Source organism: Oryctolagus cuniculus, chromosome 14 (genome assembly GCF_051225735.1).
Source record: "Oryctolagus cuniculus isolate XC-2025 breed Fujian yellow rabbit chromosome 14, ASM5122573v1, whole genome shotgun sequence".
Taxonomy (NCBI): domain Eukaryota; kingdom Metazoa; phylum Chordata; class Mammalia; order Lagomorpha; family Leporidae; genus Oryctolagus; species Oryctolagus cuniculus.
This window is the reverse complement of record NC_142880.1, coordinates 72,041,115-72,113,203: the sequence shown is the minus strand read 5'-3', so window position 1 is coordinate 72,113,203 and position 72,089 is coordinate 72,041,115. Positions and strand designations below refer to the sequence as shown.

The 72,089-nt window shown below is 41.8% G+C and overlaps 1 protein-coding gene and 1 pseudogene across 1 annotated transcript; one reads left to right on the top strand and one right to left on the bottom strand.

Annotated features, from left to right (window-relative positions):
* Positions 1–37,196: 37,196 nt before the first annotated feature.
* Positions 37,197–48,168, bottom strand: ISL1 (ISL LIM homeobox 1). Its single transcript, XM_002714026.6, has 6 exons — positions 47,849–48,168; positions 46,841–47,030; positions 43,957–44,216; positions 41,901–42,187; positions 40,461–40,628; positions 37,197–38,476 (listed from the first exon to the last, which is right to left on the bottom strand). Exons 1-6 carry the CDS (start codon positions 47,874–47,876, stop codon positions 38,360–38,362), a joined length of 1,050 nt encoding a protein of 349 aa, XP_002714072.1. The 5' UTR covers positions 47,877–48,168; the 3' UTR covers positions 37,197–38,359.
* A 21,420-nt stretch (positions 48,169–69,588) lies between these two features.
* On the top strand, positions 69,589–70,290 carry LOC149122388 (signal recognition particle 14 kDa protein pseudogene; annotated as a pseudogene).
* The last annotated feature ends 1,799 nt before the right edge of the window (positions 70,291–72,089 follow it).

The following is a 72,089-nucleotide window of genomic DNA, read 5'->3' as shown; positions in this document are numbered from 1 at the left end:
TTGGATTATAACGGTTCTTTCCCCCCATAACCACCCTCCCACCCGCAACCATCCCATCTCCTACTCCCTCTCCCATCCTATTCTTCATTAAGATTCATTTTTAATTATCTTTATATACAGAAGATTGATTTAGTATATACTAAGTAAAGAGTTCAACAGTTTGCACCCACACAGAAACACAAAGTAGAAAGTACTGTTTGAAGATTGGTTTTACCATTAATCCTCATAGTACAACACATTAAGGACAGAGGACCTACATGGGGAGCAAGTGCACAGTGACTCCTATTGTTGATTTAACAATTGGCACTCTTATTTATGACGTCAGTAATCACCCGAGGCTCTTGTCATGAGCTTCCAAGGCTATGGAAGCCTCTTGAGTTTACAAACTCCAACCTTATTTAGCCAAGGCCATAATCAAAGTGGAAGTTCTCTCCTCCCTTCAGAGAAAGGTACCTCCTTCTCTGATGGCCCATTCTTTCCACCAGGATCTCACTCACAAAGATCCTTCACATAGGTCATTTTTTGCCACAGTGTATTGGCTTTCCATGTCTGAGATACTCTCAAGGGCTTTTTAGCCAGAACCAATTGCCTTAAGGGCTGATTCTGAGGCCAGAGTGCTCTTTAGGGTGTTTGTCACTTTATGAGTCAGCTGTGTATCCCACTTCCCATGTTGGATCATTCCTTCCTTTTTAATCTATCAATTATTAGCAGACACTGGTCTTATTTATGTGATCCCTTTGACACTTAATCCTATCTTTATGATCAGTTATGAACTTAAGCTGATCACTTTAACTAGTAAGGTGGCATTGGTACCTGCCAACTTAATGGGATTTGGATTCCCATGGCAAGTGAACTAGACTTTTGAATAAATTATTTGTTTACTCTGAACCTCATTCCCTCAGCTGTAAAATGAAAATGGATAATCCTCATGTAGAATCTCTGTCCTTAATGTGCTGTACATTGTGATTTAATGCTATAACTAGTACTCAAACAGTATTTTTCACTGTGTGTTTCTATGTGGGTGCAAACTGTTGAAATCTTTACATAATATATGCTAAACTGATATTCTGTATATAAAGAGAATTGAAAATGAATCTTGATGTGAATGGAAGGAGGGAGGGAGAGGGAAAGGGGAGGGTTGCGGGTGGGAGGGAAGTTATTGGGTGGGGAGCCATTGTAATCCATAAGCTGTACTTTGGAAATTTATATTCATTAAATAAAAGTTAAAAAATAAAAAATAAAAAAATAAAATGGATAATTCTAATCTGTAATTTTATACTGAGAACCAAATGAAATAAAGTTACTAAAATGTTGATTATAGACTATGATATAAACATCAATAAATTTAGGAGAGGCAGATTGATGCAGAAGAAATTCATGAGCTTTACTATAGAAAAGCCTGTCAGATTTTGCTTTAAAAGACTTTTTAATTTGGGATGGATGTTTAGTACAGAAGTTAAGACATCACTTGGAACACCTTACATATCTGAGTGCCTGGGTCAAGTCCTGATTTTGTTCCTGATTCAATCTTCCTGCCAAAAAAGTCTCTTGGGACACAGCAGGTGATCACTCAAGAACTTGAGTCTCTGCCTCCCAAATGGGTGATCTGGAGTGAATTCCTAGGTCCTGGCTTCATCCTGACCCAGTCCTCAGCCCCCGGCTGTTGCCAGCCTTTGAGCCGTCAACTAGTGAATGAAAGATTATGTCTCTGTCTCTCTCTCTCTCTCTCTGTCCCTTCTTCATCTCTCTCTCTCTCTCTCTCTCCCATTCTCTCTCTCTCTCCCTATTTCTATCTCTGACTCTATCTCTCTGCCTTACAAATAAATAGTTAATTAATTAAAGTTAAAGTTTGTAAATTCCTTTTTAGGCATAGTTTTTATAAAATTATCTATTTTCTACTCTACAACAGTCTACAAGTAGCAGAGGAAACAGTAAGGACAAGCTCCAAGTCCCCATTGCATTGGCTGGCACAGAGTGGTTCTTCTAGAAATATTTATTTGTTGCTGCCATTGTCAGAAGGAAACAAGCTGAGATTAGTACATTCAGAGTTACTTGCTGAAATTGAGGAAGTGTTTACAAAAATGGATTTAAAAGAACAACCCCAAGAGCATATACCTTGCAGGTAAAGCCCTGATCATTTATGCAGACTTTGAGGGCCTCAGAATACTAATGTACAATCAGAATGTGCTGAGTAAAGTATGAAACGCAATGGATCTAGGCTTAGATGCAAGTCAAGGTATCCCCCTTATAATATTCAAGAACCCCAAAAAATCATTTACTATCTCAGCCACCTCGGTAGTCCCAACTATAGAGATAAAGTAACTATTTTGTAAGGTTGTTTTGAAGGAAAAAAAAATGTGTTTGTGGGGTGTGTGCATGTGCGTGCATGTGTGTGAAGTGACTGGTATATAACTTAATTTAGTAAATTTTATATAAGATGGTAAAGAGACAATGGAATTTACAATAATTTCTTGTATAAGTTTCATTTAAAAATTTTTTATTTTAAAAATATTAGCCCGGGGCAGAGGCAGTACTGTGGCTTAGCAGGGAAAGCTGCTGCCTGCAGTGGCAGCATCCCATGTGGGTGCCAGTTCAAGTCCTGGCTGCTCCACTGCTGATCCAGCTCTCTGCTATGGCCTGTGAAAGCAGTGGAAGATGGCCCAAGTCCTATGTGGGAGACCTGGAGGAAGTTCCTGGCTCCTGACTTCAGATTGGTGCAGCTCCAGCTGTCGTGGCCAATTGGGGAGTGAACCAGCAAATGGAAGACCTCTCTCTCTCTCTCTCTCTCTCTCTCTCTACCTCTTCTCTCTCTGTGTAACTCTTTCAAATAAATAAATCTTTAAAAAATATATTAGCCTGGAGACTTTACTGTGGTGTAGTTGTTTAAGCCATGGCCTGTGACACCAGCATCACATATGGGTGCAGGTTCGAGTCCTGGCTGCTCCACTTCCAATGCAACTCCCTGCTAATATGTCTGGGAAACAAGTGGAAGATGGTGCAAGCACTTGGTCCCCTGCCCACCCACATGGGAGACCAGGATGCAGTTCCAGGCTCCTGGTTTTGGCCTTGTGCATCCCTGGATGTTTCAGCCATTTGGGCAGTGAACCAGCAGATAGAAGATCTATGTGTATGTGTGTGTGTGTGTGTCACTCTTTGAACTAAATAAATAAATCTTTTAAAACTAAATAAATAAGGCCTGTGCCGCAGCTCACTAGGCTAATCCTCCACCTTGCGGCGCCGGCACACCGGGTTCTAGTCCCGGTCGGGGCATCAGATTCTGTCCCAGTTGCCCCTCTTCCAGGCCAGCTCTCTGCTGTGGCCAGGGAGTGCAGTGGAGGATGGCACAAGTCCTTGGGCCCTGCACCCCATGGGAGACCAGGAGAAGTACGGTGCGCCGGATCAGTGCGGTGCGCCGGCCGCAGTGCGCCGGCCGCGGTGGCCATTGGAGGATGAACCAACAGCAAAGGAAGACCTTTCTCTCTGTCTCTCTCTCTCACTGTCCACTCTGCCTGTCAAAAAATAAATAAACAAATAAATAAGCATCAATGATCTGAAATCTGAAAGCTATACAGGCAGTATTGTACATACTTTGGCAGTGTTAGATAAATAAAGCATTACTACCTATGAATTAGAAACACATGTATCATTTTTAAAAAGCATCATAAGAGGCTGGCGCTATGGCATAGCAAGTAAAGCCACTGCCTGCAGTGCCGGCATCCCATATGGGCGCTGGTTTAAGACCCGGCTGCCCCACTTCTGATCCAGCTCTATGCTATGGCCTGGGAAAGCAGTGGAAAATGGCCCAAGTCCTTGGGCCCCTGCACCCATAGATTGGCTCAGCTCAGGTCGTTGCAGCCAATTGGGCAGAGAACCATCAGATGGAAGATTTTTTTCTCTCTCTCTATTCTGCCTCTTTGTAACTCTGCCTTTCAAATAAATAAATAAATATTTTTAAAAAATAAAATAAAAAGCATCATAAGTACAAGTTAAAGATAAATGCTTAATTGTGTTGATATATACATATATAAAATCAGAAGTTGGGGAAGGAGGGAGATATATATATGTATACATATATATGGCATCAAGAAATACTCCTTAAATATATACAATTTTTAAAATTTTAAAACAGTGAGACAATATTTTTCATATTGACAAGGTCTTTCTTAATTATTATATTATGCAATACTATATACACACTGACCAGAGAGTGGAAATTGGGCTAGTCTGCATGGAAAGCAACCTTATAATTTACAGAAAAAACCTGAAAATATGTTTATTCTTTCAACCAGGAATACTAAATACATGTATTCAAGAATTATTACAGAAAACATTCATCTCTAAGAAATTGAAAATACACCTAAGTTTTTGTTTAATTAACAGGTAAATTATGAATTATGGCTTACTCAGATAAACCATAATAACTACATAAACATACTAGTTCATGCAATTCTACAAAGTACATCCATTGTCCTAAAAACATGTTTATAATATAACATTAAGAGAAAAGCAGGAGCCAGCGCTGTGGCACACTAGGTTAATCCTCTGCCTGCAGCGCTGGCATCCTGCATGGGGGCCAGGTTCTAGTCCCAGTTGCTCCCCTTCCAGTCCAGCTCTCTGCTGTGGCCTGGGAAATCAGTGGAAGATGGCCTAAATTCTTGGGCCCCTGCACCCACATGGGAGACCAGGAAGAATCACCTGGCTCCTGGCTTCGGATCGGTGCAGCTCCAGCGTTTGTGGACATTTGGGGAGTGAACTAATGAAAGGAAGACCTTTCTTTCTGTCTCTCTCTCTCTCACTGTTTGTACTCTACCTGTCAAATAAATAAATAAATAAAATCTTAAAAAAAAGAGAGAGAGAGAAAAGCAATAAAATACATACTGAATATTGTCCATCACCATAATTATGAATAAAGGAGGAAGCATACTTTAAAAAACTATATGCACATGTCAATATTTGGATTAAAACTATACACATAGGATAATGATTTTTTGAAATGATTATGGATCATTCTCAATTTTTTGTTTATAATTTTCTTCATTCTTCACTATCATGTACTTTTTATAGTAAAAAGTATCAAGGGGCGGGCATTTGGACTAGTAGCTAAGATGCCTATTATGATACGTATATCTGATGTTGGCATGCCTAGATTCAAGTTCCAGGTCTGGCTCTTGGTTCCAGCTTCCAGCTAGTGCAAACCCTAAGAGGCAACAAGTGATGACTGGAGAGGCTAGGTCCATGCCACCCACATAGAAGGCCAAGATTCAGTTCTGGGCTTCCGGCTTCAGTCCAGACACCTGTTGCAGGCATGTAGGGAATTAACCAGTGGATGAGATTTTCTCACTCTCTCTCTCTCTCTCTCTTTCTCCCCCTCCCTCTCTTGTTCCCTCCCTCCCTCTTTCTCTGCCGATCAAATAAATTTTGGTATTTACTTAAAAACAGATGCATAGATCAACACAGCAGAATACTCACACCTACAGCAAATATATCTTTGGCAAAGGTGCTAAGAATCTGCATTGAAAAAGTACAGTCCTCCATTCTGTGAAGGGAGGAGAGAACTTCCACTTTGACTACGGCCTTGGCTGAATAAGATGGGAGTTGGCGAACTCAAGAGGCTTCCATAGCCTTGGAAGCTCATGACAAGAGCCTCGGGTGATTACTGACGTCATAAATAAGAGTGTCAATTGTTAAATCAACAATAGGAGTCACTGTGCACTTGCTCCCCATGTAGGATCTCTGACCTTAATGTGTTGTGCTATGCGAATTAACGGTATAACTAGTACTCAAACAGTACTTTCTACTTTGTGTTTCTGTGTGGGTACAAACTTTTGAATTCATTACTTAGTATATACTAAATTGATCTTCTGTATATAAAGAGAATTGAAAATGAATCTTGATGTGAATGGGATGGGAGAGGGAGTGGGAGATGGGATGGTTGCAGGTGGGCGGGAGGTTATGGGGGGGGGGGAAGCTGCTATAATCCAAAAGTTGTACTTTTGAAATTTATATTTATTAAATAAAAGTTAGAAAAAAAAGAAAAAGTACAGTCTTTTGAATAGATGATGCTGGGAAAATTGGATATCCACTTGCAGAAAAATCAAACTAGACTCTCATTTCTCACCATGTACACAACTCAATTCAAAAAGGATTTAACCTGAATGTAAGATCTCAAATGTTGAAACTGCTAGAAGAAAACATAGTTAAAGTTTTTCAGGATATTGGAATGGGCAAGGATTTTTCAGATCAAACTTCAAAAGCACTGGAAACAGAAGCAAAAAGAAACAAACGGGATCTCATCAAACTAAGGAGCTTCTGCACAGCAAAGGAAACAGAGTGAAGAGACAACCTAAAAGAACGGGAGAAAATATTTGTAAACTATACACATGAGAAGGGTTAATAGCTCGATTATGTGAGGAATTCAGATAACTCAATAGCAAAATAATAATAATAATAATCCAACTGAAAATAGGCAGAAAATCTAAAGAGACATTTCTCAAAGGAAGATAAACAAAATGGCCAACATCATTAATCATCAAGCAAACACAAATAAAAACCACAATGAGGTATCACCTCAGTCTAATCACATTGGCTATTATCAAAAATGCATAAGATACCAAGCACTGGTGAGGATATGGATAAAAAGGAGCCCTTTTACATTGCTGGTGAAAATGGTAACTTAGTACAGCCATTGTGGAAAATGGTATGGAGGTTCTTTAAAAATAGAACTGCCGTAAGTCCAGCAATCATGCTACTTAATATATATACAAGATAAATGAAATATAGCTGTTGGGAAAAAAGTCTGCATTCCCATGTTTACTGTAGCACTATTTGCATAGCCAGCAAAGGAAAACAATCTATGTGTTCACATATTGATGGATAGAGAAGATGAGGTACATATAAATAATGTAGTACTACTCAGCCATTAAAAAGGATGGAATCTTGTCATTTACAACATGGATAGAATTAGAGGTCATAATGTTAGATGAAATAAGACAAACACAAGAATTTTAAAAATCACATGATTGCATTCATATATAGAATCTCAAAAACCAGTGACCTCAAGAAATTAAGAGTAAATGAGGGGTCAGTGCTGTGGCATAGTAGGTTAAAGTTCCAGCCTGGTCGGCGCTGTGGCTCACTAGGCTAATCCTCCACCTGCAGTGCCGGCACCCCGGGTTCTAGTCGCTGTTGGGGTGCCGGATTCTGTCCCGGTTGCTCCTCTTCCAGTCCAGCTCTCTGTTGTGGCCGGAGAGGGCAGTGGAGGATGGCCCAAGTGCTTGGGCCCTGCACCCGCATGGGAGGCCAGGAGGAAGCACCTGGCTCCTGGCTTCGGATCAGCGCAGTACGCCGGCCGTAGTAGCCATTTCAGGGGGTGAATCAACAGAAGGAAGACCTTTCCCTCTGTCTCCCTCCCTCAGTCTAACTCTGCCTGTCAAAAAAAAATAATAAAAAATAAAATAAAAAGTTCCAGCCTGCAATGCCAGCATCCCATATGGGCACTGGTACGAGTCCTGTCTGTTCCACTTCTGATCCAGTTCCCTGCTAATGCACCTGGGAAAGCAGTGGAGGAGGGCCCAAGTCCTTGGGCTGCTGCACCCATGTGGGAGACCCATAAGAAGCTTTTGGCTCCTGGCTTCAGATCAGATCAGCTCTGGCCATTAGGGCCATTTGGGGACTATCTCTCTTGTCTCTGCCTGTCTATCTTTCAAATAAATAAAAATAAATCTTAAAAAATAGAATTTAAAAAAAGCAGTAAATAATGGTTATCAAAGGTTAGGGAGGGAAGGATAATTAATTTTTAAAAAATTAAAACAAATATACACTGACACTTATATAATCTGAATATAAATGATGTCATTTTAAAGACACATTTATTTATTTGAAAGGCAGAATGACACACACACATATACACACACAAAGAGAGAGAGAGAGAGAGAGAGAGAGAGAGAGAGAGATTGAGAAAGGAGAGATCTATCTACTGGTTCAGTCTTCAAATGGCCATGATGTTAAGGCTGGGCAAGGCCAATGTCAGAAGCCAGGAACTCCATCCTGGTCTCCCACTACAGAGGTGGGCAGGGGTCACTTTCTGCTGCTGTCCCTGGTACGTTAGCAAGGAGCTAGATATACAACAGTATAGCTGGGGCTTGAACCACTGCTCCAGTATGGGTTGCCATCATTTCAGTGGTGGGTTATCTTGCTGCGCTGTAACTCTGGCCTCAGTAATGTCGTTTACTGGAAAGTGTGTAAATTATATCCTCATTAATCTCATATTTACATAAAATATTATTTGTAACACTTCTCCATAAGATATTGCCTTAATACCCTGTGATATTATCTATTTTATATCAGTTTTAAGGATGAAGAAACTAAGATCAAATGACTTGAATGAAGGCATCCCAGAGGTAAGTCAGACAATTCTGTCTTAAATTCTGTGTTCTGAGTTTAGGTTCATAGCTCTTTCTACTACATCAAGAGTTGCCTTCCACTTAATCCCCATATGGCAGTGAAAGAAGCCAACTGAGTATTAAAATAGCATTAAAATATAGTATCATTAGCATTCTATTCTGGATGCTTGTAAGAGCAAGCTAGCATATCATTATTTTTCATTTCATTGAGTTTTTTAATGACAAATTTTGACTGAAAACTCTTTTCAGAGTGGAGAGTTCAAATTAAAATGTCAGTTTCAATTCAGCAAAGATGCTTTACTTTCAAAATATGTAAGAAAAATATTTTTATTAAAACCAAGATGATTGGATGTTAAGAGTATGTAAATGTCTGATAAGTTCCATCATTTAGTAAAAAGATTTCAGGCCTTATTACATAAATCCCAAAACTCAATAATGCATAAAAACTTAGTCTCAAAATATACATGTGCATGTATATGGTCACATAAATATTTAGAACATATGCAACAAGTTCAAGATTCTTATGCTATAGTTTGTTAAACCCTATGGTAATAATCCAATTTGTTTGAATTTTTGACAATGATAGCACCCATTAGGCTTCTGTATTCTAATATAAATCTCACTGACAAATTACTATGCATTTGATTAAACTTAGTTTCTTTCCATATACACAAATTAATTCTTTTGCATCCATTTTCTTTTATAAGAGATCAATGTAGATTAATAAAACAGAATTTCAATATATCTCTCGTTACTTAGGAAAATGTCAACATGATATCCTCCACCACCCTACCTCCAAATGGTTCAGTATTCACAAGTAACCTATTAGAGTCTGACCTCATACACAATTTTCTCTTGGATTTAGTTCATCCCTAACTGGGGACCAGTCCCTCTAACCACAGTGCAGAGATCTGTACTGCTTTAAGAGAAGAGACCTTTACACAAATTCCACTTATTTCCTTTCTTCTAGGACCTAGAGTGATCCCCACCCCCATCCTCTCAGCAACATCTGCATTTGCCTTCATTATTCGCCAACGTTTTCAGTGAGGATGAGAAGGAAAGGACATCTTTACTCCTTCCACCTCTGAGAATTTCTAGGTACTCCGGCCTCAGGAAGCTACCTGAGGGACAGAAGATGTAGGTTGTTACTGATGTCATAGCATTGCACAGCTTTCCTCTGCCCTTTTGCACCTTTACTTTTTGCCTTCATATTTTTTCTCTATGCCATACAAATACCACAAGCCCTCCTGAAGTTCTTCCCTCAGTATGACCTATTCTGAAAGGAAATTAACTATTTGTAAAGTCAACAACAGGAGTCACTGTGCACTTACTCCTCATGTAGGATCTTTGTCCTTAATGTGCTGTACATTGAGACTTAATGCTATAACGAGTACTCAAACAGTATATTTCACTTTGTGTTTCTATGGGGATGCAAACTGTTGAAATCTTTACTTAATGTATACTAAACTGATCTTCTGTAAAAAAAAAAAAAAAAAAAAAAAAAGAAGAAGAAATTAGCAATTCCCAACTTGACTCTCACTGGGATTAAACATGACAATAGGTCTGATCTGATTTCATCATCATTTAAAAAATCATCTATTATTTTTCACTTTATGTTTCTGTGTGGGAGCAAACTGTTGAAATCTTTACTTAATGTATGCTAAACTGATCTTCTGTAGATAAAGAGAATCGAAAATGAATCCTCATGTGAATGGAAGGGGAGAGGGAGTGGGAAAGGGGAGGGTAGTGGGTGGGAGGGACGGTATGGGGGGGGGAAGCCATTGTAATCCATAAGCCGTACTTTGGAAATTTATATTCATTAAATAAAAGTTAAAAAAAAGGAAAGGAAATTGACTGAAGTCTCCCAATAACACACACTGGATCATCACAGTCTGTCACTGGGTGCTTTTTAATCACTTAACCACTGGAAGATTCCTCCTCAATCACACAGGCTTACTAGGGATGTTCGATGCAAATATATCTTACTCACCAATGACTTTATTAAAGCAAAACTACAGTTACACAAGTGCAATTATGAATATGTTCTTTTTTAAAAACTGACACAATCCGGTTGCCAAAATGCTTAAAATCAGGTAGTCAGCTGAATTCAAGCAATTTTCTTTAGCCATTGTACTTAGACACAGAAAATCATGATTGGGTACATTTATTAGAAACCAAAATAGGCCGGCGCCACGGCTCAATAGGCTAATCCTCCAGCTGCAGTGCCAGCACACTGGGTTCTAGTCCGGGTCAGGGCATCGGATACCGTCCCGGTTGCCCCTCTTCCAGTCCAGCTCTCTGCTGTGGCCCGGGAGTGCAATAGAGGATGGCCCAAGTCCTTGGGCCCTGCACCCGCATGGGAGACCAAGAAGAAGCACCTGGCTCCTGGCTTCGGATCAGCGCGGTGCACCGGCCACAGCCGGCCGGCTGTGGTGGCTGTTGGAGGGTGAACCAACGGTAAAGGAAGACCTTTCTCCCTGTCTCTCTTTCTCTCTCACTGTCCAATCTGCATGTCAAAAAAAATTTTTAAAAAAAGAAACCAAAATAAAGAATGTTTTGGGGGCCAGCATTATGATGTAGCGGGTAAAGCCAGTGCCTGTGATACCAACATCCCATATGGGCGCCAGTTCAAGTCCATGATGCTCCACTTTCAATCCAGTTCCCTGCTAATGCTCCTTGGCAAAAGCAGTGGAACATGTCCCAAGTCCTTGGGCCCCTGCACCCACTTGGGAGAACCAGAAGAAGCTCCTGGCTCCTGGCTTCAACCTGGCACAGTGAACCAGTGAACCAAAATGGAAAATTTGTATCTCTCTCTCTCTCTCTCTCTCTCTCTCATTCTGACTTTCAAATAAAGTAAATCTTTTTTTAAAAGAAAAGTGTTCTGGTAATATTTAAAAGGGTTCTCCTAGTAATACAAAATTCTGGTAGCAATTGTTTTTAAAGTACTTAGACTCTAGGACTATTCTGAATTCAAAGAATATTACAATGGAAAAATAAGAAATTAGTAAAGAATTCAGGAAAAGAATATACAAGTAATTTAGAAAAAATGCAAAATGTAAAATAATATGTAACAAAAATTCAGTTACCAAGTTGAAAGTACTAAAAAAAAAAAATAAGTTAAAGTATTGGTAAGGGGGCTGACACTGCAATGCAGCAGGTTAAAGCCCTGGTCTGCAGTGTCGGCATCCCATATGGGTGCCAGTTCAAATCCTGGCTGCTCCACTTCCAATCCAGCTCTCTGCTGTGGCCTGGTAAAGCAATAGAAGATGGCCCAAGTCCTTGGGCCCCTGCACCCACGTGGGAGACCCAGAGGAGGCTCCCAACTCCTGGCTTTGGATCCACTGCAGCCAACTGGAGAGTGAACCAGCAGTTGGAAGATCTTTCTCTTTTGCTCTGCCTCTGCCTCTCTATAACTCTGCCTTTCAAATAAACTAATTAATCTTTTAAGAAAAAGTGTTGGTAAGGGAAGGTTTTGTGACAGATAAGAGAAATCAAAATGGGCTATGTCGATAAGAAATGTTTCAGAAAAGGACAGGAAAAAGAACAGAGCTGCCATGTAAGAATCTGGAACAAAAATCAGTAAGAAACAGCTGACTCGATTCACATATCTGTTTTTCATACATCCAACACTGGAAATTTGAAAACAGCTATAAATGCTTCCCTCCCCATCAAGAGCCAGACCCTATCTCTACTGCTTGAATGACTGTTTTCACCAAGGTTTCTTCTGGCCAAGGGTACATTAGCAAACATGACAGGCTCAGAGGCTGAAAAAAACATACCTTGAGGCTTGCCTTTGCTGTATGTGGTATCCTGAGACCATCATGGATGGCAAGGAACCCAAGCTAGCCCGCTGGAGGATGAAAGATGTGTGACCTCAAGGCAGAGAACTGAGACGACAGACAACATTCAGGCAGCCCCCAGGCAGAAGTCTGCCAGCTGCCAGCTGACTGTGGACACATGAGTAAGCCCTACAGACATCAGCCCAAGAGTCACACCAGTCCACAGAATTGGAAGTTCAATAAATGGCTGCTGTTTTAAGCACTAAGTTGTAGGGTGTTTTGTTTAAAAGAAAAGCACACAATCCACATATACATTTGTGAGTTTTTTGTTCCCTCATTCAAAATTGCAACTACTCAATTAACCAGGTAAGTCTCTAAACTGATTCCTCAACTTTGTTTTTCCTTCCAAACTCCCTTAATCACTGCTGTCAGATTAGCTTTTCAAGAAAGCATGGCTTTGATCTTCTCATTCTTCTGATTGCAAGCTCCTAACAAATATTCATTCATTCATTCAATAAATATTTACCAGTCACCTCCTAGGTGCCAGCCACTAATCAAGGCATAGGAAATGCACTCTTAAAATAGTGTACAAAGTCCCTGCTCCACAAGACTAACATTCTACCTCATTATTTTCTAAAGTAATGGTTCTCCAGTCTGACTCCGTGTGAGATAACTGGGGGAACTTTACAGTTATGTACTGAAATAACAATAGAACGATAAGCCATATATTGTTTCAATGATTACCTATAGGGAGAGGAAGCAGGGGAACTTTGGAGCCATGTAAATACTCTGTATAATTATAAAACAAAACCAAATACACAAATTAATCTCTAAAAAATAAAATAAAATAAATGAACCTTAATGTATAATCAATTGCTGTTATAATCAGACAGAGGAACTACTATCCAAAGCAACTTTTAAATAGAGCAAATTGATGTCAGCATTTAGTGTAGTGACGAAGACACTACTTGGTACACCCAAATCCTATATTGGAATGCCTGGGTTCAAGCCCTAGCTTCCTGCAAATGTGTACAATGGGAGTCAATAAATTGTAGGTCAAGTCACTGGCTTCCTGCCACCCACATGGGAGACCTGGATTGAGTTCTGGGCTCTTCATTTCAGCCCAGCCCAGCCCTGGCTGTTGTAAACATTTGGTAAGTAAACCAGTGTGCAGAAATTCTGTGTGTGTGTCTTCCTTTAAAAAAATAGAATAGAACAAATTGATACATCACTGGTGGTATATGCACTTAGAGCAAAAGGAATTTTAAAAATACATCTTAATAGTAGTATTGTTAGAGGGGTTGCCATCGTGGTGCAGTGGGTTAAGCTGCAGCTCGTAACAGTGGCAGCCATATCAGAGTGATTCATGTACTGGCTGCTCTGTTTCCAATCCAGCTTCCTGCTAATATGCCTTGGAAGGTAGCAAAAGCTGACCCAAGTATTTAGGCCCTGTCACTCATGTGGGAGACCAGAATGCACTTCCTGGCACCTGGTTTTGACCTGGCCCAAGCCTTGCTGTTTTGACCATTTGGGAAGTGAATCTATAGATAAAAGATCTCTTTCTCTTTTTTCCTCTCCCTCTCTCTTTCTCTCCTCTATCTCTGTCATTCAATGCTTCAATTTAGTAAGTAAATAAATCTTTTAAAAGGGGTGTCAAGGGCTGACATTGTAGTATAGCAGGTTAAGCTGCATCTGGGACACTGGCATCCCTGTTCAAATCCGAGCTGCTCTACTTCCAATTCAGCTCCTTGCTATTCTGCCTGGGAAGGCAATAGAACATGGTCCAAATACTTGGACCCCTGCCACCCATGTGGAAGACCTGGGTGGAGTTCTAGGCTCCTGGTTTTAACATAGCCCAGCTCTAGTCATTTAGAGAGTGAACCTCTGTATGGAAGTTCTCTCTCTCTCTCTCTCTTCCTCTCTCTCTCTCTCTCTTCCTCTCCCTCTCTCTCTCCTCTCCCCCAACCCCGTGCCTTTCAAATAAAGAAATAAAACTTTTTTTAAAAGAGCGGTGTACCAGTACTGCTAATATGAAACATCTGTACTACAATATGAAGCATATTGTACTACAAAAATAATGGTTCTTTATATGATTATTCTCATTCTAACATTCCCAGTATTATTGAGAATTGAGATTTTGGGGAAAATTGGGAAATAGAATATACCAATATAAAATACATCTGCAGTCCTCAATTTAAATCAAGGATATCAGTGTAAATTCTTGTTCCCTTAAGAACAAGAACTTGTTGTGATGTTATCTTAAAAAATAAGAAATTCTCTAACTTTTCCACAGAAAAGTCCCAGAAACATTGCCTAGTAGTACGAGAATCACTAAAAACCAGAATTTAGTCTTAAAATATGGTTCCCACAAAGAGATACCAGAGTTTTGATTGCAAGTTTGGTAGAGGAAGTGTACACAATGACCTGGAACATCATGTCATAACAGAAAATAATATTTCTAACACTATTAGGGTTATGTCAAAAGAATTCAAGAACCAGATTGAAGAGGTTCTGACAAAGCAAACAAGAACAATTTGAGCATCAGTAACAGTGACATTGCAATAAAGAGTTATATTCCAAATATGCTTGTATTCATGAATTCAAGTTAATACTAAATAAGTTAATTAATTGGACCTGATATCATGATGCTAATGAACAAATTCATGATTTCAAAAATTAGTCAGTAAGGGAATGAATCAAGCATGATGGCCTTCCTATTTAAATCGTACCATCATTTAAACAAGTAATGAATGAGAGGAAATATTTCTCACAGAATTATACCAGCAAATAAATGAAGAGAATGTAGAATATCACTATTTGTCGTTTCTATTAAATTGATGGATCTAAGCATGCTCACCTGTGGTTGCTAATATTTAAATAAAAAAGACGACTAAGTAGTATGCTCCTCCTAGTGCAAGAATACACCATGCAACCTAGTAAATGATCTTCCTCAAAATAAATAAATCAGGGGGCCGGCGCTGTGGTGCAGCAGGTTAACACCCTGGCCTGAAGTGCCGGCATCCCATGTGGGCGCCGGTTCTAGTCCCAGCTACTCATCTTCCGATCCAGCTCTCTGCTATGGCCTCGGATAGCAGAAGAAGATGGCCGAAGTCCCTGGGCCCCTGCACCCACATGGGAGACCCGGAGGAAACTCCTGGCTCCTGGCTTCAGATCAGTGCAGCTCCAGCTGTTGCAGCCAATTGGGGAATGAACCATTGGATAGAAGACCTCTCTCTGTGTGTCTCTCCTCTCTCTCTGTGTAATTCTGACTTTCAAATAAATAAATAAATCTTTAAAATAAATAAGTAAATCAGAATGGAATTTAAATTTTATTAAACCTCTAGACCCAGTTATCTATAGATTATTAGGAAATATGTTGAGGGGCCAGTGCTGTGGCATAGTGGGCTAAGCCTCCACCTGCAATGCTGGCATCCCATTTGGGCACTGGTTCTAGTCCTGGCTGCTTCTCTTCTGATCCAGCTCTCTGCTTTTGCCTGGGAAAGCAGTAGAAGATGGCCCAAGTCCTTGGGTCCCTGCACTTACTTGGGAGACCCAGAAGAGGCTCCTGTCTCCTGGCTTCCCAGCTTTGTTGTTGTGGCCATTTGAGGAGTGAACCAATGGATGGAAAACCTTTCTCTCTGTCTGTAACTCCACCTCTCAAATAAATAAAATCTTAAAAAAAAAAAGAAAATACATTGAATGACACCATGGGGATACACAGAAGGAAAATACAAAGACAGGGAAACTGTAGGACAACTTGTTTTCTTGAACAAATCCTTAGAGGAATGAGAGAAGACACACAGACTGAGAGAGCTCAACTAACATAATGTGTATGTACCTTGTCAAATCCTGATTTAATATACAAAAATTGAACACACACATACTTATAAAACTAAAAAATCAGAACACTAGCAATTTGATGATACTAAGAAATCAGGTTTTATTTCTTTAGGGTGCTGTAATGTTATTGTAGCACTTTTAAGCACTTACTTTCCATTATAAAAAGTTAAATACAATATAACAAATACATCATTTAATGAGGTATATATGTAAATAAACAGAGAGAGAGAGATGCAGAAGCCCCACCTCAGAGATTCCATCGAGATTGACATGAGGCTCAGGAACTTAAGGAAGGGAGGGAGGGAGGAAGACGGAAAGCTCTCTGTGTGATCCTGAAGGGCAGCCTGGGCCAGGAACCATTTGTCCACCTTCCAACCATCCCATGGCTTGAACTAATGAGGCTCCCTGTTACCAGGCTGATTTGTGGCCCACACCGGAGAAGGACTAAAACAGACTGCTGGAGATTTGGAGTGAGACCCGGGAACATGTACACGTAATTAGCTCTGTGGATGTACACTTGCAGTGAAAAACACCCCTCTGTGCTCAGCAGAGCAGAATGTCTTGGTTCCTGCACAGAGCCCTGGCTCTATCAGTTCTGAACCTCTATTTGTTTGATGCCTTCCTTCTTCCACCTGAAACTCTTCTCTTTATCTTTATTCAATCACACCTGCTCTATAACCAGGTTCAGAAACCACCCATCCATGAAGCCTAATCCTTTCAGTTTCAGTGACTCTTTCCACCTGTGAACTCAGTTTTTTCCCCTTGCACAGGTTTTTATCTGTGTGTCTTATAACAGTTCAGTTCCTTTACTCAACAATAAGCTAATTTAGGTCAAATGGCCTTTTTCACTTATCTTTGTAATTTAGAAATTGTTAAGACAGAGGCTAAATCAATGAATCAATGAAAACATAGCAGCTGGTGGTGTCTAGAACACTTGCTCTCTCAGAGCTCTGCTCTTATGGGGTAGGTAACAACCCCATTCCACTCTCAATATGCAACAAAGCAGCTCTCAAGGAGAGGTAGCATAGCAAGATGACTCGTGATGAAAGACCAAGTATTTCTCAAGAACCAGCTAAATCAGCCATAAAAACTTAACTGCTTTCTGAATCAAAATGCCTTGCTCACCACTTTTACAAAATAAATTGTTTTGATGAAAAATATTCTGAAGTATCATTTTATGTAAAATAATTGTCCAAAAATTTTTGAATATACTGAGAGGCCATGTTTTAAAAATTGTAAGTAAATATGTCTTTATGTATAAATGTGTTTCAATTTTGTAAGGTTCTAAAGAAAAGTGATGTGTTTTTATAAAATCTTCTACTTTAGATTTCTAATGGAAAAAAATTAAAACTTATTGGGAAGTTTATCACTACACATTAAGGGACAGCAATCATTGAATGCTTACTGTATACCAGATGCTATGCTCAGCAGTTTATATGATTCTCTCATTTAGTCTCTCCAACAGCTCTGTATGAGTTAGGGTTGTCTATTTACACAGAACAGTGAGCCTTGCAGAGGTGGGGTCATTGCCCAAGGTCACTCAACAGGCAGAACTGGGATTCAAGCTCCGGTAAACTTGATTCTTTCATTCTGCAGCCTCTTTCTTTCTTGGCTCTGTCATGTCTATTGTGAGTAAAATCACAAATGACTAAGGAAGGAGGCGGGGAAAAGAAAGGAGATGGATTAGAGGATGATAGATAAGATGAGTTGAGGAGTTGGCAGTCAATGTAGGTTCTCATCTTACCACCTTCCCTGCATGCACCTCTCTGATGTACAGCTTCCTTCTCTATAACAATATGGACCATTTGGCGCTGTGGGGAGGACTTTGTAAGAAGACTCATGTGAGGCTCGTAGTTTAACAAGTGGAAAGTATTGGTAATAATAGCCAGTGTCATCAACTTTGTTACGGTCACGAACAGGATGTCCTTGCTGATTTCTTCTTACATACCATCACCTGAGACAATGAAATACATCATCTGCTGAAATCACATTGATCCTAATTTGTTGTTACTCTTTGGAGAGTTTTCTAATCAGGTATTTTAAAACATTGAATATAAAAGAGACTATGATATTAAAAATGCTGCAGGCTTTATTCAGTTACAAACTCATAAGCCAGGCAGCACTCAGCAACACATAATTGGTGGTATAGGCAGAATGCTTCACCGTTTGCACAAATCTTGCCCAACGGGTCAGGTCCCAGGAAGGGTCAGTACAGAGCACCTGTCAGATTGGCCTCTCTAGTAGCCCTTCTGCAGCCTCCTCTGCTTCACCCAGGGATAATGATGATTATAACTTTTTTCCTAGACCAATTCTTCTTAAAGCCCGAGATCTGGCAGGAGGAAAGAGTTCTGATAGGGCCCTGGGACACAGCATGCATTCCTGCCTCAGCTCTCCCTCCGTAATTTGATTAGTTTTTCTGTTACGATTTTTGGATATCTACCTACCTCTTTGGAGGTCCAAATTAGCAGTAGGAAAATGCCTTTCTGAAATCTAATGATACCATCCGTTGAGGGTGTACATGAGGTTTTATGGAAGGGTCTGAGTACATGGTTAAATTCTGCAGTACCCCAAGACTTCTTAAGCAGACTCCTGCTGTCAAGCTAGTATGGAGTTTGAGTAACTAAGTCAATACTCAATGGTATAAAGCAAGAAAAGGAGCATTTGTGATGAGTTATTATGTTTTATTGACAAATAACTGCAACAGATACTATTCATGAAAAAATATTAACAAGATCTGCATTGTGGGGAACACAAATTAACCCATGTAAATAAGCTGCAATTTGTTATGTTTCTGTGTGTGCTCTTTAGTCTCAGAAGCAAAATATTTCCCTAACACTTTCCTAGATATGAATTAAAGATGAAAGGAAATAAAATTAAGTACCTATTTTTAAATTAGAATAACTTTACAAATATTTTGACAGAATAATTTAGATGCCCATACAAATGAACTTTTTTTTCTGGCAAATAGTGGTTCTCATATTTCCACAATGACTAAAAATCTCTCCCCTTCTAAAGGAATCTTTCACATATGAATTTATAGAGATACTTTTATTCTCTTTTTATTTTCAGAAATCTAGGATTGAAGACTCTACTCTTACCATGCAGTGCAAACATGTCTTACAACTTAAGACTGTTTATATTTGCCTAAAATATTTGTTCATATGTTTACACTTTTAATAATACAGCTATTTGTACATAAACATAGAAAATACAGGACATAAATATAATAATAAATATATCCTTGCTATGGAAACAGCAGTAAAAAAAGGATTTTTATTGTTAAATTCTTCTTGAGAGCACTCTGCATTTATGAGATTAAGCTGCTGTGAAGTCTGTTTTATCTATCCCTGAAATTATTTTGTCAGTCTCTTTAACTATCTAAGTATTTTTTACAGTCAGAATTAAAAATTCAAACCTATCATTAGTACACTTATAAATTCTTGCTAGAAAACCCATATATCAAAGAAAAGAACCAGAAAATTTCTTCTTAAGTAGATGATGTCCTACAACCAGAAACAATGAATAAACATTTTTTAATTTATATTTTCTCAATTAGAATGATATAGGGGCAAAATTATAATCAAATACACAAGGAAAGCTTGGTCATGCTTCCAGGACAAAGGCTTAAGCTTTCTTCTGTGCCTCTGTAACCTTCTACAATGGTTGCTGAGTAACATTAGCATAATCCTGAATTATTAAGAAAATTAGAGGTCAGATTTACTTTACAGGAGATTTCAACCTATCTGAATCAGGCCTGAGAGGGTCGTAGCATTCCAGATGTGAGCCTGGTGGTAAGTGTAAAGTGCACCACATGGAGAGAATGTGCACAGTAAGGAAAAAGACAAATTACCCAGAGCTATTACTGTCATTAGTTCCATCAGCCTGGGAAGCCCTCCCACGGCATTTTCAGTGCAGTGTGTGGAGCAGGCCTGGGGCTTATCACATCTCGCAGGGGGTCGTCTTCTGCCGGGCATAGTCACATAGCTTGACATTTCAGTGGGGGGAAAAAAAGTCTGGGCCCTCATTCTCCATGCAGGCTTCTGTTTCCCAGCTCTACAACCAGTAGCTAAAATAAAGGGAGCCAGCCCACTGAAGGCTGCAATCATTTATCTGATGGCAGAATTGCTAGCTTTTCTAGAGGTGCACACTGTTCTCTCACATAATCAGTCTTAAGCCAGGGACAATGAGCCTCTGCTACCATATCGTAGGAGAAGCTCCTTTACGGATTGTTTCACTAACATTTGAATATTTCACCATAATTTAAAGGTTAGGAATCTGTGTCATAAGACGTGCAATGAAATAATAAAACATGCACAATGATATTTGATGGAATATTGCAAATAGACTGTGTGATGTTATTCAATAAAAATGGCTTAAGGGGCAACTAATGTGACAAAGCCATCTTCCCAAGATGTGTTTGATTTTGGAAGTGCACAGAGGCAGTATTTATTACAGATTACTATATATATAGCTATACACATACATATACATATACATTTGAGTTGTATGTGTTAATCTTAACTATGTAGGAATATGTTTGTAGAAAGTAATATGCAAAAAAAGAAATAGTTTTCTCTAGGGTGTTCTGATTTTAGAAAATGGTCTTTCAATTTTTTATTAAAAGTCCTTTAATGTTATATATTCTCTTCAGTTAAAGGAAGCCACAAAAGTATATGTATAATAACATTCTCAGGAAGAAAATAGTAATACACAAAGGCAAAAATGTAAAAATATAAAGCATGCCCCACTCCTCCTAAAAACAAGAAGAAAACATAAACATTCAGCATCATTCTCAACAAGGATAACAGAGAAAAACACAAGGACAAAAAGTAAATTTAATCGAAGGATAAAGCTTTTATCACACCCATCCTCATAATATCAATCCCATATATACATCTATGGCCTATTAAGTACACATCAAATTAGTCCAACAAATTTTCTTATGCATATGTAAACTGTGATTCAGAGAAGCTAAATAACATTACCAAGATCAACCAGCAATTGTTCATATGCAAGACTGCCTGACTCCATGCCTTAACCACTAAATTACAGCTATCACTCCGTCTGTCTGTCTCTCTACCATTCATCATCTTTAACTCAGCCCAGTCATCATTCTGAAATAGCCCTCTTCTCTATTTCTTCCCTTGCCCTTAGCCCTTAAGAGGTCAATACAATTCTTACTTGACCTTTTGAAAGTTCTGATATACACTCATATTTTAATTCATACCCAGTAACTAAATATTGAGCACTTGGTATGCATCGTGCTATGCTGGGTATACAAAAAAGAAAATCAATATTTCAGGTGCCTACAGACAAGTGCATATACACAAAATCAAACAGAAAAAAATAGTCTGCTGTGAGACCATATAACTGGGGCAGTTGAACTAGGATTCTGAGAAACTGAGGGATGAGTTAGGATTAAGCAGGTGAATGGTGCGTAGTAGGACAAAATATCAATAGAGAACAAAGAGGAAAAGATAAAAAGAGGAAAACAATCAAAATGAAACAGAACAAGCATGCTGCATTTGAGAAACTGAAAGTGGCCCTAGCTGAACTTGGAGTGCAATAAAAGCCAAGATAACTTTGTTGTAACAGGCATGGTCTCAATTTTGGATACCTATAGAATTTGCTCTTCCAGTAAAAAGGATTTAAGATCTCAAAAAGCAACACTTCTCAATTTTTTAGCTTTTTTCTGATTGCATATCAACAGTGAAATTTGCTTTGTGAATAAGCACATCAATATTAAGTGTTTTATGCAAATTTCAATTCAATTAATGTAAATAATTGATGCTGATAGCCACTAACTCTATGAAACATTGGGGAAACTAGAGTTACTTTCCTCTACTGCATAATAGGAAATATTTTTCTAACAGGATATTTATATAAGAATGAGAAATAATATAAAATTATCACCCAGCCTGGTGATTGGCACATAGATGGTAAGAATTAAATGGCAGCTATATTTGAAATGTAGAAAACCAATTGCCTATAAGTCCCAATTTACTGATGAGACAGTGTCAGCCATTTTCTCATCTGTTTCAAAGTTGACCCCAAGTTTTGACTAGCTGTTTAAGTGGCTAATAATTTTACTAAGCACAAAATTCAACTTTGCTAATGATTCAGAAGCCCTCTTTTCTTCCCTCTACTCTGGACCTATTGATGTTTAAGACTACATACTATGGATCAGCAGCTGTACATAAGAACAGAAGACTTGATCCATTCAAGGTCAGGTCTTCTAGACAGATTTTGGCATAGAGGTTAAGATATTCCATGGGACACCTGTTTCAGAATGCCTGGGTTTGAGTCATAGCTTTGCTACTGATTCCAAAGTCCTGATAATGTGCACCCATTACCACCCACTATCTCAGGGTATCAGTATAGAACACTCACTAGTGCTCAGCAAGAATACATAAATGGGGGGCTGGCACTGGGTTGCAGAGGGTTAAAACCCTGGCCTACAGCACTGGAATCCCAGAGGGGAACCTGTTCTAGTCCTGTCTGCTCCACTTCCCATCCAGCTTCCTGCTAATGTGCCTGGGAAAGCAGCTGAGGATGTCCCAAGTTCTTGGTTGGGCCCCTGCACGCATGTGAGAGACCCTGAAGGTAGCTCCCAGCTGCTGGCTTTGGATCAGCTCAGCTCTGGCTGTTACAGCCATTTGGGGAGTGAATAAGCAGTTAGAAGACCTCTCTCTGTCTCTGCCTCTCTATAACTCTTTCAAATAAATAATATAAAATCTTTAAAAAAAGAAAAGAATACATAAATGGGGCTGGTGCTGCGGCATAGTGGGTAAAGCCACTGCCTGCAGTTCCAGCATCCTATATGAGTGCCGGTCCGAATTCAAGCTGTTCCATTTCCAATCCAGCTCTTGGCCTGACAAATCAGTAGAAGACCGTCCAAGTCCTCAGCTCCTGCACCTATGTGGGAGACCTGGAATAAGCTCCTGGCTCCTGGCTTCAGATCAGCCCAGCTCCACCCATTGCAGTCATTTAGAGAATGAACCAGCGGATGGAAGACCTCTCTCTCTCTGCCTGTCTGTAACTCTGCCTTTCAAATAAACAAATAAATATTTTTTTTAAAAAAAGAATACATAAACAACATATTCTATAAAGTTGTAGAGGCATCAAGTGATGGCTCAAATAGTTATGTCCCTGTCACCCATTTAGGAGCTCTGGGTTGAGTTCCCAGCTAATGGCTTTGGCCTGAATTGCCAGAATTCGGGGTGTGAATCCTTCCTCCTGTCTTTCTCTCTCACTCAATGCCTCTGTCTCTCAAATAAATCAATAAGAAGAAATGAGATTTTTTAAAATAAAAGCTTTTTAAAGAACGTAGGGAAAGAAGGGAGGGAGGAGGGGAGAGAGGAAGGAAAGTAGGAGGGAGGGGAAAAGGGAGAGAGAAAGAGAGGGAGGGAAGGAAGGAAGGAAGAAGGGACTCTAGGGGCATTCCTAGCCGTAGCAGAAGATATCCAAAAAGTTCTCATTCACTAACTGTGTTTTCAAGACACTCGTATATCTGACTTACGGTGGCTCTCACTAGTATTAATTAATTCAGTGCCAAGATATTTAAGGACTCCTATAGAGTACTTGACTATCATGAACTTATCTGGACATGCTTCTTTCTGAGATGGTTAATTGCATTGTACCTTATGAAACCAAGATGCATATTCAACACTGCAACTTTCCAGAATATGTTCTTTATGTGTTCTTGCTGAGCAATAGTGAGTGATTTGGACTTCTACCCTGAGATAGTGGATAGTAAAATAGAAAACGATTCTCATTAACTATTAGAAATAAAAAATAGATTTTTCAGCATTCATTTTAATGAACAAGTATTTTATCTTTCTTTAAGGCAGTTTTCTGAAAATAAAAATATTTTGGTTTTTTTTGTAGTGTTTTTTGTCATATGAACAAATCAAGACTGAGAAAGCATAACTAATATCAACTGATATCAAATTAATTGGTGACAAATTATACTTTCACCATTAATATACTTTGTACATGATGTTCACTTTAGAAAATACATAGGTTGAACACAAATGACGGTTAATTGAAAAAATATGTCAAGATTTAGATTGAAGGGGATGGTATTGTGGTGTAGCAGGTGAGTCACTCCCTGTGATGTCTGCCTTCCATATGGGCACAGATTCAGGTCCTGGCTGCTCTTCTTCCTATCCAGCTTCCTACTAATATGCCTAGGAAAGCAGCAGAAGATGGGCCAAATGTTTGGGCCCCTGCAACCTACACGGGAGACCAGGTTGAAGCTCCTGGCTCGTCTTTGGCCTAAACTAACCCTGGCCATTGTAGCCATTTGGGGAGTGGATGGAAGATCTTTCTAAATGTCTCTCTTCTCTCTCTATTGTTCTGCCTTTCAAAATAAATCATTTTTAAAAAATATATTGAAAACATGTTTATGTCAACTGGATTCTACAAGAAATGTAATAACTAAAACATTTACAATTATGGAGATGCCTTCATTTGATTGCTTGTACTTTAATAGAACCATAAAATTAGAGTTCAGAGGGAAAAAACACATACATCTAGAGACCATTCTAATGGAAAATAACATTACATTAATCAAAAGTATGTTCGGCCGGCGCCGCGGCTCCCTAGGCTAATCCTCCACCTAGCGGCGCCGGCACACCAGGTTCTAGTCCCGGTTGGGGCGCCGGATTCTGTCCCGGTTGCCCCTCTTCCAGGCCAGCCCTCTGCTGTGGCCAGGGAGTGCAGTGGAGGATGGCCCAGGTGCTTGGGCCCTGCACCCCATGGGAGACCAGGAAAAGCACCTGGCTCCTGGCTCCTGCCATTGGATCAGCGCGGTGCGCCGGCCGCAGCGCGCCGGCCGCGGCGGCCATTGGAGGGTGAACCAACGGCAAAGGAAGACCTTTCTCTCTGTCTCTCTCTCTCACTGTCCACTCTGCCTGTCAAAAAAAAAAAAAAAAAAAGTATGTTCAACTACACTCACTGAATTATTTTGCTTTTTCTTGACATCCTTTCCTACACCGTTCCTTACCTAACCATCAGATAAGCTTTTTATTTTCATATCCTTTACATTAACCCTCAAATCTTCAAATAAGTCTTTTCTTTGCCTATTTTTCCTACCTTTTCCAAACAGTTTGTGATCTGTCCTCTTGTGTATATGCCAATGTATTAGGTGGGGAATAATACTTTAAAATTGTTTTTGGCCACAAACAATAGCCTGGTGTGTGTGTGTGTGTGTGTGTGTGTGTGTTAGTTACTAGATTTAATCTTTACTTCCCCCAATGGTTGCATTAGGTCATGCCTATAGTTGTATACACCCTATCATTTTGCGCAAAGCATAGTGGAACTAAGAGAAACCACAAATTCTTGGTAGGCGTCCATTCCAGGAGAGGCAAATTGTGACAGGTAGCAATAGTAATTTTCTCTCACCATGGACAGCTCAGGTATGCAAAATGATATACCATTCATTCCCCAGTGTTTTCAGATTGCAAAGAATTGATTGGATTACGTGTCACATTACAAAATATATGCAGACATTGCTTCTAGTCACCTGAATTTCTAAGGCCCAACTGATTTATTTTAACTTAATATGGCTTTCAAAACTGTTGCTTTGTTTTCAGAATCTCTTCAGCTGAATTTTTAGTAGTCTGGTAATAGACACTCCAAGGAATATTACTTTCTGATGAAACCACATTTTTTAGCTGAATAAAACTAAGTAAATTCTAACCTCTCAGTTTTATAACATGCCAATGAGCTTTTTTTCCTCAGATTTTCACTTAGATTCTTACAATTACTGGATTACTTCTTCATACTCACTTTCTTTTGGCAGCTTAGTTCCAGCCTAGGGATGTTCAGCATCTAATTGATTTGTCCATTTGGAAGTGTCTTCGTGAATTCAGCAAAACCAGGCTTTCAAAGGGGTTTAAACTATTTTAGGTAGCTCTATCCTCTGGAGCTCATCTAAAAGGGTTAACTAGAAGTACCAGCCTCTGGTACTTCAGTCATTCATTCTTCAGAAGCCTGGTTACTGGACTCAGTGAATGTTTTGGTTATCAGAGTAGAGCACTATAGAATCACTGCACTCAATAAATGTCCAATAACAATGGTGAAGAGTTAGATGAACTATATTTAAAATATTTCCCCCCTAATTCCCCTACTAAATCTGGCTTCCATCTTTGCCTCTTTATGGTATCCAATGACCTCCATTCAGCCAAGTTCAAAGGCATTTTCTCTGCCCTTATCTTCCTTGATCTTTCTGATGTATGGGGCACAGCTTTTCATACCTGCCCCTTTGAAGACTTCTGGCTTCAGTTCCCAAGACATTTCTATTGTCTTTTATTTCTCCTATTCACAACCCTGATCTCATCACTTATTTCTCACATTTATGTCCTTTTTTCCTTATACTTTTCTAGCCACTTTTCTTCCAACCAATCTTTGATGTATTATTATATTATATGTCTTCCTGCTTTATTCTACACTGATTCTTTTGTCTTCACTAAATTATATAAGTGAATAACTAACAGACATCTCCCTGATATTGATCCCTTTCATTCTGCACAGACTTAGACCAATTCTCAATATATTATTTCAATATAGAATTTATGCATATGTACATAACTTGTCACTTTTTCAAGTAACCATCACCTGTTCAAAGGTCATAGCCCCAGAGAAGTCTTACTTAATCACTTTATCTCAATCTCCCAATACCCTTTCTCTGATTGATTTTTCTTCTTAGTACCTATTATTACCTTCATTATTAATGTACTTTTTTATATGTACTTTAAATGTACCACAAAAATGTAAGCTCCATAAAGGGAGGAGTTTTTGTTTTGTTTTCTGCTATACAACCAGAACAAAGGGTAATGCAAGACACACAATAAGCACTAGATGAATATTTACATAGACTTATTAATGAGTAAAAAAATGAATAAATGCATGATTCATTTGGAATCTGTCATTCAGATTCAGAAACTTAGAATCATTCTTGACTTCTTATCTACCTAAATGCTCTGGTCTATATCCAGTTGTACTGTAAGGTTATACTAATATAATAATTATATCCCACTATAAATCACCAATTAAAGAAAATAAGTTTATTTCTCCTTTACAGTTAGAGCTGAATGTTTCAAGTAAGTGGATAGTTGCATTCTTGGAAGTTATTTGATACATTGGCTATGTATATTATGTTGTTCCACCATATCTGTAGGGCACTGCCATCTTCTGCTTGGTTAAAACTGGACCTTTGCAGATATCAGCCAGTTGCATGAAAAAAGAGTGTAGGAAGGAGGTACAATTGCTATCCCAATGCCTAAGCCTCAAATAACAAACATTACTTCTGCTTAGATTCCATTTGCAAGGATGTATACATGTAACCCATCTTGGTGCAAGTTTTGGATACATAGTCTATGTGCTTAAAGATGAGGAAAAGTCATTCTAATACACAGCTACCAGTCTCCTCCAACACCAGTCAGTTTCTTAGAATCTCAGACCAATACCTTCCTTTCTCTGCATGCCTCCTATAAAAAGCTCCATTCTCTGCTGAACCACTAGGATCCTTGACTTGTTATTTACATAGTCTTTGGTCTTTCATCTTACCAGCCTCTCTCATTCCCAAAAGCAAATGAATTTTCCAAATTATAGCTGTCACTTTAAAACTTTTGTCTTAAAATACTATGGCTTGGGGCCAGCGCTGTGGCGCAGTAGGTTAAAGCGTTGGCCTGAAGCGCCTGCATCCCATATGGGTGCCAGTTCTAGTACCCGCTGCTCCTCTTCCAATCCAGCTCTCTGCTATGGCTTGGGATAGCAGTGGAAGATGGCCCAAGTCCTTGGGCCCCTGCACCCATGTGGGAGACCCAGAAGAAGCTCCTGGCTCCTAGCTTTGGATCAACACAGCTCCGGCCATAACAGCCAATTGGGGAGTGAACCATCGGATGGAAGACCTCTCTCTCTCTCTCTCTCTCTCTCTCCTTTTCCTCTTTTCTTTCTGTAACTCTTTCAAATAAATAAAATCTTTATAAAAAAATACTATGGCTAGCAATTCCCCGCCTATGTCAAGTCCAAATTATTTGGTATAGATTTCACAGTTAGCTCATCATCCTTCACAGCTTCCCAAAGTTAGGTTCTCAGAGATGAAGAAGTTCAGCCCATGTTACATACACTAGTCCACATTCATGTGGGTTTCATTCTGAGATTCCGACAATGGAAGATTTAAATTTTCAGTTATACAACATCACATTATTTTTTATCCTTTTAAAGTTCTTGCAAATAGGGGCTTTCAGACCAGTGTTTGATGATGGATGGAAGTGAAAAAGCCAAACAATAAACTGGGACCTGGATTTGACTTTAAAAAAAAAAACTATCACTTGATCACCAATATAAGCTATTAAATTTCTTCAAGCAATAGTTTCTTTATAATTTTTTTGTAAAAGTCCATTTTAAGGTAGTGATTTTTTAAAAGTATCCTTCAGAGACATGAGGAAATAATCCTGAACACTTTTTAGGGGTTCTGTGAGGTCAAAATTCTTTTTGTGAAATTGCTAAGACATTTGTCTTTTTACTTTCATTCTCTCTCAAGTGAACATTGAGCTCCAAAGGCTTCACAATGTGTGATAGCATCATGGACTGAATGAGGAAGCAGATACAAGTATTCAGATGTTTTCTATTAAGCCGGACATTTAAAAGATTCACAAAAATAGAAAACTGGAGTGGGCTTTTGGCATAGCAGTTAAGAAAATGTTGTTTGGGATGCCCACATCTCATATCAGAGTGCTTGGATTCAAGTCCTGGCTCTGCTTCCAATTCCAGGTTCCTGTTAATGTGACCCTGGGAGGCAGTAGGTGATGGCTCAAGTGCTTGGATTTCTGCCACCCATGTGAGAGACTCAGAATGTGTTTTGGATTGTGGCTTCTACCTGGCTCAGGTTCAGCTATTGTAGACATTTTTGGAGTGAACCAGTGGACAGGTTTCTCTCTCTCTCTCTCCCACCCTCCCTCTCCCTTTCACATAATGCCACTCTTCCTGCTAATTTTTTTTGCTTTATAAACGATTCTAATTTTTAATTAAAATGCAATTTATGTTAACATATAGTGATATGGTGAGACCAGAATGAAACTCCTGGTTCCTGGTTTGCACCTGGTCCAACACTGGCTGCTGCAACCATCTGGGGAGTTTCTCTGTTCTGTCTGTCTCTCTTTCTCTCTCTGCAACCCTGACTTTCAAAATAAATATATAAAACTTTTTTAAAATAAAGAACATGTATTGATATTGTGTGTTATTTTAAAAGTAAATTAATAAATTCTTTAAATTCTGTAAATAGCCATTGATATAACTAGTATAAATTTCTCCATAATGCCTAAGAGTGATAAGCAGCATTGAAATCAAAATATTTGGGAGCCCTTACTTTGAAGAAATAAATTTCAGTTTTTCTTCAGTTCCTGGCACTCAGCCTCTTTTCCCATCAGCACCTTCCTTCAACCCATGTAAGGTAGGAGAGTAGACATCACTGGAAATATTCCATAAGATAATTTCCATTCTCCAATCTAATGTAGTCCTTGCAGAAGTCACCAAAGACAAAATATTACTTTTTTGATCTTCCACTATTATCTGTATGAAGGAGAGAGAAGCGACCTGAGAATTGTGCTGTGAAACAGGTACAAGGTCATTAGGCTTAGCAGCTCCCATGCACAACTAACAACTGTAAAGTTCTTTACAGATATAAAAGTGTAATGTCAAGGCAGGAATTACCACTCTGCACCTTTGTTCTAGCAGAAATTGACTCTTTCTTGATATTCCCTATAAAGAAGAATTAGAATAGCTTTAGTCTATGTAGTGATTCTAGAAAAATTCAACTTAATAACAAATGCAACATTCAAGTTGAACAACATTCATTATTTATACTCTTGGACCACCTCTGAATTCTGTTATATACAGGTTCTAACACCTGTCGCTTAGCCTTTGGTTAGAGAAAACTCCATGCTAGGGTCAAAGGCTGCTACAATACATATTAAAATGCATATATTTATCCACAAGCCTAATTTCACATAGTCTATACCACCATCAAATGAAAACATGTAAACCAAGCACAACTGAAAATCCAGTAAACAATTCAATCAGAACAACTTTCTAAATAGTAAGTAGGCAGTATCCAGAACAAAGTTTGGTTCTAGGTCTCAGTGGTAGAGAAGATATACTGTTTGCCTGGCAAGAATACTTCTAAAATATTGTTTAATTAAGGGTGACTCCTAAAGTTCTAAAAGGTAGAGAAAATATTTTCAGACCTTTTTTCTCCTTTCTCTAATGCATTTGTCTTTGAAGTCAACTCTAATCCTCCTATTTCATGTGCTTTTTTTCATTTGTGAGACTAACATTATCTAGGCCTAGATGTGATCAAAATTAATTCTCAGGTTGTTTTAGCCCTGGCATCCTTACCGTAAAGACTTTGCTGGTTGAAATATCTCCAAGCCCTTTTTTGCACATAACACACAAGGACATTTTCCATTAACATTAATGAGACTTATGAGCCCATCTTGATGGGATAATAAAACTAAAAGGTGAGTTTTTATTGGCAATATACCATCCTTCATCCAAGTGTTCAACTTCTGGTAAATAGGTAGAAATCCACCCTTGTATAAAATGCAAGAGTGACTTGTGCCTTTGAAGTTGCAAAGACTTTAAGGATACATCACAGTCTTAAAAATATGAAATGTACTTTGATACTGAAATAGAATTCTAAGTAGCAATCTCCAAAATATCTCCATACATTCTGAGGAAAGTACAAGAATTATTTCAGGCTTTACTAAGAAGTTTCAATTCTCCAAAAAATGCTAATCCATATCTTCCACATCTAATCTTTTTAGACATCAATCCTTCAATGCTAGAGAATATAAAGTACTGTATTTTACAAAGTTGCATGTTTTATTTCATGAATTAAATATTAAATGTTATTTTGGTTGCCAGTCTATTTTTTTTGCAAGTTTTACTTTGTGAGAACAGATCTCCCATAACAAAAATTCCTAAACCACTAAAGTCAAATTTTAAATAACTACCAATTACATCCTCAGAGTTTTAAATGAAAATTTTCACTACTTGGATCCCTAAGTATTTTTTACCCTTAATACTTAAAACAAACCTTTCAAAGTATACATGTTATTTTCACTAAATTCAGTAACACATTTTTCTATTTCTTCCTAATCCTCCAAAATATCATATATAAATTTTCTTTTACTAAACTTATTTTTAAAGTTTCTGCTTAAAGTTTAAAAAAAAACAAACTCATGGTTGCTCTAACCAATAATCAATGAAAATTTTAAGACAAAACATGTAAGTAACATTTTACAGATCACATCCTCACTGTGCAATTCAAGTGCAAGTTTACCGCTTTAGATGATCATACTGTGAGAAAATAGATAAAAACATGTTGAATAAATACTAATTAAAAAGCTATTAAGAGAAAGTAAAAATCTCCCATAGCCCTTCAAAGTTAATTCTCACCATATTTTACTTTATCATATTCAGTGACCTGTCGAATATTATCTATATATACCTGCTAAATTTATTAAATTTCAAACAACACATTGTCTCTGTGACAGATCCAAATAAACAGCAAACTTTACCAATGAGAAAAGGAAAAGGCAATGCCTGAGCTATAGTTAAGGATTATTTTCTGGAGAAAGACGTATAAAAGAATCTCCCTACAGATATCCTCTGATTTCATGAAAGTTGAGTTTTGTCTGTTTCTTGTCTTTTTTTTTTTTTTCATGGTGATACATAGTTGGTTTACAGAGACCAAGCAGGGGAAAAGCATGGAGGTGTGGATTCCCTGCGCCAAAACAGGGAGAGATCCGTGTTGCATTAACACAATGTTCAGGACCCAACCAACGTAGCCAAGTTACTCTCGACTTCATTTATGGTTAGTTTTCAAGCAGACTCAATACTATCTAACACAGAAAGAACTAGAACTTCCCAACATTTTTAAGCTTAGACACACACACACACACACACACACAATCTCACAAGGTAGGACCGATACGCCAGCCACAAAAATCTCTGGTTATAAATCCCCAAGCTTGGCTATTTGTTCCTCTAAGGAGGTCACTGCGAGATCTGCCCCAATGGTTCCCGTGCTTCCTTCCACGTGGATGGCGGCGGCAGCCTCTCTATGGTGGGAGTCAGGGAGCGAGGACGAAGGCGCCCAGGCTGTGCTCAGTGGGGTGGTCACGAAAACTGGGGAAAGTCACGCCACTGGTCTGTGCTTGCCATGGGGGAAGGGGCCTCGGCCGCGCAGGGACACCCTGTCCCAAGATGATGACGCATCTTTCTCTGTAGACTTAGAAAAAAAAATGGCTTATTACTGAACTAAATGTTTTTATTGATCACCCTGAAGTCACAGCCCACTGACCCTGCAAACCATAAATGGCTTTAACGCACAACAGTCGTTTCCAGGCAGCAGGAGGAGATGCTGGATTAGTCCACGACGCCGCGCCCAAGCATTCCCCGCCCCCGGGTTCGGGAGCAGCAGAGGGCGGCGGGTGGGTCGCCCAGGGCCGCCTCTGGGGCCAGGAGCCGCGCGCACCCTCGAGCGCTGTGGCGGTGCCGGCAGCCAGGCGCTGCCCGGCGTGGGGACGCGAGCGGCCGGGCGCTGCCGCACAGCCCCGCCTCGCGTCTGTGGCCGCCAGGCTGCCGGGTCGCGGGGCCCGAGGAGACGGACGACTGTTTCGTAGCGTTCTCCATTAAACAATAAAGCGAGCAGTAAAGCCTCAGGTGCTGTGTTTGTTGTGCCGTCTGCGCGGTGCGGCGGCTCCGGGCCCCGGCGAGCCGAGTGCACTGGGCCGGGAAGCGCCTCTTCGGCTGATCCCAGGGCCAGATAAGGAGCCGCCGAGCCACCAGCTCTGTCTAGACTCGCGACCTCACAAGTCAAGCGCCTTGTTTGGATTAGCCCTCCAGATCTGCCAACCTGATCAACTCCTGAAAGAGAAGGGCCCAGAAACACCCTTTTTTCCTTCCCCCTGGACCCCGACGATTGTCCCTTCTTAAAGGGATCAAGGGCTGATTTGCCCGCGGGGGTGGCGGGGCTGCTGGGACCACTGTCCGGATCCTGCTTTCTGGGCGCCCACCCCCGCCGCGGAGCGCACGCCTGACGGACTGGGCGAGAACCACCAGCAGGGCGACCCGCACAAGGAAGTCGCCAACTTCGGCAAAGCCACAAATAGCATCACTCCAACACGAACACGAACTTTTGATCCCTGGAGTGGAAAGAGGATCCCAGGGAGGAAAGGGCAGCTGTGGCGATGAGTGGACGCTTCCCTAGCCTTCGTCAAGGGCGGGCCGACCTGCCTGCTGTCTCCACCTGGCGAAGAGCAATCTCGCCCCACAGCTTTCTCCAAAATCTGGGTGCTCTCTTGGGGGCAGGGGGTTAAAATATATTATTTTCTTTTTAGAACCTTTCGCTTACCAGTACGGAGAGCTTTTGCACAGAGATATTTACGCGAAAAGATGTGCAAAATAATTTTTTAAAATTCAAGGAGACTTAAGTGCAGTTCCAGGAAGAGACCGGCCTCCTCAAGGCTCAGAAACTGGCTTCCCGGAGCCAACAACTTAAGCGCCATAAAAATTAAAGGATGTGATAGTAGCAATGCTCACAGCAACCACTCGGCAGCCTGCCTTGCCTCCCCTCCCCCTCCGCTGCTCCCTGTGAACCAACTTCTCTGTCTACACTTCAGAAGTCTCCGGGAGGTGTGGAGAGATCCTCCATCACGGCTTGGGACATTGTAAGCTGTGAAGTTTATGTTTGTGGCGCCTGGGCTCAAACAGCCATTCAGTGGCTTGCTCGGTTATCAAGAAAACAACAATCAGAAAAGATCAGTAAACAGAATCGGCTGCCAGAGCCTAGAATTAACTACTTGCATTTCAGTTTAAAAAAATACCAGCTCACACTGTACAAGTTACTTGTTTTTATTTCAAATAGTTAACGAGAATTCAAGGTTTGGGGTGATTTTTTAAAGTGTCACTTTTTAAATAAAAGCACAGTAGTCACCCCTTCCCTTTCTTCCACCATCCTCAAAGAAAACTTAACTTGCCTTGTTGTGATGTAATCTTTAATTGTTGATTAGCAGAGAGGAGGTAAGTAGTCTTTAATCAATAGAATTCACGCCTAATTTGGATTATAAATCTCGTTTACCAAAACTGACTAAAGCGAACTTTATAAATAAGAAAAAAAAGTACTCTCTGCTTAGATAGTTTACTTCTACAAGAGATGAGATTAAAAAACCTAAAGTGGCTGGGTAGCATCCAAACTGCTTTTGGGGGGGTTAGAGCTGAGATTTTTAAATACTTTTACTATTTTTTTCTTTTTAAGAAAAAGGAAAAACCTAAGTAAAACCACATGGGATTTACAACAGTTATATTTCAGTGAGATCGATCCATCTTGTGGCTTAAAAATTCAAGGTGCTAGGGAAATACAAGGTAAGGCTAAGTTAACTTAAAAGCACATTGTCTTTTTGGCTGCTAGTCAAAAGGATCAGACAGACCAGAAAAGAGGTCAACAAGAGGAGTTTAAGGAGATGATCAGGATGAATAGCAGCAGAGTATCACAAAGTCATCTGTTTAATCTTGAACTCCAAAAAAGTTGTCAATGGGCAAGCGAGTCCACCCACCGGAGCAGAATCACAGAAACTACAACTGTAACTTCCACCGAGAGAAGAAAAGATCTACAAATATTATTCCAATTTAAAAGGAACTTTTTAAATGGAAGATAAACCAGGTCCACTTGACGAAAGGGGAAGAGGGACAAGGGACAGAAATAGAAGATATTATTGCTCTTAAACTGTGGGGGTGGAGGAGGGAGTCCCGTCTTGAAGACTACAGATATTGATGTAGATTCCCTGATTTAAAGGGGAGTGCCCCGAACGTTTTTTGGTTCCATTAAATTTTAGCTTGCAGAAGCTAGAGGAAATGAGTCATAATGTCCAGGAGGAAGAATTCAGAGTAATAAGGGAGGGAGGATCAAAGATAATAACAAACAGGAGGAATTTCATTAGAACAGAGCTCAAACCTCGGTCTCCAGAGGTGTGCGGAGAGTAAGTGTAAGAGGTGATTTGCAAACAAGAAGACATTCAGCTACACATTTTAGAGCACATGCTGAGGAGTCTAGAAGGGGAAGACACGCCTTTCATATGAATAATACAAGAACTAGAATGTTATCGACCCATCAATCCATTCTCAGCCATCAGGCAATAAATATCTTGAATCTAGCAAGTGAAACCAAGTCATTCATCACCTCTCCCTAAATTACTTTGCTTAAATTCAAGCTGTGGGCTTCAGAATAGACTGACATCTATATATGTAAAACATCACCCCCACCTGCCACCTCCCCAGACACACACATACTTAGAATCTTAGAAATCAATGCCAGGAGCCTCCTTGCAGTGCCTCTATTGCATTCCAAACCCTAAATAAAGTTGTTGTTGATTATGTTTTTCCCATCTCCAAGTCCTAAAGTTCTTAAGAGTCCACCAGAATCCATGGTTGGGAAAGGGGCTCCCAAGGTTTTCATAAAGGGCTTGGGCTTTTCCAAGCCAGCGAGGTCAACATTCAGCTTGGACCTACCATTGTTGCATATGCTTATTAGATAGCCACTCAAGCTCTGATAGTGAAAAATATAGGGAAATTGAAAAGGCTGACCAAGAGAAATAGCGAAGGGGACATGAAAAGGGTCAAGTCCGGTGATAAGAGATGATAGGAGGGAGATGGGAAAGAACGGAGGTGGCAGGAAGCCTTTCTCGGGGAGGAGAAGATTTGTGTGAGATAAGACATAACTCTTGTTTTTCTCAACAGACAACTACAAGCCATTATTACCGCCGGCCAAATTATTAGCCCCCTGTCAAGAATGAGACAGAACAGTCAAAGTAATCAACGGGCATGTCTAATGCACTGTAACATTGTCAATGCAAAGTTTGTTTTCTCTCTGCCCCCACGTTAGAGCCTGTAATTAACCCGTTATGCAGAACGATGCCAAACAAAAGCTTAATTGAGGCTCGCTTTCTCCCACTGGCTGCAGGTTTGGAGAGGGTGACCGAGACTGGGAGCCTGGGGTGTCTCCAGCCCCGCCCGAGCCATGCACCCAGCCCTGGCCGGAGAGGGTAATTCGCCACACCACACACGATTAGAGTGCGTTAGTTTTCGTATTTATTAAGACTCATCAGATATTGAGAACGCCATTACACTCAAGCATACAGAGAAATCCAGTTTCCAAAGAGTCAAAGCATCATCCTGGGCGGAGTGGGGGGTCGGAGGAAAGGAAGGAGAAGGAAACAGAGCCGAGCCCCGCAAACCCAGAACCCTAATTTCGGGAAGTGCCATTTTTCTGCATCCCTGGGTTCTAGCTCTTGCACTTGAACCACGGTTAAATGGTCGGGCCACGCCGCCCGCGGAGTGGCTTCGATCTCCGAAGGGGGTTTGCCAAGTAAATGACCCTGCCCCTAGCCCACGAAAGGCCGTTCCCCGACAGAACAAAGGTCTGGTTTCTCGCCCTAGCCAGTCACCCTTTCCAGGGTTTTTGGAATTCGAGTTAGGAGAGAAGGGGTGATGGGGAGGAAATGCATACGCTAACTGATCTGGGAACCGCTGAGAAAACTCTCTCCTCTCTAGGTCTGTTCATCCTGCTAAAATAAAGTGGCATTTCCCTGTGGGCTGACAGCCGCCGCTGATAAATAATGGTCGTGCCACACTGGCTAGGCAGAAAGTCTCTCTTTTAGCAAGAGCTTATATTTGAAATATGGGTCATTTCAACGATCCTAAGCAGGAGACTTTGGTATAAAGCACTTACTCTGAGAAAACAGCGACTCCAAACCAAAAGCCCTTTAAAGTTGGACTCTCTTCCTATTGGGGGTGTGGGGGGGTGGGGGAGTGGAGGGGTAGGGTCGGAGGAGGAGAGAGACAGAGGAAGCAAAGGGAGGGAGCAGGACAGAGGTCGGCATCTCGTTTTCCCAGAGCCAAATAGAGCATCACAGCTAGAGCTAAGGGCTTCCAACCAACTTTGATCCAACTATCAAAATCCAAACTTGCAAAGTCCACTTTCATCACTTGCAGTACAATATCATGCCTACTGTATGCCAGCTTACCCCAATTCACATGCAACTCTTAATTTCAGACATTTAAGCGGCTTACTTGTAAACATATAAAAGAGGGACCCTGGATCATTGTGTTTTATTTATTTATCTATGCCAAACGTTTATTAGTGAAATAGTCCTGAAGATATAATTCTACATATGGCGCTTTGATTTCACATAATATTTAAGAAAAAAGACAAAACACATAGAATTAGACATAAAATTCAAAGACCACGGTACAACCTTTATCTCTTTTTTTTTACTTCAGCAAACAAAAAAAATGTCAAATGACATGAAAAGTGGCAAGTCTTCTGACAATAAATAATAAATTACTTTATAATTTTTGCAATGCAAGAGCAAACAAAAAAAAAGTTTCCTTTTTTTCCTCTTTATTTCCAGAGAGAGAAAAAAACAGTCATTTTAACCAATAACTATACACATCTTTGGGGGAAAAGTTCTTGGACAGACACAAGTCAAACACAATCCCGAGACGCTTGTGGCAAAATAGAGGTAACCTTGTTGCAATGCTTTATAAGTTGGTTTTTAAATCTGAATTCAAAAACCTTTAAAGTCGATTCAGACTTCTTGATAGAGGATGGATCTCAAAAAAGGGGGAAAAAAGGAAAAAAAGAAAAATGGGAGGGCACAAAAATAAAAGAGAAACCAGCTACCAGACACGCTAAGAGACCCAGGATTTCAATTAACCCCTTGTTAAAGTCAACTAAAAACATCGCAAACCAACGCAGCTCCACCTTCCTGAAAGGACTCTTTCAGCCAAGAGGCCAGTCTCTCTTCCTGCTCTTTTTTGCTGGAGCTCCTGTTTGGCAAGGCAATGACCAATATAGAAACAGCACCATTCAGATTAGGATGGACTAGAAATTTTTCTATTTCTGCTTTTCTCCAGATGTGCAGTGAAATGAAAATGCCTTTTCTTTTTGAGATCCTTGAATTATAAATCCTCTACGTTTTAAAAACGTCTTTAATTTTTATTTTTCAGTACTCCTAAGGTCATTGAATAGCATATGTTGGGTTTGGGTTTTGTTTGTTGTTTTAATTCTAGTAAAATCCCATGATTGTCTTCACAGTGTTGCTACCATATCACCTTGTCATTAAAACAGACTTCGTGCATTTCATGGAGCATTCATTTCTTGATTCAGTTTTCATTGACTGGGTTGTTAAATACTTGTATTTTGGAGTTCAACAGTATAATTTCCCACTTTCTCCAACAGGGAAAAAAATACATCTGAATGAATGTTCCTCATGCCTCAATAGGACTGGCCACCATGCTGTTAGGTGTATCTGGGAGTTGAGAGGACATTGATGCTACTTCACTGCCAGTGGAATTAGAGCCTGGTCCTCCTTCTGAAAAATTGACCTGCATAGAAGGATGAGAAATGAATAAAGGAGGCAGTAATCGTATTCATAACATATTATAAACTCATATGTGCATGCATGTGCAAATGTTTGTGTGGATACATAGGTAGATTAAGATATCTGCATACATAACTGCATCCAAATAGAACTATCAAAAGCCTAAGAGGAGAATAACTTTAGAGAAAAAAAAAATCCTCTCTCTTTCCTATCTTCCAAAAGATCTCTGTTTTAACTCAAACTGAATTCCCAACATTATGTTGCATTAAATTATTTAAGAACAAATGTGTTTCCCACTATAAAATGGCATCACAAATCCACCATGCATGCTCAAAATAAAACTATCCTGCTGGCTACATGTTGCCCTGGGAGCAGGCGAGTTCTCTGGGTCTCTAGGCATCCAGGCCTCTTCTTGAGTTGGAAAATTCATAACGCATGGTCAGATTCTGTGACGGAGGCGTCCCAGAACAAGGATTAGCTCCTCAGGGGGACCAGTGTGTGCATTCCTCCTGGTTGTTCATCTGCCTCCAGGTTGGTCTCTCTTTCTCTCTCTCCCTCCCTCTCCCTCCCTCGCTTCCTCTATCTGTCTCTTCCAATCCTCCCCCTTTTTAGCCTAAAAAACATTGCATAGCCATTGTAGACCTCCTCCAAGTGTTCCCTCCCCCAACCCTCTGCCTCATCTTCCCCTCCACTGCTCCCCTCAGACACTAAAGTTTCAAAAGAATCAAACCCTTCCCCTGCTTTCTTCTATATCCAGATTTCACTCAAAAATTCATCATATGAATGACTTTAAGTTTGTTTTCCTATTTCCAGACTTTACCTTTTTTCCTACTCTATTAAATTTTCAAATTATGAGGTCTAGAGACTTCACGAATTTGCCTAACCTCTAGACTGGCCCACTTAGAGATACAAGCCTGGGGCCAAGCACTTTTAACCACTTGCCTATGGCTAATTACTTAATTCTTGACAGGAGAAAGCAAATGCCCTCCACTTAAATGTTAGGGTACAGCTGAAGTTTTATTTCCAATGGAAGGAACACCTTTTTAGGACAGACCTTCATATTTTATTGAGCAGGATTCTATAGTGCTGATTTCATTCTTTAAGAAAACACCATATGTATACGTATACCATATTACAAAGGAATTCAAGAGTTCTTCAAAGATTTCAGGGAAAACGGAACTAAAGGAATTTATTTTTGTGCAAAACAATCTGAACTCCATGCATTTTTTCATAATATGAATTTTCCATGAAAATATAGAAGGCTTCCTATATATTTAAGATTTTTATATTGCTCTTTCATGAATTAATTTCTCTCTGCATGTGTAAAACATATTAATGCTAAAACTGATTTTCACACATTAGCTAAACACTACCCCTGAATGGTAGAGCTCATGTTCTTTTTGCAATGCATGCTACACAGCATGCCACTATATAACATTTGAACTCACACACCTAAAAATGTGAAAGAAATTCCGCATTTTAGATTAAGATAATTCTCTCATCTCTTCATTGATATATTGAAAAACTGCACCCAAGCAGGTACCTGCTGCTGATTGGTAACGACATTGATTATGGATGATAATCATCCTGATTTGGGTTCTTAACTCTTCCATTCTTTAGATGCTAAGAAGGGCGTGAATTTAACAATTGCTGACCAAAATGTCAAGGTGATCACTGAAGTCCCTGCCAACTCTAAGAGGCACGATTCTGCAACTTATAGACTTTTCCACAAGTGCTATCTAGCTACACGCCTTGAAATTAATCGCTCAAAACAGGCCCTGACTGACAAGAAAATTCAACCTATGGTCAAAGGATGCAAAAGTTTCTCAAAAAAGAAGTCCCCTCTCTTCAGCACCATGAGACCTCCGTCTCTCCTCAGGCCTCAGCTGGGGACGCCCCTCTGCCCTGAGCCTTTCAGGGTGTGACAGCAAACCTGAAACCCCTTCTGCTGGGAATTCGGCCTCCTGGGCCTGGGAGCTGACACTTACCAGTTGCTGAAAAGCAGGCTGATCTATGTCACTCTGCAAGGCGAAGTCGCTCAGTACTTTCCAAGGCGGCTGGTAACTTTGCACCTCCACTGGGTTAGCCTGTAAGCCACCGTCGTGTCTCTCTGGACTGGCAGCCACCATGGGAGTTCCTGTCATGCCCTGGATATTCTGTGAATAGCCACCCCCCCATCCCAACATGTTAATGAGCAAACTCCCTCCCTCCATTGTCCCCACAGGCTAAGCAAATACATCCCGGAATTATCTTATCTCTATAGTGGCTTTTATTGACTCAGTTAATCTGCTGCACCTATGGATATTAGCTGGAGTTCAGCTTTGTTTTATTGCGTTTTGGTTTTGGGTTTTGCTTGGCTCTATGGGATGGACTGTAAGACCTGCTTGGACCTTATTCAACCAAATTCTCCGACAACTTTCTTCTTTCCTCCTACCTTCACAGCCATGCCAGTTCCTCCCATCCTCCCTCACCGGCCAGAGCCTCAGGAAGGAGAAAGCTGGGGCAGGCTGGGCCTCTGTTCAGGCCCTAGGCACCACGGTGGTTCTCCTGGGCAATCTCAGTGAGTTGCACATTTTTCTCAAGCCCTCCTACTTGCAGAGCCAGCCCCACCCCCACGCATTTGGGTCTGGCTGCTATTGTGCTATTATGCACTAACCAACTTAGAAAGTGCCCTGGCTCAGTCTTCGCCGGCCTGCCAAGTTTAATGACAGCAAGTTTTATGGCATTTAAAAATAGGGTTGAAGCAGTAAAAAGCAAAACGAAAAAAAAAAGAAAAGAAACTCTAGCTTAATCAGGAGGTTTGCAGGGTGGGCGCTGCCCTGGGCCTGTGATAATATGGGATAATAAGGAGGGGGCTGGTGTCTCCGTAGAGGCCTGGGCTTGACCCGGATCCCTGTGTGTGCGGGTCAGTTAGGGGACCTCGCCGGACTGAGAGCGTTCCAGCAGGCCTTACCAGAGTTGGGGTGCGCGCAAGGGAGTTCCTGTATGAAAACCCTGATGTGTACAGGAACTCAAGGTAGTTAGTCCCTTCCTTCCTCTTCGGTTTAGTAGGACTGACAGCCTTAAAAGTGGCAACACCCGTGCCACTCTTTCTTGCCGCCTGCTCTGGGAGGGGGCAACAGCGTCCTTCGGATTCAGGGGTGTCGGTGGGGCTCAAGGTCACGAGCCTGCCCACGCGGCTGGGGGTGGGGGCGGCCACTCCCACCTAGCAACGGGAGCTTCCCTAACCTGCCTGGCTCTCCTCCCGGTCGCCCGGGTGGCCTCTCCCCAGGGGCCTGGGGGGAAGGGCGCCCCGTCCGGGCTCCTGCTGGAGAGCAAGGTCGAACTGCACCGCGCGGCCGGGCTGGGTATCCAGGACACACCTCCGCCAGCCCGCCCGCCGCCTCTCTTTGCCTCTGGTGCTTCCCAGTGGGCCCCAGGCCACTCACAGTTTTGTCATTGGGCTGCTGCTGCTGGAGTTGCTTCATCATGATGCTCCGCTTCTTGTCCTTGCACCGCTTGTTTTGAAACCAGACCCGGATCACGCGGGGGCTGAGGCCAGTCATCTCCACCAGTTGCTCCTTCATGAGCGCGTCGGGCCGAGGGTTGGCAGCGTAGCAGGTTCGCAAGGTGTGCAGCTGCTTCTCGTTGAGCACAGTCCGCACACGGGTGGTCTTCTCCGGCTGCTTGTGGACGTGGGGCCTCAGGGCTGGCTGTCGCGCGGAGATGGGCTCGGCTGCAGGGCAAGGGTCGCCGTGAGCGCGGGCCGGGCCGGTGGCTCGCCGCGCCGCTCCGGGACAATGGCTGGCGCTTTGCAGCCAACACACACAAAGCAGGGGGCGGTAGAGGTAGGGTGAGACGGGGCAAGAGGGAGAATAAAATCTCGCTCGAATCTGCAGAGGTCAATGCTGAGTAATCCGGGCCCTGAACGCAGCTCCCGCCCCGGATTGTGCCAACAGAGCCTCAGCCCAGGGAAGCGCGTTTTAGGGCCTGTCCTGCTGGCAACAGGGGCAGCACTTTTCAGTATTCTTTCCCCTCTATTCACATTTCTCATACCTAGATTAGGCCCAGGGAACTCTCCTTCCCCCACCAAGGACCCTCACCGCTAGATTTGGAGTGTCCTTTCCGGCCAAAGCCACAAAGAGTTGCCGGGAAGGGAAGGTAGGACAGCCTGGGATGGCCGGAGACTGGGCTCCAGTCGACCTGTCTACAACACGGGAAGGCTCAGGGCAATTCTGCAAGGCCGCCTTGAGCTTCCGTGCCAGAGAACAGTCTTGTCCAGGGGCCCAAGGAAGGAATTCATTATCTCAGCAGATGTCTCTGCCACCCTTGGAGGCTTTCTTTTCTTTAGTACCAAATCCACCAGGATGTTTCAGAGATGGACTGACCCCCACGTGAAGGAGAACGGAACCTCTGTGGAGCTGACAAAGGACTGTGGTGGGCAGCGCTGTCCCCCACCTCTGTTCCAACATTGTGGCCTTCTCCGCGGCACACCCCAGCTTTGCCCCAAAGCAGCTTAAGCACCAATACCCCAGGACAGAATTCTTAGAGCTGTCAGAAAGCAGAGGTGCGGGTGGGGGTGGTTAGAGCCTCTCCCCACCCCACCCCCCAGTGTTTAGTGAGCAGTGATACTTTAACACTGCACAGGGGCAGACCTGTTCAGGACCTGAGACAGGCTTGGAAACACTGTCTCTCTCTTTTTACCCTTAGCCTTGGCTCTGGCCACCGCACTCAGTATCCACTCTTCTTCCTGGGAAGCAGCCTTCTGATCCCTGAGGTACAAATCCTACACCTTCTACCTCTACCTCCCTCCTCTTCCACCTCCCCTCCCCACCACAGGGTCAGGCCAGCACCTATGGGGTCAATTTAAAGCTACAGGGACAGGCCCGAAGATGAAATTCTCACCAAATCACATAGCTTGAGTGGTTTAAAGAGGCAGGCTCCCTTTAAAAGGCAATTACTGCAGATTAGCTTGTTGACAGTTTTCAATTACAGCTCTGTGCAGTGGCTTGCAGTTACTGAGACTGTATCTTCAGGCTGGTTCTCTCACAAAGAATAAAAATGAATTTTAAAAATGTTTTGGAGTGTGGAGCAATGCGCAGGGCACAAGGATTTGGAAGGCCAAACAACTTAAAGCCACCGGAGTTTACTCCACTGGGTTAAAAGAGGAAGCTTGAGGGGCCCAGGACTCCACCCCTTTAATAAGGGCAGGGGCTGGGGGCTGAAGGCTGAAGCCCAATGACAGTAAAGCCACAGTTTGGAGGGGAAGGTGAACTGGCAGCACTGTTTGGGCTTGTGCACACACCTGTGAAAAAGTGATCTGCGAGTGCTCTGAACGTTACTGTAAACTGCACACAACACCTCATTTAACTGGGGGTGGGAGGGGAGCGCCGCCACCGCCAGCCTGGGGCTACCAGGCCCGCTGTGAGCGCCCGCGCACTGGCAGGGGCGGCGCTGGCGAAGAAGGGCGCCTGCCTCCCGGACTCCCTCCCGGCGAAGGAGTACCTGCCATTTGCAGCGGCCGCGCCGGGTGCAGAGGGCTGAGAGGGTCGCCGGCGCCTAGGCTAGCCCTTTCCACGACGTCGTGGTCCGCGCGACAGAAAAGGCCATCCTCCCGCAGCGCGAACTCGTCCCCGGGGATGAGCTGGCGGCTGCAGGCCACGCAGCGGAAACACTCGATGTGGTACACCTTGGAGCGGGCGCGCATCACGAAGTCGTTCTTGCTGAAGCCGATGCTGCACTTGGCGCATTTGATCCCGTACAACCTGTGCGAGGGCCGGGCCCGGGGAGAGGACGTGAGTCATGTGGGCACAGTCCTACCCCAGGACCGCCGGCGACCCCAGCCGCACACCCTAAGAAATCGGCATTACCCAACTGAAGCTGGCCGCGGGACAGAAATGAAAGCTCTCTCTCTCCCTCCTCCTCCTCTCCCTTTCTTTTACTCCCCTTTCGTTTCTAATGAACCTCAGCATCTCCGTCTGTACCTCTTAGGTCAGAACTCCCAGCCCACACTACGGAAAGTTTACTGATAGATTGGAAAGCTGGGCGACCGCTCTGGCGAACAGTCCGCGGGTTGCCCCTGCAGATTCCAGCGGGAAGGGGGTCCCACAGTTTCCCCTCCGTATCCCCTCCCCCTCAGTTTCTGCTGCGAGACTTGTCTCTGTCTCTGAGCGGGCAACACAAAGAGCTTGGGGAGTAGATCGTCGAAGTACTTGATTTGCAAACACACACAGGCACAAGCAGTAACAAAATGAAACCTCTGCAGATTTCTAGATCATCTCCTGGCAAGTACATTCCAATCCTGCTCCAACTAAAGATTTTCCTCCGGCAAGAATGTTACTGCTGATGGGGTTTCCTTTCCTTTCTTCCTTTCCTTATTATTTTTAAAAAACCTACTGGATCTTTTTCAAGTTGCTGAAGCATCTACCTTGTTTTCAGTATGCTTGAGAGCCAGGACCAGCCTGAAAAAAAATGAAAAGCCCCCAACTTCTCAGCTTTTCCTAACTGCTGGTCTCTGCTTACCAAGGAACAATCCTTATAGTTCCTCCCGGGCCCCTCCCTTTCTATCTGTAATAACAGAAGCTGGCCCACTCCTACAAAGAGAATGGAAGAAAAAGTGTGTGGGGGGGGGGGGTGCGGATTCTGCTACCCCAAAGGGAAATGAAAATCTAAAAGGTCATTCTGCTCTGCTTTTACAACTATAGGGTTTCAAAGGGCACACACATATACACACAGTTGAGAAAGAGTGGGGAAATGGTAAAAGCGATTGGGTTCTACAAATGTGTGTTATGCAGACTGAGGCACATGCAGGTTTGTGTGCAATGGAGCAAAACGCTATTTCCATAGGAGTAAAGATACTCCTGGAGGTGCCAAGTGATCCTCCTCCCAGAATCTTGAGTTCACATAGCAATCCAGTAAACAATGAAAACAGCTCATTTGTCAGAGTTTAGAAGGTAGACTCAAAAGTTTTTCCTCCCTCCGCCTACTGCATGTGAGATCTTCCATTTCATAGGATGAAGACTTGACTTTGCCTGTGACCAAACAATTTAGACAATCCCTCCCCCTTCCTGTACCCCGCTTCCCTACTTCCTCCCACTCTTCCCCAAAGTAACCCCCACAACATTGTTCAATTTTACCTATCAAGATTATACTCTCCATTTCATGAGAAGAGAAGGAGGAGGAAGAAGGAGAAAAGATGGAGACAAAGTGAGCAGGAGAACATTGTGACTGCTTGTTTATTAGCTAAATTTCATCAGGAGTTCTCAAACTGCAGAAACCCTAGGACTTACAAAAACTGATTACTTGTTAACAGCCACTGGAGAGTTTCTTAATATAATATTTTGCTATTATTCAACATAGTAGTGAAGACAATTCTCGCCCAATTGTTATTAAAACTAATAACATTTTCTTTAGAAATTCTGTTTTCCTAAGACAGAAAATAAAGTTCTTGCTGTGTGTGTGTGTGTCTGTGTCAGAGAAAACTTGAAATTAGTCAAGCATGAAACAAAGTCTGACTGGGAGTAAACTGAAAAAAAAACCAAACACAAACTCAAAAAGTTCCTACGTGTTTGAGTCTTGTTAATACAGGCAATTGACTCATTTTATCAGTTACTAGATTTTAATGTGGGAAAGGAAGCTGTTCAATTATCTAAATATACCAATTGTTCGTAGACAGATGATGGGCAATTTGATCTGCTCTGTCTAATTCATCAGTTCAGATAAGATAAGAAAGAAAAGACAGGCAGATGTCACCAAAGGGTTAATATTTAAAAAGATTAAATTTCCGGTCTTTTTGCAAGGAATATTTCAGTTGGTTTTGAAATCTTCCAGGAAGGAGCTTTTACACTAAAAGTAAAATGGCCAACACTTCTGTGCACTTTTTCAATAGTGAATCTCTAAACATGCTTAGGTCAAACTTTTATTTAGCTTATTTCACTGACACTTCCAAAGAATATGTAAGTTACTAATAAAGTGCTGAACTAAAACATATAAATAATAAGACCATATACTGCACAATACAAACTGACCTTTTGAAGTTCAGAAACCTATGCTTATGCATCTTTAATTTTTTTTCTTGTCTGCTTTGGAAGGGGGAGCCTGAGATAGGAAAATAATTTGATCATCACAAATTCCAACAGAATTAAGCAAGCCTTAATACTACAAACTTTATGAAAACCACTGGGCAGGGTTTTTGTTTTCGTCTAACAAGTGAAATGAACAGCATAGTTTAATTTTTATAACACACTTTCAGGGTAACTTCTGCATGCTGGTCCCCGCTAAAGGAAACTTCACAAAAAGACAAAGCCACACCAAATTAAAAAAAAAAAATAAAGTGCAAAGAGAGACAAGGAAATCTCACAAAATTAAGGAAGAAGTAGAAATGGCGTACCTGATATAATCTCTTTTACAGTAGGTTTTCCCATCCCTAACAAAGCACGTACAGCTCTCGTCCAAATACTGATTACACTCCGCACATTTCAAACATGCCGCATGCCATTCCAAATCCGGAGAAACCCTCAGAATATACTGATCGTGAATTTGATTGCCGCAACCAACACATAGGGAAATCAGACGTTTTTCTGAAATGAAAATAAATACATGATTGACTAACCGTTTACTTCCTACAGAGATAAACACACTTTTAGTGTCGTTCTCTTAGAGGGTGTACTCTGGGAGGGTTTTTTTTTTCTTTTTTCTTTTTTTTAAGAGTATTGCATTTTGGAATGGTAATTGAAGTGTGCCATCAAAACCTTGACTCATTTTAAAAAGGAGGTGGAATATATGTAAAATGCAGATTTGAATAGTCTACATTTGTAAGCCTAGCACGCAATCAAAGCCGCTCATTTTGTATTTCTCCCCCCCCCCCTTTGCCATAATCATTGGGAAAGATTATGGATAAGTCAAGTCAAAGAAAAGGTTTTGACTAGAAGCGTTAAGTGAACGCAGGGATGTCTCTATTTTCCATGAAGCACGCTCTTCAATAGCACACAGGACTGGATATTGTTAGCAAGAGCAGACATCAATACAGTTGTCACTCGTTCTCTTTTGCAAGTCTAATGCTAATTCCTATCTCCGGGTATTGTATGTGCAGGCAGAGCTTTGCAACAAAATAACCTTCTCGGAGAGCTCCGGATTCCCGAGGAGGAAATCACCGCTTAGCATCTGAAGGCTAGGGTTTTGTTGAGGGCGCACAGAATCCAAACACAAGGTACGATCCGTTTCCCGAAGATCAGAACCGACAGCAAGCATGCAGCCGTGGCGGCAACCAGAAAGAGCCACCTTTTCTCTCTCTCCAGGCAACGACTCCAACTCCGAAGAACCCTAGGAACCCATGCCTGAGAGAGACCCCCGCACAAGACCAGCACACCGAGCCCCGCAAGGTAAAATAGCCTCTTACTTTTTGGTGGATCTCCCATGTCTCCCATATCTGTGAGAGGGAGTAATGTCCACAGTGAAATGGTGGTTGTACAGTTGGTGACCAGCCCACAGAGAGGATGCTGGAGCTGTGGCTAAGTGGGAAACAGTGGCCCCGGGGGTTGCCAAGGCTCAGAGAGCCGCTGCCCGGCTGCGCCGCGCCCTCGCGGATCGGGGAGTCCAATTAAAGCCGGCGGAGTTGGCGGAGCGGAGGCGCTGCGACGGCGGCGGACTCGGCTCGGCTCGGGCACCTCTCTTCCTTATCTCTTACTCAAACTTCTCTGCTCCAACTCAGCTCCATCGCCATTGGTCTGACGCAGCGCGCGGGGACGTCAGGCGAGCGCCGCGCCCATTGGCTGCGGGGCGCGCGGCGCAGCTGTTCTGATTATCATATTTCAGCCTCGCCGCTGCCGTGCGCCACTGACCGCTCGGCGAGCCCGCAGGAGAGGATTAGGGCTCCCGAGGCAACTTGCTCCGGGCTCAGGCCGTTCTCCCCTGATGCTCGGGCTGCCGGACTCTTCTGGCTTTTGGCCTCCTTCTCTTCTCCTCCTCCTCCTCCTGCCCCCTCCCTCGCGCCTCCCCGGCCGCGTCGCCTGCGCCCTCGCCTCCTGTCCCGCTGCTCCTCCGCCCTGAGCTCCTGGGGTCGCCGCAGTCCGGCTGGCCGCGTTGCGCGCGTGGCTCCCTTTTCTGCCGCCAGTGGCGAGTGACTGGTGGGTAGGTCTTCCTATTGACCAGGTCCCTCCCGGGCTGTAGGGAAAGGGGGACCTTGCAGCAGGCTACCTAGCTCGGTTTGATCCCACTCTGTGACGCGCAGTCCCGGGCCTGGCCCGGCTTGGCTGCCGGGGAGGGTGAGTGCCTTTCCGAGTTGGCTGTGCACGGCGCGCTCGGGGAAGAAGAACTGGGAATGGGATGATTAGCCCAGAGGACTTGTTCGCTGACTGCTCCTCCATTACCCCGTTACCCACGACCTCAGATCTCCAAAAACGTGGGGTGGGAGGAAAGGGGGCGCTTCCTGGCGTAGCGGACAATCAGGTCGGAAACGCACAGGTAAAATGAAGTTGACTCAGCGGACTTGCCTCTCTCTCCTTCCGACCCGTGAGGTCTTGCTTTTCAGTTTAACACTAGCATTAAAGCGTGTTAACCCGAAGCCAGAGTGAAATGCGCTTTCAGTAGCCTCAAGTTTGGGAAGCGACATATCCTGGCCAGTTCCTCTCTCCGCTGATGATTTGCCTTTTGTTTCTAAGAAAACTTGTGCACTCAGCTAGTGGTGTTTTGATCTTTTTAAGGACAAGTCCCCATGTCTCTAGGAAATTTAAAAGCTGCGTTAGTCCAAGGGCATGAGGAGTGAAGGGTCTGTTACGGAAGAACGGTGAAATTCCGTTTCACTTCCTCGGGCATGGATCTCTTGAGAGTTCTCTCGGGGAGGGGGTGGTCTACCTGCAGAGAGAAGAATGTTGGCTGCAGGTCGCCGGTAACCTTTTTCAATCATTTCTTACTTGTCCCTATCATCTCTTTAGCAAAGACAAAGTCACAGGAAAGCCACCAAGAATCCCTACACTTCCCCCACAAAGCTTCTAAATAGCTAGTCCTTATCTAATGGGACTGCCAGTTTTATCTAAAAAGGCCTACAAACACAAGCCCTAGAAGGCTTAATTTTGGTGTCTCCTTGCCGTGAGAAGACCTGGTGTGTTAGGAAACTCCTTTCTTTGTGTCTCTCACCAGATCGAAACCTTGATAAGAGCAGAGAGCTCTCAGCCGGCCTCCGTGGCTCAGTTTGAGCTGATAGACCTCTCCAGAGCCCACAGAGAAGTTAAGATGCGTGAGTTTCCTTCTGACCTGGCGGGAGCTTTACCAAGAACACGTGTTTTGTTTTCTTGCTTTGTTTCCTTTCAAGGAATGTTTCAAATAGGATCTTTTCTTTTCCACTTTCATTATGTGCTGTTTCAGAGTGTGTGTGTGAAATCGAAAGTGGGATAGACGCAGGTTGCTAAGTTTACTGGTTTTGTTTTGTTGTGCTTTATGTTTCTAGTCTCTGGTGTGATATGTGCATGGAACCTTTTGTCAAACTTCTTTTTCCAGAGCTGATGCTGATAATAGAAACAAGAAGCAGGTCTTCCCAGTGCAAAGGCATATTTCCCAGATAGATAACCAAGTTGACTCTAGTTTAAAAAAAAATACCACTGTAAGGCCAGAAAGTAAATAAAGGATTTGAACCAATTGTATGCCATCATGCCACCTTTATAGCACTGAATTAAACACCAGAAGCTGTGAGGAGCCTGATAACTTATATTTGAGACACACAAAGCACCATCACTATCCATCCTCCTTCAAACCGGCCACACACACACACCTACACACACCCAACAGGCACACCCATGTACACAGTGTGCTATTTGTGACTCCCTAAACCAATATGTTCTTACAAAGAAGTATTGCTGATGATAGCAATTCTAAGTAGAGAATCTGGTAAGTGGGTTAAGGGAGAACCTTTTTAAAGTATTTTCACCATAGTGATAAAGACAGCATGTTTTCTTTTTTCAGCACACCATGCTAGTGTAAACAATTATTTTCTTAATAAATGTGCAAACCGAAAGCAGACATCCATGCAGAAGATATTCCTGTCAAAGGGAGACATTTGAAGGAATCCAGTATCTGTGAGCCATGATGGACATTCTCTGGAGTTCTGGGTGGCTATCAATAATACATTTTGCATTAAAATCAAAGGATAGCAGGCATTATTGTTTTGCCTTACCTTCAAGTTCCAGTGTGATTACAATTACTGCTGTTGCCTTAGTGGATTTCTGTATGTGGCTTCCATTCATCAAATATATCTATAAAATTTTAAATGTTTTTATAGAATACATAAAACTGTGATTACATAAAACCGTGATTAGCAATATTTTCCCAAGTACTCGATCACAGGAGCGACCTCTTGTGTTCAAAGCGGATATTTGACCCTGTGCTGTCAAAAATGGACTGACTGATTTTGACCTTTGTGTTTTTATTAGGTCAAAAATATATCCTTCAAAACAGCAATAGTGTGAATCTCTGGCCCTCTATTGACGAGAGGAAAAGAAAGATAGGAGTAGTTATTAAGTGTGGTACTGTTGGCTCCAGGCCATTTTACTATACCTTACAGTGAGTGAGTGAATACCGTAGGTAGTGCTAAGATGTCATAAGCTCCTTGAGCATGCACATCTGCCCATGTGCACTTGTCCACACCTTCCAAAATGCAGCTGTTTCAGCCTGGCTTTCTTGTGGACTCTCATACCTGTGTTTTTGTTTGTTGTTGCTTGCTTGCTTTCTCTGCTTAATTACAATTGAAACATTCCATGTCAGACTTAATGCCATATGATGTAGGTTTCTGAACAAACCTGATGTTCTCAAGCTACTTTCCAAAAATCTAAATAGATTTTAATTACAATTGAGAGGTAATATGGCACTCTTTGAATTTATTTATGCTGTAACAACCTCTGGCAGATAGAAATGAAATTTAAGTTGGTTCTTTGGCGAATTACATACAGTGAGAAAGCCTTTTCCTTCCCATCTAAGCCAGATTGGGAAGGGAACGATGGGCTTTGATCAGCTTTCCTTGCTTTATGAATTTGTTTGGGAATTAATTCCCAGGGAGATGATGTCCTATGTTTAGCTCACCTCAAACTCAGATTTGAGAGTAGAAAAACAATTGGGCTGCCAATGTCAATGAGTAAGGCACTCAGATGGAAAAATACAAGATTTATATATTCGGATACCCACAAATGTAATGGGAAGGGGACAAAATGAAACATCACATATTTTATTCACCTCTGAAAATGTCAAATGAATGTGTATGTATCCTGTTTCTCCTCATTTTCGCTTGTTCTATGTAGTCTAATCAGGTAGAGTAAGGCTGTACCAACCATCAGTTTAATCACATCCAGGGGTCAGATAAAATCATATGTGTTTAAAAGGGAGTCATGGTGTGGGTGTTTGGAGCTAATTTCCCTCTCTTCCAGATGTTGGTGGTGGCTTACTGAGGATGAATGGAGAGAATCCACGCCCTTCATTTCAGAGAAAAAGTGAAGACATTTTTCTCCATGTGCCATTGGGTATGAACTGATTATCTCCCCCCCCCCTTTTTTTTTATTTTTCCCCCCACCGCGAACTAATACTAAGCAATGATAATAAAGGCAGTTGTTAACAGCAAACCTTTCGCTGTGACTCTTTTTATTGCCTAGGACTCCTGCTGCGAATGTGGTTTTGTGGCGTGTCAATTGCTTTATTAACCAGTTAAAACAATCGGGGTGAATTAGCAAGAATTTCCTCCTGCTAGTCCGTGAGTGCAGGTAGTAGTTTCTTGTGTTCTTTGCCGGCAGACGACAGCCGGGAGGGCAGCGTTCGTGTGCGGTCGGGCTGCTCGCTTCTCAGCCGAGCTAGAATTGCAGGCTACCGGCAGCGGTGAAGCCCCAGATCTCAGGCCAGTCCCGAGCGCGGGGCTCCGCAGCTGATTGCCGGACGAGCGGAGACAGAAATTTACATTCTTGTCTTTCAAACTGTGCTTCTGAATGTATGTGCTGCGATCCCCCCAGATGGCTGGCAGTGGCCAGTGAAACCCCTTTCCTCCTTTCCCCCGCTCCCATTTCTTTGAACCCGTAAATGACCAGGAGCAAGGCGATATATAACTGAGTTCCTCCTGGAGTCCAGGTTGGAGCCGGTGAGTGCGATCTGCTGACAGAGACGTTTGGCCCAAGGACTCACTGAACCCTACGTTTGGCCAAGACTTCGTTACGTGTATCGGATTTTCGTGGTGGGTAATCCGAGAGTCGAGATTGGCGAAGAAGCTTTCTCTCCCAAATCCCTGGCGCTTTCTTCGGCTGAAATCTACCAGTTCAGCCCTGAATATTGCAAAAACGCCCACGGGTCCGGCGGAGCTCTCGGGAAACTCAGAACGAGTGAGCCCAGTCCAGTTGACCAAATTTATCAAATCTAATCTGAGAGACGCGACACCTTTAGCCCCCAGCCGCAATCCTGTGCAACTCGCGGCTCTGAATTTAGCACCAAGGGTTTGCTTTCCCTGGACCGCTGCCGGAGGTTTGCTGGGGATGAGCGGGGGGAGGGGAGGCGAAGGTACCTCGGAGGAGGTCAAGAGAGGGGGAGGAAGAGGAGGAGGAGCCGCGCGGGGGAGGGAGCTGGAAGTCCGGAAATCTACCGGGATGCGTCTTATAACCTTCCCTGCAGTCTCAGAATTCAGCCTCCTAATAAAATGTCCCGGGCCGGAGCCCTCGGGTGGGCCGAGGAGGTGATGGCACGAGTCAGAGCTATTTTCTATGAATTTGGCTCGCGGCGGGCTCGGGCGCCGGCCTGGTGGAAAAGTGGACAAGGGCCGTGGGCTGTGGCATCCATCAGGAGATCCTCAGGGTAGGAGTAGCTTCGGGGCTGGAGAAAAACCTTCGGCTCCTGGGGATCGACTTGTCCCCTCGAGAGAGAAGATGCCAGAGGCACTGTGGAAGGAAGGTCACGGTCGGCCGGGATCCCGCGCAACGCGAATGAGGGGTCGGACTGGGGGCGCATGTGCCTGTGGAACGAGCCTCACCTCCGGATTCACCCTGCAGAAATGCATCACTTTTCGGTGAATTCACGTCGAGAGAATTCGCCCCTCTGCCTGCTGAAGACCGGCGACGAGGAAAAAAAAAAAAAAAAAAAAAAAAAACGCCCCGGAGACTACCCCGTTTGGCAGGACCGTCTGGGGACCAAGACGAACCAGTTGTTAACTCGCTCGCCCAAAGGCTCTGCAACGCCGGCCCATCCCCAGCTCCTCCCCAGGCAGCTTCGGGTCCCGGGCTCAGCGACTCCGCTCCCAGGGCCCTTAGCCGGCCGGGAAGCCTTTCCAACCGATCTTCCCAAGAACCTCACCCGCCCGCGCTGCAGCCCGCGCGCCGCCAAGGCTTTGAGCCCAGCCCGGGTCCAGGGTGCGAGAAGCGCCTAAAACAGAGGCTGCCACCTCGGTCCCCTCGGCCTCCTACTTCCCAGTTTCCAATTTGCCCACCTTCTAGCTAAACATCCCCACCCACCCAACTCCCCGCCGTGTTCTGGGTACAAGTGAGTTTTTTCTACTCCATGTTCCTGTTGACAGAAGTGGATAAATCGAACCGAGTCCACAGCCTCATGTCCTAACTCCTGATAGAGGAAAAGAGAAGCATCCATGTCCCGCGACCCTCTCTCAGTCCCGGGATGAGGGGGCGCACGGGGAGAGGCCGCGCTTGGTTCCTCGCGGTGAATCCGCTAAGCGGTAGTTAACCACGGTCCGGCCCAGGGCTAAGGGTGGCCTCGGCCGCGCCCTCGTGGCCCCGGCAAGGGACGGGAAGGCGGTCTCCGGCGATGGCCAATCGAGCCGATCCCTAAAGCAGGGCAGGGTTGTCCCTGCCTCACCTGGGGGCTGACGGCTGGAGACCCTCCAGCCTCCTGGACGCGGAAAGCGAAGGGAGGAAAGCGCAGCCCCCGGGAGCCTGGCTCGCACAGGCTGCCCTCCCCGAGGCTTCCACTTCCCGTCTTAGGGGCCCCTTTCTGTGTCGGTGTCTGTGTCTGGGCCCTTACCACCACCACCACCACCACCACCACCCCCCAACGGACTCTCCCCCAGGATGAATGCACTGGTAGAAATGAAAGCATCAAGATACAGTTTTGACCGTTCCCAACTCCGCGCCGTCTCTTCCCTTGTGCCATCTGCCAGAGGCTCAACTTTCGCTGAGTGCCTGAGCTCCAGAGAACTGTCAGGACCACGTTCCCTTTGCTTCTGCCTGGGTGGCAGTGTCCGGCAAGGGCAGCCTTTTGGAACAGAGCGTTTTCGTGAATAGCTTCTTTCTAAATGCCACCTCCAAAGCAGAGAGACCCCGAAATATGAATCGACGTGGTCTCGGTCGATTTTATCCACCTTGTGTGGCAAACGCTCGAAGTAGAAAACCAGAGGGGACCCCCTGCCGCGTCCCCTGCCCTGGTGTGCTCCGCAGCCGGGCTTGGGACCCTCCCTGGCTGCTCTTCCCGAGGGGCGGCTGCTTTGTTGATTTTAGAGTTTCGCGGGCAAGTTGTAACAATTATAGTGCCGTCTTTTCTCACCTGTCTACTGTTGACTTATACGCAGTGCGCCTCCGTTGAACAAAACCGGATCCAAAAATGAAAAACAAATCATTTAAGTTACGAAGATAATAATGGTAATAGAAGTCAACTTTGATTGTAAGCGGCTTTGTTTGGAGGTCCTATGTACCTCACAGTCAAATGCATGAAAAGTGTCAAGAGTGTATGGCGTATCATTTGCAGATAAATTATGCTATATGCTAATGATAGCACCACTTACTATTGCAAGATAACTTTATTTAAATGTAAATGTTAATAATTAAAAATTAATATAACTAGATGTATCAACTCATGACATTTAGAAATAAAAGTCAAAGTGAGTGTAATGAACTACTTTACTTCCTATGTCTAGGGAAGGGTTTATTATCAAAACAGTATTCAAACGCATAGCAAATACGTAGCTACCAGACTGTTCATTCTAGTTATGAGGTATGCTCTCATTTTAATGTAGCTGGATTGATGTCGTGCCATATTTTAAGAACCCCCTGCCTCTCCTCTATAAATGTAATAGCCCAGGAAGATCACTGTACTTTGAACTGTAATGCCTTCAGAAATTACATTATTACCCAAACTAACATCCTGCTGAATTTTACTTAAAATATTAGGACCTAAATTATTTTACGTCTCAATGAAGAATACGGTAGATTTGTGCTCTTTCATCTTCGTGGCTTATCTTAGGATTTTTTATACATTCTCCTATTTATGAGCTACACAAACCATTGGTGGTAATAGTGATACAATAGTAATAGTGAGAACCATCGTATATAGCTTCACTGGCTTTGGATTCTCACATGGTATATAAAATGTGTCATTCATATCTTTTTGTGTTGTTGGTGTGTTTCTTTCAATCCTGAAGTGTTGCAGCAGCTGACTTCAGTGCCACGTGTTGTGTTTCTGTATGGTCCTCTCCACAGCCCATAGCAGATCTGCAGATGTGAGTTTGGAAAGGCTGTGCCAGGGCAAATGCATTCTTTGGGTTTTGCCAGTGGGGAGAAGAAACATGTATGCTACCCACAAAGTGGAGGGAAATGTAAGTGGCTACAAAAACCACACTTTCAAATACGGTCATGGAGAAAGAGCTAAGTAAGGACGTTATCAGCCAGCAGAAGAGAGGATTAAAGGGGCAGTTGGCTAAGATGAGAAGAGTATTCAGGGGCCTGTGCTGTGGCATTAACGCCCTGGCCTGAAGCACTGGCATCCCCTATGGGCACCAGTTAAAGACCTGGCTGCTCCACTTCCAATCCAGCCTCTGCTATGGCCTGGGAAAGCTGTAGAAGTTGGCCCAAGTCCTTGGGCCCCTGCACCCACATGGAAGACCCAGAAGACACTCCTGGCTCCTGGCTTTGGATGAGCACAGCTCCGGCTGTTGCAGCCAACTAGGGAGTGAACCATCGGATGGAAGACCTCTCTCTCTCTCTCTCTCTCTCTCTCTCTCTCTGCCTCTCCTCTCTCTGTGTAACTCTGACTTTCAAAAAATAAATCTTTAAAAAAAGAAGAAAAGTATTCATTTCTGAGAAGAGAAAGAGAAAATTTATTAAGGAAAAGAAAACACTGGGTAAATGTCAAGAGGAACAGAAAAAAAGGAATGGGGCTTGATGACCAAATTTGTCCTGATAGAACATGCTTTTTAATGGCAAAATGCAGATTTGGAAAGGTAGTGTATGTAGACTATGAAATGCTAGAGTTGATAGTTATTTAAATCTAGCATTGAAAACTTTAAGAATCTGGTTTAAAAGTTTCTTGGTATGGGGCCGACACTGTGGCATAGCAGGTAAAGCCATTGTCTGCAGTGCTGGCATCCCATATGGATGCCGGTTCGAGACCCAGCTGCTTTACTTTTGATCCAGCTCTCTGTTTAGCCTGGGAAAGCAATAAAAGATGGCCCAAGTCCTTGGACCCCTGTACCAGCATGGGAGACTTGGAAGAAGCTCTTGGCTCCTGGCTTCATATAGGCCCAGCTCCTGCCATTGCAGCCATCTGGGGAGTGAACCAGCAGATAGAAGACCTCTCTCTCTCTCTCTCTCTCTCTCGCCTCTGTCTCTCTGTAACTCCACGTTTTCAAATAAATAAATAAATTTTAAAAGAGTTTTTTAGTAGAAAAATACACTATTTGGCAATAATTTCAAGAATTTTTACTGCATCTTAAAAATATTATACTAGAATATTCATCAAAGTAGAATAAAAAAATTCTTGAAACCATTTATTTTACTTCACATGAAAGACATCAAGATTAGTTGTCCATCATTTGCATGATATCTCAAAGCATAGTTTGAAAAATCTTACAGCTATGTCTACATGTATGCAAAATTAGATTTATTTCTTATATTAAAATATAAACATGCATTAACCAATGTCTACACAGGAAATAATGTGTTAGATATCTTAATTATATTTCATATTAAGGAGTTAAAATAGTTTTATATTCAATAAAAAACATAAATATCTGCCTTTAAAAAAAGAATATTCATCAAGTGTAAACTATTTCAGCTTTCAACATATAAGGCATTCATCAAAGGTAAATTCACTCTTGGTAAACTGTGTCAATTAGAACATACAAGTTGCAGTACTAGAAATACTATAATGTAAATTCCTATTTTTTTAAAAGATTTATTTATTTATTTGAAAGGCAAAGTTATGAGAGACAGGGAGAGGGAGAGATACAGAGAGAGAGGTCTTCCATCTGCTGGTTCACTCTCTAAATGGCTACAACAGCCACAGCTGGGATGATCCAAAGCCAGGAGCCAGGAACTTCTTCCAGGTCTCCCACAGAAGTGCAGGGACCTAAGCACTTGGGCCATCTTCCTCTGCTTTCCCAGGCACATTAGCAAGGACTTGGACCGGAAGTGGAGCAGCTGGGACTCAAACAGGCCTCCATATGGGATGCCAGCATAAAGTAGCTTTACCTGCTACCCCACAGCACCAGCCCTAATTTTTTTTAAAAAATGTAACTGAGTTTTATTTAACAAGAGAATTCAGGACTTAGAAAGGAGAAAAGACCAGATCTGAGAAGGAATTTTTTAAAATATCTTTAAAGTTTTCCAGAGTTTTTGTTTAATCATTGCCCTTTTTACAGATTGGATTATACCAGAAAGTGTAATTCAAATATTTGGCACTGCTCACTTAAACCACAATAAAAAAGGAAAGGTGTTGTGAAAACACTGCCTCATGCTAGAATTTATGCAAAGCAACTTGAAGGGCTGCCAGCAGCGTTGTTGTTATGTGAGCAGTTCTGACCTGGCTTCACATTCTCCCAGACAAGTTCTTCTGAAGTGAGAATGTAAGCCAAAACCACAAGGGAGCATTCTTTGCACCCATGAACTTGGAGAGAGTCTGAGTGTCCAAAATGTTGGAAAGGTCAGATGCAGTTGTACTTTTAGACTCAGTTCTAGAGGTCATGGGGTCAGAATTCTGCACATATGCACAAACCAACAGGCCCATAAAAGCCTGATAGGAGACAGCAGTGCCCCATAAAAGGTCACACCCAGCCAGAATCCAACATTTGAATGACGTCTGTTATGGAGAAGAAATATGAGACTGACAGCATCGCCGCCACAGCAGCAGCAGCAGCCACAGAACAAGATGGATTGGGGATTAATCATGGTAAAATACCAAGTAAAAGAGACAGCAAATTCTGCCAAGCATGAATCCCTCTCTACTCACAGGTTTCATAAAGTACACTCTTTGAAGTACAAGCTGATTGGTCAAGGTCAGGTTGATCTTTGCTGGACTAAAAAAAGCAGCTGCTGAATGTATTCCATGGCACATGAATAATATCTAAGGGTTTTTAATGTTAAAAAAGGGAAAATAATTCATGGTTCAACAGTAGAAATACTGCTGACAACACATAATAATCAAAATTGCATTCTCCCTCAGTGCTCATGACATTCATTTTTGGGGTAATACCGATTTATAAATATTATTGGTTGCTATTAGCCTGTGACTCTCCAGGACTTTACTTTTAATGTGTTTGCCATGTGTTTCTGGATTTAGCATTTTGCTTCACTTCATAATGTCTCCTCATTGAGATAATTTGCATAAGCAAAACATATTACATGGCAGTCTTAGAGGACTGAGTAGGCAGCCAGTTTGTCAGCACACTGGCTCTCGGGAGGGCCACCCAGACTGAAAGACCACCCCCTCTAGTATCTACCAAGCAATTCAAATAACTCTATTAAAGCTTTGCTACATAAAAACTTTTTTATTTTATTTTATATTATTTTCTATTTATTTGAAAGGCAAGCAGACAGAAACCAAGGCAGAGTGAGAGAGAGAACAAGATCTTCTGTCTGCTGGTACACTCCCCAAATGCCAGCCACAAGTAGGGCTAGGTTAGGCCAAAGCCAGGTGCCTAGAACTTAATGTGGGTCCCCCATGCAAGTGGTAGGGATGCAAGTACTTGGGACATCACCCACTACTTTCCAAGGTGAGCATTTTTGGAATTGCAAGTGGATCTGGGGCCCAAACTCAGGTACTCAGCTATGGAATGTGTGTGTCTCAAGCAGTATTTTAACCACTATACCAAACACCTGCCCCAGATTTAATGTTTTCATAGTCATAAAGATTCTTTAGTTACCAACATTTTTGTTTAGTTTTGTATGTTGGTTTTTAACTCAAATGTCAAAATTTTCTCTAGGTTATTTTTTTCTGTTTCTTTACCCATTTCTACCATTATGAATTTTTTGCAATAAAAGATAATTAATAAGAACAAAGAAGAAGGAACAAAAGAAACCTACAGGGAAGCAAAGATGATAGACCTAAACATAAGTTATATGCTGTGAAATACTACTCAGCAACGAAAAAGAAGGACTTATTGATACTTGTTGTAACATCGATGAATCTCCAAATAACATGCTGAGTGAAAAATATGGAACCAAAATATGGTCACTATAACTCTCTGTGATAGATAAACTAACCTGTAACAAACTGATAGTGACAGAACTCAGATCAGTGGTGGCTTTGGGATTGGGGAAGTGACAGGGAGAAGAGGGAGACAGAGATTACAAAGGGAGTGAAGGAAATTTTTGGAGGCGATATGTTCCTTATCTTTATTGCGACAGTAGTTTCATGGGTATATACATGTGTCAAATCTTATCATATGATAAACTTTAAATATTTATTGTTTGTTCCATGTCAATAATACTTCAGTAAAGCTATTAGCAATAGGTCTCAATAAATGGTAAGCCTTGGGTTGCCCTATTTTTATTATTATTTCTATTATGTGTGCAAGCTGCTTGAAGGTGGAAAGAAGGAATTCATCTCAACCTAATAGGTATTTTGTTAGTAGCTGCTTAGGTACATCAACCTGCATTTTCTATTGCCTCCTCCTCTAACTCTATGTGTTCTCCCTTCTCTATCACTATTAGAGTTCCTAAGATATGATTTCAAAAAGGCTTCTCCAATATTTTGATTTCCCCAAAGTCAAATAATTTTATAATTCCTAGCACTCTGTGGATAATTTTTTATGATACACCACTTTCTATCTTTCCAAACTGAAAAATAAGTTTTTGAGGAAAGCATGGACACCTGGTGCATTATTATAAACTAATAGTACTGTATATATCTTTGGTAAATTACTGATGATCTCTCAGCCAGATTGTTGGAGTCTTGCTGCCTTTGGCTGAACTTCCACAGACATCAACCACTGGTTCATCCAGATACCCACTTGAACAGAAGTGCACCACTTCCTGGATACCTTGTTTTCTTATCCTAGTGTATCTTGAAGTCAGCCTAATTTAAACTTGAATTTCTCAGACCCTTTGGGAACACCCTGCAAAAACTGGCTGCACCCTCAGGCTTTCTTTTTTAAAACAGATTTGATTTATTTGAAAGCCAGAATGAGAGAGAGAGAGAGAATGTTCCATTCATTGTTTCACTCTCCAAATGATTGCAGCAACCAGATTTAGATCGGGTCAAAACCAGGAGCCAGGAATTCCATCTGGGTCTCTAACGTAGGTTATGGGGCCCTACTTGGGCCATCATCCATTGCTTTATCAGGGAGCTGCTCGAAGGGGAGCAACTGGGACTCAAACCAGCACTCAAATATACGTTGCCAGCATCCCAAGTGGCGGCTTAAACCCCTGCACCACAACCTCCACCCCTGACTGGTTTCTTTATGGCTCATGTTTTTGAGTCTTTCTATAGGAAATACTGTACCCAGTGCAGAAGCACATAGCTTTGTTAAAGTCAGGAATGGGTCTGTTATGAGGCCTTTGGGGGGCAGAAGAGATGGAGCAAGGTGAAGAGCAGTGCTATTGATTAGAATACTTTCTTCATTATCTGATCAGAAGCCCACAGCTGCTTGTCTTTTTTTTCTTTCTTTCTTTTTTTTTTTTTTTTTTTTTGACAGGCAGAGTTAGAGAGAGAGAGAGACAGAGAAAGGTCTTCCTTCCATTGGTTCACCCCCGAAATGGCTGCTGCTGCCGGCGCGCTGCGCCGATCCGAAGCCAGGAGCCAGCTGCTTCCTCCTGGTCTCCCACGCGGGTACGGGGCCCAAACACCTGGGCCATCCTCCACTGCCTTCCTGGGCCACAGCAGAGAGCTGGACTGGAAGAGGAGCAACTGGGACAGAATCTGGCGCCCCAACCAGGACTAGAACCCAGGATGCCGGTGCCGCAGGCGGAGGATTAGCCTAGTGAGTCGCGGCGCCGGCCAGCTACTTGTCTTTTAATGCTTGTCTTTTAACATACATATGTATCTGTTATAAGCATTCTACTTGGAAAAGTTTCTCTTTCCTGAAAACTATTCAAACAGGGAAAAGGTCATGGGAAAACTGATGAAAGGAAAGTTTTTTCCTCTCTGTGGAAGGAGTTTCGATTGTTCACCAGATCTCCCTGTTTCCCAACTTTCCTTCTCCCTGATAGAAACCTGCTTGTTTGTTTACTTATTGGCAATGTTCCCAAATAATATTTTTTGGTCTGTCTTGCAGTTCAGAATGGCCAATAAGGTATAAATGGTGGTTGGCTGTGTGACTGACCTTGGGAAAACCATTTGCAAGGGAAGCAGTCAACTGTCACATAGATCAATTGTTCTTTTTTTCTTTTCCTTCTTCTTTACTAGGACCTGATCATTGTGGCTGGAGTTTCATCAATCATCTTGTCATTTTAGGAAGACATTAGGGATGGGGTTGGATTACTGGTTGTCTCCATAGACATCATATCATTTCTGGACTGTTGTGTTATCTATTACTGCATAACAAATAATCACAACCTAAAACAACAGCCATTTATTATCTCAGTTTCTTTGGGACAGATCTGTGGACACAGCCTAGGCTTCCTGGGTTCTCTGTTCTGGGTCTTCTTAAGCGTTGGTTTAACCTCTTATATCATAACACCAGTCCACACTTGTCTTTTAATCTCATTTCCAATGAGCACTTTATTTGAGAGGCAGAGGGACAAAATGACAGAAAGAGAGAGATAGGGAGAGATAGGGGACAAGTAGATAAAGAGAACACCCATAGGCTGGCTCACTCTCCAAATGCCCTTAATGCTGGAGTTGGGCCAGGTTGAAACTGGGAGCTGGGAACTTAATTGAGATCTTCCATGTGTGTAGTAGGGACCCAGCTACTTGAATCATCACCTGCTGCCTCCCAGGAGTGCAATATTAAGAAGACGGAATCCATGGTGGAGCCAAGACTTAAATCCAGACACTCCAATATGGGATGCAAGTGTCTGAACAAGTCTCTTAACTGCTAGATCAAATGCCATGCCCCACCCCTCCAAACTTTCTAAAGTATCCTTGTATATACACTATGCATTGAATCATATAATACATAATATTGTGGCAAAGTTTTTCATGTTAGTGACTTTTAGTCAAAGAGAAGAGAGAATTCACCTGTAGTTGAACAAGTTGGGCTTTTTGTTTATTGAAGCAAAGAAGACTGCATACCATGAAAAACTGTGAACTATCTTAGGAAGAGGGTATACAATGGAGAGCATTTGTGCTGTGTTTGAATGATTTGAAGAAGAGTTCAAGGAAATGAAGAGTATCTCTCTGGATGGAATACAATCAGAAAGTGGAGATAATTCTATGATAATCTTAATAAATCTTTTTCTAGAATGAGGAAAGGCTATAAGGAAAATAAACTGGTAGTTTGTAAAGAAATCACTCAAGTTAACCAGGAGAGGGAGATGTTTGGTACTTTTATGGTTTGTACAGGGACTTTGTTTTTGTCTGGTGCTCTGACAAAATTATGAAAGGGTCTTGTCTTTCGTATCACACCTTCACAGTCACAGAGTGACCTTTGCCTCATACTGAGGTTTTGTTAGAAGATTTTGGTCTAATGGGAGAATGCCTAACCCTGACTATGAGGCCAGACCAGCTCTTGCCAATTCTGAGGTCCTGCAGTCAATGTCAGACCAGTTCCCCTATGTCAGGCTGCTTTTCTCTTTCTGCCAGAGACTCACTCTGATGAAAGAACAAGAAAGGCACAAATTAGGTGATATATTGCATTGCATGGTAGGATAGAAGAATTGTAATCTATTACACTCACAATTCACACATATAATTTATAATTACAGAATTTGTGATAATTATTAATTAATTATCAATTATTACAATTATTAATTAATTGTATAAATTATTAATTTGTGATAATTATTAAAACATGTCCTAGGTCAGAGATGAATATGTATTTTTAATTTATATTTGCAAATATAAATCCAACCTACATAGAATATGTGTGTGTTGTACGTGAACAGGTATACATATATACATTATATAGATATGAAATATATTTTATTAATATATATTCTTTAAGAGAAAGGATTATTCTAAAGACATATATAGATGTTTATGAAAGATATATAATGTATAAACTTTTTAAAGGGAAAACAACTATCACATCTTGAATCAGTATGAAGTTAGAACTTGTAGGATTTGTCTTCATTGGCCTTTGTTTCAAAATTGTGTAAAATAAACAGCTTGCTGCTGCTGCTAATATCAACATTTTCTAAAAATATGTTAAGTATGTTGTATCCTTCTAAATATTTATCTTTTAAAAATAATCTCAATAAGCTATATTTTGGAAATCTTTTTGGGTGGGCAAATAAATGCTTTCAACTGAAACAAAACGAAGAACAGTTCAACACTCCTCTAGCTTTTACAGAGATTCTCTCTTATCTAGTAATCTAAACGTTCTCAGTCCCCAATAGGTCTAGTCTATTATGATTTTCTGTAACATTGGAAGAAGGGAGAGTCTAGCTAAGCAGCCAGCTTCTCTTCTCATTTATTGGAGAAACTCTTTTTAAACCTATTCTGAGGTTCCTACTGTAAAATGTGCAATTCTCATATTGCTAGATCCTTCAACAAAGTGTTATAAATCTTGTCTACAAAGTAAATACCAAGTTACCTGAAAGGCAATGTGATTGTTTATCTAAATTAGCTAGGATAAGTTGTAAGTTCTTTGGTAGAAAACTCTGAAAATGAAAGTTATCCTTGTTTGTGTTGAATTTCCATACTCAAGGGATGAAATCTTTCACACATTTCCATTTAATGTGGTTCAAAAGGTGTGATGTAAACATGTGATTGCACCTTCTTTCCTCTCTGTGACTCCTGGAAGGATGCCATACAACATGCACTGCACGTCCTGTCCTTGCATGAGGTGAGTAAGCAATTACCATTGACCAGCTTGGCAGCCAAACTGGGACCACATTCATTATTCAGTTCCCTGGTCCTTTTTATTTCCAGATGCTCTTCTATCCACTTGCCTCCTAATCTGTACACTGAAATGCTGACTCATCTCTAGGTCACTTGGGGAATCAAAAGGAAAACGGAATGCATATCGCTGACTCTTGAGAAGGCAGACTGATGAAGCATGCTGATTTTTACTACTCTCTACTTCCTATAATGTCTACATTTGCTGTCAGGTACTATGGCCAGGATGCCTGAGGCTCCCTAATGAGTACAGTATGGATGCCAGTGCTGGTCCTAATAGAGCTCAGGAACCCAACTTGGATAATGGAGCAAGTTCTTCCAGTCCTAGTTAATTCATTCCAGGTTTGTTACAGAATCCTATATAGCCAATGAAGTGTACTCGTTGCTCTAAGGGGTGATGGGTTGAGGCAACCCCTTATCAGCTAATAATTTATTGGTTTTCCAGCACCATACTAGAAAAAAAAACATTATGTAAGTCTGCTGCAGAAGTTTCTTCCTTGGGAAGGTAAAATATATCTTGCAAGATATAGGAGAGACATAAATAAACCTAATTTTCCATTCCTACTACTGTCTTACATTCCTCTGTCATGAAATAATGTATTTAACATACAATTTATGTAAAATAGTATAATTAATGTGCAAACAATTTTAAAATACTGTATAAAATAGATTGATTCCATAGGCAATATAGTTACAGTGGTAGTGATAATATCATTATCATAAATGTTATTTTTAGTATTATTGATTATAGTGATACCGGTACATCAGGAAGTATAAAGTAGATAAGTTCCTAGTCAAATAGCAGAAGATTAAAGAATGTGTAATACACTAAGGACTTAACTACTCGTTAGTCAATTACTAATGATTTATTCCAGCTCAGTAAAATATATAGATCTATTATTTACCTATAAATGCTATAGAAATATATAAATATAATACACATATGTCATACAAATAAAATTAACATGTGCACATATTAATTAATTTGCATGTGTTTTATAACTATTACCCATACTGTAAAATATATTATAATATTACATTATAATATAAAAAACATTATAATACATAGTACATGTCAAGTTAAAAAAGCTAACCTCATGGCCGGCGCCCGGCGCCGCGGCTCACTAGGCTAATCCTCCGCCTAGCGGCGCCGGCACACCGGGTTCTAGTCCCGGTCGGGGCGCCGGATTCTGTCCCGGTTGCCCCTCTTCCAGGCCAGCCCTCTGCTGTGGCCAGGGAGTGCAGTGGAGGATGGCCCAGGTGCTTGGGCCCTGCACCCCATGGGAGACCAGGAAAAGCACCTGGCTCCTGGCTCCTGCCATCGGATCAGCGCGGTGCGCCGGCCACAGCGCGCCGGCCGCGGCGGCCATTGGAGGGTGAACCAACGGCAAAGGAAGACCTTTCTCTCTGTCTCTCTCTCTCACTGTCCACTCTGCCTGTCAAAAAAATAAATAAATAAATAAAAATAAAAATAAAAAAAAATAAAAAAAAAAAGCTAACCTCATATCAAAGTCAAACCAATTATTACATTTTAATCAAGGACTCATCTTTAGTTTTTTTCTAAGTGCAAGTTGTGTATTATAATATTGTGTAAGAAATGTTAGATTGACCTTGGAAATGCAAGCATTCACACATACTTGTGCATTTCAAGCACATTATGTTTTACTAACAAGTACCGGTAGGTCCAATGAAGGCAGCTCAGGGTAGTTGAAACAAATGATCAGTGCAGACAATATGAACGTAAATCTTTTTTGTTCTTAATATGCCTGTAGAACTAGAAATCTACTTTATAGCTAAATGTAAGTGCTAAAATTATCATGCTAATGTGCATATATAATTGGTTTTATATTTTTACAGTCTCTTGATTTGAGGCATTTTAAAGTATGCATTATCTAGAGTGAAGCCTGCTCTTACATCTTTGTTTCAGTAGGAATGTAGAACTGACACATTGTGTCCGTATATAAGGCTCTTTGTGTCATTGCCAGGAGCAGTAATGTGTGTTGAATCATCCCACAGTCCTCTGTTCTCCTTTGTGATATTCATCCATGAATAAGGTGGAAAGAGGGAGTGCAGGTAACACTGTGAAGTGGAGACCATAGCAAAATGGCCCTATACAGCAGTTATATTTCATGTGAGAAATCTCAAACCACTTGGTGGAGAACTTTGGCTTTATTTTCCAGAATTTTTCATTGTATGCCTGCAGAGCCTAAATTAAATTGATCTGTAGGTCTTGATATTTATAAGATGGAAAAAGAATTTCATGATTTGTATGAAATACAGTTATTTAGTCAATTTAAACTGGTGGAGATATTTAAGAATTATAATACATTATTACTTTGCCTAATTTATCTAATTCAATGAAGTATGAATGTTTGTGATTTAAGTACATAACAGAAGAAATTTCCTTCTATTGGCAACTTGGGCCCAGCTCTTTCTTGGGTATAATTAAGTCAGTCTGTCTATATACAGTTTCAAAAGAGCCAGTCTTTCAAAATGACAGTCATTTTGCTTTCTTATTATAGCGAAGTTATAGAAGATGGACTAGTTGGGGTCAATCAGATGTCTGGAACTGCACTGATATTGTTTCTAAAAGCAGACATTGCAATAGTTTTGAGGGATTATAAACAAAATGAATGGTTGCATTCCTTTAAAAAATAAGCTCTATTTACCACTCATTTGTTCCTGTAATGATCTGTTATATCTGATTGACCTTCATACCACAGTGAATTGTGTAACTTCATGAAAAGTATTGCTATTATTCTTTCTGCCTTTGTAAATTAGTTTAAAAAGTGACTAAAACATTTTGTTTGCTCTTTGAAGATACTACTTCTACATTTTTTATAAAATTCTTTTTTGTTTGTAAATACGAACAACTACCAGAAATGCTTTTTTTTTTAATGAGGAGAATTAAATTTTCCTAAAGTGAGGGAAACTATGTTATGACTCAGTTTGAAAAATGAAGAAATTGGGGCCGGTGCCATGGCTCACATGGCTAATCCTCCTCCTGCAGCGCCAGCATCCCATATGGGCACTGGGTTCTAGTCCTGGTTGCTCCTCTTCCAGTTCAGCTCTCTGCTGTGGCCCAGGAGGGCAGTGGAGGGTGGCCCAAGTGCTTGGGTCCTGCACCCGCATGGGAGACCAGGAGGAGGTACCTGGTTCCTGGCTTTGGATCGGCGCAGTGCTGGCCATGACAGCCATTTGGAGAGTGAACCAACGGAAAAGGAAAACCTTTCTCTCTGTCTCTCTCTCTAACTGTCTGTAACTTTACCTGACAAATAAAAAAAAGAAAAGAAAAGAAAAGTGAAGAAATTAAAAGCTGGATACATGACAGATCATTGTATATACTTAAGTTTTGTGATAGTTTGCATTCCTTCAGAGGATCTTAAAGGAATTTTAAGATTCAAATGAATAGTTATGAACAAGATATTCTACATTGAGTCAGACAGTATACTGGCAGTGAACAGCTGGCATACTCAAAAGGCTTAACTGGAAAATTATTAATAAAGAGGCTATTTACAGAGTGTGGACAGGGTTAAAGAAACCAACAGGGAAAGTGAAGCACCTGAGACTAGCAACAGTGAGGAGTTGTTACCAACCCCAGGTGTAGGATTATGGAAACTGTGTAAGGGAAGATGCTGGTAAGTGTTAACTATAGAGAACCCATTGTCGCTGCCAAAGCTGTAGGGAACTAAGGGTCACCAAGGAAGAAATACTCTAATTTCTCTCTTCCAGCCTCCCCAGTGTCTGCCAGTGTCTCCTATCCATTGGTCTCAGCCAGAAGCCAGGGGTCAGCCTACTGCATCACAGGCCAAACCACAGAATGCTGGGAAATGAATCTGGGGAAACAGTGATCGCAGATCCCATAGTAGTTTCTTATTTCTGCTATAATCAGTTACCACAAACTCAGTGACTACAAACAATACCAATTTATTACCCTATAGTTCTGGAGGTCAGAAGTACTAAATTCAAGATGTCAGCAGGATTGCCTCCCTTCTCCAAGGTCCAAGGGAGAATTCCATTTCTTGCCTTTTCAAGGTTACACATGTTCCTTGACTTCTGACCTCTTCCTCAAATCACTTAAACCTCTGCTTCCATCACCACATCTCCTTCTTTTATCCTGACCTCTCTGCCTCCTTCTCATAAGGGCCATTGTGATTTCACAGGGTCCACGTAGAGAATCCAGATTAAGCTCTACTCTTTAAGATCCTTAAATTAATCCTATACATTACAATGTGTTATGGGTACAACAGGACTTGTCTCCCCCAAAATTTATGCAGATGTTTACACTCTGATGTCTTAATGGTTATTGGATTAGGGGGTGGAGATTTGATCTAATTGTGGCAACTCGCAGGTAGGGTGAGTGGGAGGGCTTTAGGTCATTTAGGGCATGTCCTCAGAGGGTGGTTCTCTTGAGAGGTTGATTACTTGTGTTCAAGTTCAGCCTAGCTGTTCTCTTTCTCTCCTTCCTGGATCACCACGTGATAACTCCTGGACTGTGGGGTCATCTGATCCTGAATTATAATCTCCAAACTGTAAGATAAAATAAATGTCTTCTTTCCCAAGAAGCTCCTTTATGGTATATTTGTTAAAGTAATGAGATTCGTACTATGTGCAAAGTATGGTAATATGCTTATAGGTTCTGGAGATAAGCAGATAGATATCTTTGGGGAGCTACTTTTCTGCTTTCAGATCACAGACTCCAAGTAGCTATGGCTGTGAAAGAATATGATGTTTTTCCTGCAAGGAAATTAAACCCATAGACTATGTCTACACATTGTACAGCCAAGAAGTAATTTTTTTTTGTAATTTGAAAAATATTTTCTATTTTGAAAAAAGTGAAAAATTATTGAACTAGTTGACATTTCATTTAACATTATATATAATTAGACCTTTATGTTTTAAAAATAGTTATTTACTTAAAAAGGCAAAATAGGTGGACTGAGAGGAGCTGGCAGTTCCAGCATGGTACTGCTGGAGAGCAGACAGTTCCTGAAACTGACCAGGCTCTTCCAGAAGTGCCAGTTGTCAGGCACTGTGTTCTTCACCTTGAATAAGTGATGCATTTTTCATGAAGATGACTGTTGAAGGAAATCCATTCCAAGGAAGGATCTGTGGAGGGTTTTGAACCCTCAGACAAATGTCTGTTAAGAGCTACTGATGAGGGGCCGGCGCCTCAGCTCAATAGGCTAATCCTCTGCCTGCGGCGCCGGCACTCTGGGTTCTAGTCCCGGTCGGGGTGCCAGATTCTGTCCCATTTGCCCCTCTTCCAGGCCAGCTCTCTGCTGTGGCCCAGGAGTGCAGTGGAGGATGGCCCAAGTCCTTGGGCCCTGCACCCCATGGGAGAAGCACCTGGCTCCTGGCTTCGGATCAGCGCGATGCACCGGCTGCAGCAGGTGGCGGCCATTGGAGGGTGAACCAATGGCAAAAGGAAGACCTTTCTCTCTGTCTCTCTCTCTCCCTGTCCACTCTGCCTGTCAAAAAAAAAAAAAAAAAAAAAAAAAAGCTACTGATGAGAAAGAAGATCAGCACCGTGGTGAGCTCCAAAAATTGAGCAAGTTTCAAATGCTGTATTTAAACATGTTGAGAGCTAACATGGATGGAGTCAAGAAGAGGGACAAAAAGAGTAAGCGTAAAAGAGCAAAGCCGCACAGTGCAAAGCACTGAATTTACTGCTTTCACGAGCTAACCACTGAATTGCTATTCTCCCTTTGGTTTTTCCTTTTGACCACAAAGCTAGGTTTCTGGCTCCCCATATCTATCTTTCATGCACAATAAGAGCCATCTTGGAAAGGGGCTAAGTGTTTACAGGGTAGTTTTGGTAACAAGTCCGTTTATTTTTAGTTCTGTTTTATTGGTCCGTGCTACATGGTTGTATTTTCCTGAATTATAGTTTGAAAGTCTCTGTAGTCATCTCTGTGAAGTGCATTAAACCTGCTTGTCTACCAGCAAAAAAATAAAAGGCAAAATGATAGATAGATAGATAGATAGATAGGCAGATAGATAGATAATACAATCCTTCACCTGCTTGCTCACTCCCAAAATGGCCACAGCAGCCAGAGTCTGGACCAGGCTGAAGTCAGGGGCCAGGAACTCAATTTTGAACTCTTATGTAGGTGGCAGGAGTTAAAGTACTTGGTATGTCACCCACTGTCTTTCTGGTTGCATTAAGAGGAAACTGGATCAGAAGCAGAGTAGACAGGACTTGAAGTGGTGCTCCAATATGATATGCTGATATTGCAAGTAGTGCTTAACCCACCTTCAGATTCAGACTTTTATATTTTAAATATGTTCTTAAAATTCAATTTTTGAGGTCACTATTTCTACATATGCAAGATTACCTTGACATTTTCATAAATAAACTGACTGGAAGCATAATAATAGATAAGATAGTTATTATTTTTTAGTAACTTTTGTATATTATTTACATAACATAAGGAAGCCACTATTATTTTTTCATTTTTTAAAATTTATATAAGGTGAACAAATTTCTTGTATTTCATATATACAGATTTAGGGGCATAGTGATACTTCCCACCCCACCCTCCTTCCTGTCTACTCTCCCACCCTCCCTCTTTCATTCTTTCTTAGTCTTTAATTTTTACAATGACATATTTTCAGTTTATTTTATAATCATAAGTTTAACCCTCTACTAAGTAAAGAATTCAACAAATAGTAAGAAAGAAAAATACTGTTCCTCAACAGTAGAGACAAGTGCTGTAAACAATAGTCAAATCTCAGAATGTCAATTTTGCTTATATATATTACATTTTTTGTTTTCTATTAGTTATTACAAATCAAGGAAAACATTTGGTATTTGCCTTTTTAGAACTGGCTTATTTCACTAAGAATAATGGTTTCCAGTTGCATTCATTTGTTGCGAAAGCAGGATTTCATTTTTCATGGCTGAATAGTATTCCATTATGTGTGTGTGTGTGTGTGTGTGTGTGTGTGGCGTTTTCTTTATGCAGTCCTCGGTTGATGGGCATTTTGGTTGAATCCATTGAGCTTCAATAAACGCGGGGGTACAGATACCTCTTTATTATGCTGATTTCATTTCCTTTGGATCAATTCCCAGGAGTGGGATGGCTGGTTCATATGGTAGATCTATTTTCAGATTTCTGAGGAATCTCCATCTTGTCTTCCACAATGGCCATGTTTGTTTGCAGTCCTAAAACAGCAGATTAGGGTACCTTTTTTCCCACATCCTTGCTCACATTTATTGTTTGTAGATTTCTGTTCTAGAGACATTCTAACTGGGGTGAGGTGAAACCTCACTTTTATTTGCATTTCCCTTATGGAAATGAGCATTTTTTTCATTTGTCTGTTGTCCATTTTAATTTCCTCTCTTGAAAAATGCCTGTTCCAGTCCTTTGCTCATTTCTTCACTGGATTGTTTGTTTTGTTGTTGTTGACTTTCTTAAGCTGTTTATAGATTCTGGATATTAAGTCTTCATCATCTGGAA

Bases quoted from the DNA above. Each gene is read 5' to 3' on its own strand.
- ISL1 (XM_002714026.6), bottom strand. From the start codon at position 47,876: ATGGGAGACATGGGAGATCCACCAAAAA. The intron at 44,217-46,840 runs GTACGCCATTTC...GCCCTCGCACAG, and splicing joins TGTAAAAGAGATTATATCAG to GTTGTACGGGATCAAATGCG. The intron at 42,188-43,956 runs GTACTCCTTCGC...CTTGCCCTGCAG, and splicing joins GCGGCCGCTGCAAATGGCAG to CCGAGCCCATCTCCGCGCGA.